Source organism: Podarcis muralis, chromosome 3, assembly GCF_964188315.1.
Source record: "Podarcis muralis chromosome 3, rPodMur119.hap1.1, whole genome shotgun sequence".
Taxonomy (NCBI): domain Eukaryota; kingdom Metazoa; phylum Chordata; class Lepidosauria; order Squamata; family Lacertidae; genus Podarcis; species Podarcis muralis.
Window position 1 is genome coordinate 101,451,374 of NC_135657.1, and position 72,089 is coordinate 101,523,462.

The window sequence follows — 72,089 nt, forward strand, 5'->3', positions numbered from 1 at the left end:
CCAACCATCAGAGCTAGTGGGAGTTGCTGTCTTAAAAGATCTGTAGGGTGCCAGGTTTTAGCAAATTGTTAATCTATTTCTTTGGCTGCCATAAAATAAAGAAATAAGTGGGAAGCAACCTGTTCCTAGCAAGAGGCTTGCTGAAAGCAGCCTGAATAGAATGGCTCAGCCAGGTCTCCCTGTACTATTCAACATCTAATTTGTTTTTCAAAGGAGTAATGTTTATTTAACACTAACATTTTACTATATGCAGTGCTAATGGAGGTTAAGTAAAGACACAAGGGCAACGCAATTGCTCGCTCGCTCTTAGCACAAGGACAACCCCGCTATGTGAACAAAATGCAGACTGTCTTCTCAATCCTCACAGTGCTATTTGACACTGGGACCTTAAGGGATGTGCTCAGTGTTTGAAGGTTTTCGGCAGTGCTGGCTCATTTGCATTTGGAAAGATTTAAATCATACTTGTCAATGTGCTATTAATTTTTAACCAAAGTCATTTTTTTCCTGGGGCCTATTAATATGCCAGACAGTTTCAGGCAGAGTCAAACTTTGGCCCACACTGCCCAATATTTGCATATGGTACATACTCTCAGCACTTTTGTTTAAGAGTCTTGATTCCAGCTCTTCACTCAGCGGCACAAAGGGAGAAGCATCAATGGACCCACACAGAGCTTCCTCCAACCTGGTTAGATGACTATTAGATGTGCACTCTTTTGAGGTGTGCTGTCCTTGTCATGTTTAATTGAAAGAAAGTGTGATAGATTTTCATGGACTCTGCAGCACAATGAGAAGTGCTTCTTCTCCAGTGGTGAAGATGTGTGGAACCTCATTTTCACCTTGTAATATCCCAATTACTTCAACGTATCTCTGTGACCTTGAGGGGACACAACACCAGTCACTGAAATCCAGTGTGTCTGAGATCATGGCCCTATCAGCTGGGTGAAACCATTTGACGTGTGTATATGTCTGTTTCATCAAGCAGAAACATTCTACCTTTCAGCTTTCTGAAACAGTTTCTTGCTGACGGGTGTGTTTAAGCTGAGCGAAGTTCTGAAGAGAATCGGGGGTGGGGGGAGACCAAATCTGGTTCTAGTGACTTCCAATTTGGTTTTGGTTCAGTGATGAATGGATTGCAAAACGCACTAAATACACTTTCAGACTTCAGATGAAAACAGTTTTGTGATTGACGTTACATTATTTCAGGACTCCACTTCCTGAAATATATTGATTTTATGTTGAAGAAGGACCAGAGCTCAGTGGGTGGGCATCTGCTGTCCATTAAGAAGGTCTCACATTTAATCCCTGGAATTCCCATGTGGGGCTGGGAGAGGACACTGTTTGAAACCTTGTAGAGCATTGTGTCAGGCCTTGGGGGAAAGGGAGATCCAATCTGCCCCCAGGGCACCCTCCCAGGGACCATAGGATTGCATCCTTCATGGATATCATGTTATCAAATGTATAAGACTTGTAGTTCAGCAACATTTGGAGGACCAAAGGTTCCCTACCCCTGTTCTAGAGACTGGCTATGCAAGCTACCTTCCCCACAAAGGACATGTGATATTTGGCCTGTTCAATAAGCTTGACATTTTGCTGTTTCAGACCTGCAGGAGAGAAGATGAGAAAGCAGCTGAAGACCAGTGACCCAGAACTGCACTCTGCCAATTTAGACTCTTTCAGAAACTAGAACTGTAAACAATATCACCACCTTGGAGATTACTCTGGGCCAACGGACGGAAGACATTGCTGAGAGCTGTATCTTACTGTGCCATGAGCCCTCTGATATAATTATCAGAGAATCCCTGTTACTGTTGAAGGGTTAATGTCTGCTATTTGTTCAGCTGATGGCTTGATAACAAGAAAGAGGAGTAATAGTAAAAAGAAATCAAAAGGTCTGTTCATGCTGTTTATCTGCCTATCCACCTGAACAAGAAGGGATGTTGTGTCAACCCCACATCTGAGGGAGAGAAGAATAGAAGGAAAGATGTTATGATATGACCTGGACGCACCATCATTTGCTGCAGCAACATTTAAGGACTTAGCTGTTTTCCCCTGTCCTTTGGCATTATTTTATTTAAAGTATTTATGTCCTTGTTTCCCTCACAAGATGGTTTGCTTAAAATTTATTTTAGCAATGCACACCAATAAATGCAATAAAACAGAGAAGACAAGCAATGGTTTGCCATTGAAAGAGATGTTTTCCCTCCCCTCCTCTCAGGGCAAGATGGCTCTTCAGAACTCTCTCCAGTGGCAACTGGAGAAAGGAAGGACCACTCTTTGGACCTGGATGGTGGCAGCTAAGAGACTTCTGTTTCTTCTGGTTCTCTCCCCTCAGGGCAAGATGATTTGTCTGAAGTCCCTGCAGTGGAAGTTCTTTCACCACAATGGTGGTGGTTCCAAAAGAGGTTGATAAAGAAAGCATGTTACTAAATTTGAGATTGTTGTGAACTTCACCACAATTTTCTTTCCCCCCAGTTGCACTCGCACAACAAGCTGCAGATTTCTGGGACAGAAATAAACCCCTGAAATCCCTGCCATTTTGCAAATGTTTGCTAATGCACTTCTCTTTCGAATAATTGCTCAGAAGCCTCAGAACAACAACCACAACAAAAATGGCACTGTGATTTTGCAAGGTTAAAGTACCCTTTTAAGTATCCAGAATGAATTCATTATCATTCATTGCGCTGCAAAGCTTAATGTCAGTTCTAAGGATCAAATAAACTGTGTGTAATTACTGGAAGTATGAAAGTGATATAATTGGGGGCCTGTTGGTGCTCTTGGGCGGGGGAGCTCATAAGCACATCTAGAGTATTTAAAAATTAAATCTTGTGGACAGCAAAATTGGTCACATTATCTTCCATTCCCCTGACAGAACAGAACAATGCACTGAAGGGATGAGTAATCTATCTTTATAGAGAATGTTAGGTTCTAGGCGGTTAGTAAAAATGTAATAGGATCTTGCTTATCCTGCATAAAATATCTGAATAAACTGAAACTGAAGCTCACTTTCATTTGGATGGACAAAAATTCACTGGTTGCTTTCAAAGCTCTCTAATGGAGCCAGGGAGATGAAGATCCCATTCAAGTGACCATTTACCAAACATTTTATCACATTTCTTAGCACTTGGCAAGATAATACGCAAGGGAAGACGTTACTTCTGAATGAGAGTGCTCATAATGGAATAGTTTTATTGTTTAAATGAGCTTAATAGTAGTATTCTAAGCTGTACTTTGGAATGAGAAGATCTGAAAATTTCATCATCAATAGAAACCTTGCACTTAAACATCTAAACTTTCACCAGCTAGGCTTTTACAACTTTTCAGTGGCTGAACTATTGGATCAATGTCCAGCCTTTTTCGGCCCACGTACGGTCAGTAAGCTGTGGCCTCACCCCTAACCCTGGATTGCCACCTGGAGTGCAAGTTTCCTGGTTTTCGAGACGAGGCATTGCTTATGCCATTGCTGAGTGCGAGTTTCCTGGTTCGAGACGAGGCATTGCTTATGCCATTGCTGAGTGCGAGTTTCCTGGTCTTCGAGAAGAGGCATTGCTTATGCCATTGCTGAGTGCGAGTTTCCTGGTTTTCGAGACGAGGCATTGCTTATGCCATTGCTGAGTGCGAGTTTCCTGGTTTTCGATACGAGGCATTGCTTATGCCATTGCTGAGAGGGAGAGTTGCCGCGTTTGGCCCTCCTGACATCCTTATCCTTCAATTAGGGGAATATGACCTTGTTAGCAGAAGAAGTGTGGACTTGTCGTGGCACATAAAAAGAGATTTGGATGAGATTGCTGCCTTGTGTCCCGGAACAGCGGTGTTCTGGTCCTCCTTCCTGAAGAGAGTTGTGTGGCTCAGTGTGCAGAACTGTATGGCCATTGAAAAATCCAGGAAACTCTTGAACTGTATGGCCACTGAAAAATCCAGGAAACTCTTGAACTGTATGGCCATTGAAAAATCCAGGAAACTCTTGAACTGTATGGCCATTGAAAAATCCAGGAAACTCTTGAACTGTATGGCCATTGAAAAATCCAGGAAACTCTTGAATCGTGCAATAGCCCGTTGGGTGCACTTGTTGTATGGCCGAGTCATCTCTCATGACCGTATCCGGATTGGCGACCAAGCCTTGTACCGGAATGACGGAGTTCATCTAACAGACATTGGGGATGACCTCTGGTTGGACAGCGTTATTAGTAGCATTAGGGATTGGTTGCAGCTGTGAGGGTATTGGCGGCGAGCCTCTTTGTGGCTCGGGTGGCGGTTAGGCATTGGATTCATGTGTTGTGCTGTGTCAAGGGCTAGGTGTGGCCATCGCCTATGCTATCTACCGTGGGTTATTCCGTTAAAGGAATCTGGCGGTCGTGTATTCCGTCCGATGCCTGCTTGGCGGGAGGCCATGGCACGACCCTCGGTGACATCAGGGGGCGAGCCTATAGTTGGATTGGCATCAACAGGCTCCACCTACTGTTGAATAAACCCACCTCCTATAGTCATCCAATGCCTAAGCCAATACCTTTTCACTGCTGTAATCAATAAAGTTGTGGCCTTTCCTTGCCCATTAACCTTATATCACGTGTCCTTGTGTATTTATTTCACATAGCGGGGGTCGGGCCCTCGATCCACAAAGACTCTCCTCCCTGGAAGAGAGGGGAGTGGTTGTGGGCGGGAGACCGAGCTCCGCCCCTGGTAGGGGGCCTTAGCCCCCTCCCCTCCTTACCTGGCTGGCGCCCACGCCCACTGGAGGCAGCCAACCAGGTGCCTCAGGGGGGCGTGTGTAGCAGCTTAATGCTGTGACGCCAGCTCCGCCTCCTCCTCATTCGTCGTCGTCCCTCAGCAAGTCACCCACCCTCCACTCCCATTTAGCTCAGGGTCTAGGTTTTTGGCCTTGCTATGGACCTTAGGTTGGTCGCCCCGGTTGTCTGGGGGGCCTGGTAGGAATTTTTCCATTTGGCATTAGGCTTTTTGGTTTTTTCGCCTACCTCGTAGCAATCGTCACAACTTTTTTGGTATTGGTGGGTAGGTTAGGCATTGGATTCATGTGTTGTGCTGTGTCAAGGGCTAGGTGTGGCCATCGCCTATGCTATCTACCGTGGGTTATTCCGTTAAAGGAATCTGGCGGTCGTGTATTCCGTCCGATGCCTGCTTGGCGGGAGGCCATGGCACGACCCTCGGTGACATCAGGGGGCGAGCCTATAGTTGGATTGGCATCAACAGGCTCCACCTACTGTTGAATAAACCCACCTCCTATAGTCATCCAATGCCTAAGCCAATACCTTTTCACTGCTGTAATCAATAAAGTTGTGGCCTTTCCTTGCCCATTAACCTTATATCACGTGTCCTTGTGTATTTATTTCACATAGCGGGGGTCGGGCCCTCGATCCACAAATCCACTTTTAAAAAAAGTATTGGACCTTTTGAAGTTAAGAAAGTAATGGGGAAATGCATGGAGTATGGTATGAATGAATAACAGGATGGTGTATAAACACTCTGTAGACAAATCCGAATGAATGTTGGATGGATGATAGTTGTCATATTTGCCCCACAAAAAAAATCAGAACAAATGCTCAATAAAGAGGGATATAATCTAATCCCTGCATAAACTTTGTGTAAGAAATTCAGAATGAATGCTCAATAAACAGGTTATCTGGAGGTGCCATATCCTAACTATTACATTGCTCAATTGAGGTTGGGTGTTGTTGTTGTTTTGGTGGATGAAGGAATATTTTTCTCAAAGCAGCTGTTATGGCTATTCAGCTGGTCTGAAACCAAGGAAAGCAAATGATCAAGTAGTGAATGCCTCATGAAACATTCATGAACAAAAATTGCTTTTATATGGAGGAGAGAGTTAACTGAGTCTGAAACCCTTAGAAAAATAGGTTCCATTGATGCTAGAGTTTCCACCAACATTTTGTGTCAATCAAAATTTGAAGCGAATTTGCGGACGCCCCAAATATGACAAAGCACCTGAGGAATTTTGAGGGCACGTTAAGTGATCCTACGAGCCTAAAACTGGGGTGGAGTGTCCTGATTGTTGCTAGGTTGCCATGGAAAATTCTCTAGAGCAATATCCAATTTAATGGTTCCACTCCTGGTGAAATGTATATATCTCCTTTTATATTCCTTTTCCCCCTCGAAGTAGCAAGAGGTATGTGCCTGGCAATACCCACTTTGGGCCACACTCACTGCTGGTATGTGGCCCCCAAAAGGTTGATCAAGAGGGAATTTGGCCCTCAGGCTGAAAAAAGTTCAGGTCCTTTAGGATCCCCTCCCCTTGCTTTCTATAAACTGTGGCTGCGTATGCCAAAAGAACTTTCCAGCAATAACAAAAGAGATTTGATATTTTAAAAGAATAAACATGTTAACTAATTGATGTTGCTAGCCTCCCTTGCCTCTGTATGAAGAAGGATGAGACACAAGAAATAATAATAATAAAACTGTCTTCATTCTGGTGTGGTGAGGCGAACAATAAGTCATGGGGAACATATATGATATATTGTGGCTGAGGTGGTTTACTTTTCAAGTTCTCCTTACACCTGAGGGTTTTGTTTCCTTAAAGAAAGCTGCAAAAGTCTTGTATGCATGATATACAGTGGTGCCTCGGGTTAAGAACTTAATTAGTTCCAGAGGTCCGTTCTTAACCTGAAACTGTTCTTAACCTGAAGCACCACTTTAGCTAATGGGGCCTCCTGCTGCCGCCACGCTGCCAGAGCACGATTTCTGTTCTCATCCTGAAGCAAAATTCTTAACCTGAAGCACTATTTCTGGGTTAGAGGAGTCTGTAACCTGAAGAGTCTGTAACCTGAAGCATATGTAACCTGAAGTACCACTGTATATTTATTTAAGCTTCTGTTTCCCAAATGGGGTGCATGCACACGCACATAGTGTATTCTCTCTCTCTCTCTCTCTATTTTTTTTAATGTAATGAGGTCTTCTTTGTTCTCATTCTGCTTAAGAACAACCAGCACGGCTTCTGCCTTTCAATGCGAGTATGTTGCCATTCAACTAAGTCTTGATAACAGCTGCTCTTCCAGTAAATATCATTAAGTTAATCCTGAAACAACTATCTTTACATGCTTAAATATACAAATATGATTTGTCAGACAATATCCTCTTCTCCAAACAATGCACTCATGAAGGTCTGACCGGACTGTGTGTGAACAAACCAAAGAGATGTTGTTCATAAGGCGCCATCTGCTCAGCTTCTGGTATACAAATGACTGCCATTTAGGGTATGGAGGGTTTTTTCACCGAAAGGGGAAAAAAATCTATACAGCAAAGATGAAAACGACTCAATGACATAATGTGTCAATGACATTTCGTGTTAATTAACTCATAGTGCGGTGACACTTATCCTCTAAAAAGGGAAAGATAATGGCTTTTGAGAGGCCTCAGACAAACTGGCAGTTCAGATCAACGTTAGGCATATGCCCCCCCCCCCATTTTGGGAGGGAAATTTAGGGACACCCCACCATCTCATCAATCTCCTACTCAACCCGCCCACTCACAACACACTGGCTCACCCACTTCCTCCCCCCTCCCTCCTACCTTTGTCTGCTGTCTTCCACCTCCTCCTCTGCAGCCTTGGGAAATGTTGCACGACCTGGCACGGCCTGGGGGGAGGTCGACCTGAGTAGTTCTGGGAGCGGGGTGATGGGGGAAGATTTGGGAAGGCTTTTGATCCAGTAGATCCTGCCACTCCACTTAAATTACTCCATAATTTTGGGAGGGGGGGGGAAACAGCAGCCCTTTTGTAGTCATTCTTATTTTCCCATTGGCAGTGCTATTTTTCTAAAAAAAAGAGGTGCTGGAACTTACCACGAACACCTCCCTTGTTCTCTTAGAATGACAATGGCACCCACCTGAGAGGTGCTGGAACTGAGTTTTGGTGAGCCCTTTGGGATCAATGTGAGGGGAAACCTTTAGAAAGAAAAAAGAAAAAGCACTGACTTAGGGGTGAAGAAAAAGGAAGAACGGCTCTATCAGTTCAAGCCTAGCAGAGCTGTGGATTTTATTGATTCATCCTCCCTACCTACTGTTAGAATTCCCGCTCCATGATTGCAGTCACGGGATTTTTGTCTATCACATGACGGTGTATGTTTTGACTCCACAGAGTGGGAAGTGACGGAGACAGGATGTTTGTGTTACTGTCTTCCATGAAGTGGGACTATTGTCCTTTGTTTTCATTCTCTTTGCTGTCTGATGCTAGAGAGAGAGGGAACCATGTTGCAGTCCTCCGTGTGTGTTTATATGTAAATAAAGTAGATTAGCCAAAATGCTGAGTTGCTGAGGTCTGTTACGCAAACTGTGAACACTCTGCAGATCCCTAAGTGTGCCGTTGTCTGTTGGCATCAGTCGCTGTGATGTTCGGGCTGAAGAAAGCTTTTGAAGCTCCTGAACGAATGACCAGGAGGGAGAGAACATGCTAGTCAGGCATGTGTCTCTGCCAGGGTCCTACTCGAGTGTAGGACGAGCTCCTGACAGCTACTCCCCCCCCCTGGCCTGTTAGGATTACTCTGTATATACCTCTAACCTAAATGGGACATGTGGCTGAGAACTGAATGGGACTTTCCAACACAGATTGAACCCATACTGGCATAGTTCATTGAGGCCCAACTCATTTTCCATCCTGGATGAATGTATTATAATGTCAAGAAGTCGCTAGATAACTTCATGTGAAACATTTTGTCATTAGAAATCTCTATTTCATCTTAAATTCTCAGTCTGTGTGTGTAATCATGTATCTCTGCTCTCATTAGATGAACTGTCTGCTTGGGATTCTGCTGCTTTCAATGATCATAGAGGCTGCCTGCCAGCCTGCCTACCTGCCAAGCAGCAATGAAGCAAAAAAACATTTCCAAGGCCCCAAAGAGTTCTTTTTCTACACCTCATTTAAAGCTTAATGTGGTACTTTTAAAAGGCACCAAACTGGCAGTAGATTGTCTCTTTGCCTATGGGCTAACCCGATGAAAGCTTGACTTGTTTAGACAGAGAGTTGCTTAAGTTAACGCAAAGTTAGTTGTTATGTCTTTTATTTCACCATATTTAAGTTTGAAAATCCTACTCTTTATAAAATTAAAACAATTTGTCCTGTCCATCTTAACACCTGGTGTGCAGAATCTACACAAGACACTGTACAGTTTGGCCAAATTTCATGGCCAAGTTACAGCAGTTGAAAAACTCTTCCTTTAACTTTCTGGCATCTCTTAGATTACAGGAAAGTCTTTAGCAAGGGAAAACAAACTTTCACATTTCATCCCCTTCATATACGTGGGGGGGGGGGGATCCTAATTGAAAAAGGAATACAGATCCCCCGTTCTCTGGATGGTTTAATAAATATGGAGTATAGCTATTTTATCTAAATTGGCATGTTGGAGAAGACTGTATGAAGATCAACAATCAAATAAATTCAAAAAATGTTTATTTTTAATGTTCTGGAATCACAAATTTCAGGACCCTATCCAGCCATGTACTCCAGATGTTGCAATGTAATTATCCAGCCAAGCTATACATACAAAAATGCATATACTAGGGTAATGTGTGCTTAAAAACACACATATTGGGGACACACACACACACACACACACACACACACACAGGCATATGTATGTTAAGTAGGATTGCCATATTTCAAAAAGTAAAAACCAGAACACCCCAAAATTGTTGAGCTTTTTTGTTAAGAGAACGCCACACTGAAATGCTGATGAACTTTGATGAATTTTCACTTTTTTGAAAAAGTCCACATACGATTGTGGTAATGTGAGAAACTGAACTTAAGAATGGAATATGCGAGTCTGAAACTGACAGATTTTCCCACTCAGAATTTTGGAGCGGAAGCACGGGAAATTGTTTTCTAGAGGAATGGTGCCTACAGTGACATCTGGTGGAAGGGGGTTCCTTTCCATACATTCCGCAGAAAACCCAAATACATGGAAAGATGAGATTCATTTTTAATCATCTCGTATTTTTATGAAGCGCAGGAGCTGAAACATTTGGATAATATTCATGTTGAATCTACTTCTCTCACCCCCCCCCATTTTTTATTTTTATTTTTTACAACCAATGCCATATTAACATTCAAATAAAGGAAGGGAGTGAATGAAGGAGGGGAATAATTCTAATGTGAGGGGAAACAGCTTTCAAAATCAAAATTTCTTGTTCGGTTATAATAAGACGGGTGTGCGTGTGCGGAGGAGAGATAGGGGCGGAGTAATGTCAATCAATTTTATTCATAAACACACATTAGAGACAGGCTAGGCATCATTTAGATTCCCTCCTGGTCTGTGGAGTCTGCAGGCACCCCCGCTTTATGTAGCATTACCATTTTGATTGAATGAACAGGGTCAATACTGTCACTTTTTGCCTCCCCCACCCCTATCTAGGGATAGAAAATTATTCTGAAGCCAATCATCAATCAATGTATGTAATCAACCTCTTTAAAGTTCCTTGCTGCTTTCACGTAACCAGTCTTTGGTGTAACAAAAATCTAAATATCAACATGTTTTAAGCCTCACTTGGTAGTCCTCCTGCATCCCCTCTAATATGGCAAAAGGCCAACCAGGATTTAAAATGTGTTTCGCTATTAAAAAAGATTATTGCAATAGATTTATTCCAGAGGTTACATCATTCCCACTCCAGGACCTTTTGCTATGTGAATTCATTTACATATAATTGTTTATCCATTATTGCTACACATCATATAGTCCCACTAACTTTATTTCCATTCTAGAGGTTAATAGCTTTCTGAATAAATTTAATAAAGCCACACAAAAAAGTGACACTAAAAATCAAGCAAATAAGCTTTGAATATAATGTAAGAGCTGCTGACAATCAATATGTCATAAATATATAACACAAATCCAGTCAGGCAAGTAACTCTTTTTCAGTAATGTGCTGAAATCACCCATAATCCTTTGGACTACAGCTACCATAGCAGTCTTAGTAATGGTTCACCGATAGATATCAGAGTAACAACCAATCAAGATGGCCGGGAGTGTTACTTACTGTTTCTGTTGATGAACAGCTACCCTTTCAACTGCAAGTGGTAGAGGAATGTTTGCTTGTCCACAAACAAAATCAAAGTCATCATATGAGGCTGTTGACTGCATGTTTTGCCTCTAATTTGCACTTGTATCTGATTAGATGCTTCGGGAAACTGATTAACACATACTGTATGTTCTATGCTTGCCTGTAGTTCTAGCACCAAACCTTCATTTAAATATTCACATGTGTGTTCCAACCCAACTTAAGTACCTTCAACATTCAGGACACTTGCCACCTCACCCCTCTCCTTGGTTATCAGAAGCGACTTCTGCTCTGCTGTAAAGGAGTTGTCAGGCAAGCACAGGCCATCCACCAGGCAGGAAAGAACTTAAGACACCAAATGCAATCAGCTTTTACTCCCAGAAAGTAACAACACAGCAGAGTTCCTCTGGCTTGTCTCCTCTAGCTGGAGACGTTGGTGAAACTGACCACTGCCCCTACCTTTCTCCTCTCACTGCTAGCTCTAGATCCCTCCCAAGCAAACAGAGATTGTGGCGAGGGGCTGGGGCTCCTATTCTGGGCTTGTCTGGCCTGTTGCTCAGCAATATGAAGGACTCTCCTTGACTGGGGTGTCAGAGGGGAGGGGAGCCAGCAGGACTGGGACTGTCATGGGGCAGCCCCTGACTCCTCTCTATCTGCATTCACACGGAGACTCTCAGCCTCCGGCCCTGTCCTGGAAGGGCCTTCTTCTTCTGACCCGCCCTTGATAGCTCAAACCGCCTGCTTCTAGCACCTCCCAGCTTGCCCCTTCCTCAGACTGCTCTCCTGCGTCCCACCACCATGAACTGGGGTCTAAGCCTTTTCCTTCTGTGTCTTTCCTGCGGGGCTCTTGGGAAGGTGGCCAGTCCCTGACAACTGGAGAGCCAGGTCAACAACCCACCAGCCACTACTGAGGAAGGTGCCCAGTAGTGACTCAAGGGAGAAAACACATATGAGAGAGAGAGAGAGAGAGAGAGAGCGCGCGCTAGGCACCTGAAACTCAGTAGGCACATCCTGTGGGAGTTCCATAGAGCAGGGCCCACAATACCAAAGACAAGACATGTTGTTTACAAAGTTGTGCTTCTGCCCATGGGGAGTCACTAACAGTAATAATAATAATAATAATAATAATAATAATAATAATAATAATAATAAATTTATTTATTTATTTATTTATACCCCGCCCATCTGGCTGAGTTTCCCCAGCCACTCTGGGCGGCTTCCAATCAAGTGTTAAAAACAATACAGCATTAAAAACTTCCCTAAACAGGGCTGCCTTCAGATGTCTTTTAAAAAGAAGATAGCTGCTTATTTCCTTCACATTTGAAGGGTGTTCCACAGGGTGGGCGCCACTACCGAGAAGGCTCTCTGTCTGGTTCCCTGTAACCTCACTTCTCGCAATGAGGGAACCGCCAGAAGGCCCTCAGCGCTGGATCTCAGTGTCCGGGCTGAACGATGGGGGTGGAGACGCTCCTTCATGTATACAGGACCGAGGCCATTTAGGGCTTTAAAGGTCAGCACCAACACTTTGAATTGTGCTCGGAAACACCAATATTTCCCATTGGTGATCTTAGAGATCGAATTGGGGAGTACAGGATAAGGCGATCCTGGACCTAAGCTATTTGGGACTTTGTACATCACTACAAGAACCTTGAAGCTGTTCCTGTGAAAATGTTTGTGAGGCTGGGGGAAGGTTCCAGCACAACATATAGTTTTCAGGATTCACTGCTAGGGAAGGCCCTCCACACATTTTAAGTCTTCATCGGTTTCACCACCCACCCTCCTTCCTCTGTGCCAGCCTGTTATCTTTGTCAGGTGTATAGCTGCTGCCTCTGAAAACTGGCAGAGCCATTATTTATCCATTCATGCAGTAATCAGATTTCTCCCAAGCATCACTCAGCAATCACAATGCCGCACAAATTTGATCATGAAGCCAGGAATGCAGCTGATTTTCCTAAGTGAATCTGCAGGCATCAAATAGACAATCAGTTTAATTAGTAGCTTACATTTGCATGGCCGTCACAACTGCCAAACCTAGACAAGAGACTTCATTAGTAATAATAGTAATATTCAAGAACTTCAGTTTTCAAAAGTTATTACCAGACAAGAATGCTCCCTATCGAAGAGATACAACATCTTTGCTTTTACTGATGGCAGAGAATTTGCTCTGTATAAAGGGAATGGGTATATTTCTTTCAATGCACCCTCAGTCCATGCATATATTTTTTCCCTTCAAATAATCCAATACTACCTTTCCCCCTATTCTTTCAATGCAGTTGGACCATTTAATTTCTTTTTTTGTTTATGGTTGATTTTAATTACCTATTGAATGTTTTCAAATACCTCTTTTTAACTGTGTTTCGTTGATAATTTTGATAGTTTGATCATTTTTGTTTTAATTTTGAGATTTTATTCCCATCAAGTGGGATATATGTAAATGTTGCAAAATAAATAAATTATCAAAGGATCGGCTCCTATGCACACAATAAAATTATTTTTTCCACCTTGCTACATGGCACTCTGCCTTTGGTTATTATTTTTGTTCTTGTTATTCTTTATTACATCTCTTTCATCTGAGGATCACAGGGCAATTTACAATACAGTGGTACCTGAGAAGTCAAATGGAATCTGCTCCGGAAGTCCGTTTGACTTCCAAAACATTCGGAAACCAAGGCACAGCTTCTGATTAGCTACAGAAAGCTCCTGCAGCCAATCGGAAGCCCCGGAAGCCCCATTGGACATTCGGGTTCCAAAGAACGTTTGCAAACCAGAACTCTCATTTCCGGGTTTGTGGCGTTCGGGAGCCAAAACATTTGACTCATGAACTAACATACGACTGTACCAGTAACTTCAGCTTATGCACATTTAGCATATATGATTGCAGCTTTGTGGGGGTGGGGTGGAGGGAACAAATGAATAAATAGAAAGCAAAGGAAACCCATTCTCCATTTATTTATTTCTACACCCCACCACCACAAAGGTGCTTTCGTGGGCATACTGGTTTAGGGAAGGTGGTATGAGGGTCCTAGCAGCATACCTAAAGCAGCCTCAGCTTTCACTTCAAAGAGTGGCTCTTGCCAGGTTGTAACACAGGGGCAGGGAAACCGTAGCCCTCCAAGTGAAGCTAGACTCCAAGTCCCATCACCCCTGATAGTTAGCCATACTAGCTGGAGCTGACAGGATTTGGGGGTTTTGTTTGTTTGTTTGTTTGTTTGTTTGTTTATTGGTTTTACAACTACAAAGTACAAATTAACACGGACTAGTAAAAACATATCTATATAAAGAGATTCTCCGAATCTTGGGACCCCCCCCCATCCCCTCCTTTGGGTCTCTTTTTAAACATCTACAACTGCATATTCATCCGTACTCCAGTTCTTATATCATACCTTATTGTCCATAATAATTTTTACACTACAAGTGAGTCAAAATCCTGCTCTTGTTTCCATCTGCTTACAGTGGTCCCCAAGGTAACATGAATTTTTCCCATTCTTTTATAAAGTTTTTATCCTCTTGGTTTCTGAGTTTTTCAGTCAGCTTTGTCATCTCGGCATAGTCCATCATCTTGATTTGCCATTTTTCTCTTTGGCTTTGTCTTTTTTCCAACTCTGGGCTAATAACATCCTGACGGCTGTTGTTCCATACGTAAAAAATCTTTTCTGCTCTTTTGGTATATCAGTACCTGTAATTCCTAATAAAAAAGCTTCTGGTTTCTTAACAAAAGTTATTTTAAGCATTTTTTTCATTTCATTATATATCATCTCCCAGTAAGGTTTTATGACCTTACAAGTCCACCACATATGATAGAAAGTACCTTCTTTTTCTTTACATTTCCAGCAGATATTTGAACTTGTCCTATACATTTTTGCTAACTTTGTGGGAGTCAAATACCACTGGTACGTCATTTTCATATAATTTTCTTTCAATGTACAACATGCCATAAATTTCAAATCTGATTTCCATAATCTTTCCCAATCTGCCGTCTGAATATTATGTCTCAAATCCTTTCCCCATTGTATCATTGACCTGTTAATCGGGGCTGATGGGATTTGGAGTCTAACAACCTCTGAAGGAACATAGGTCCCCTACTCTGGGTGTAAGAAACTTACCATCCAGTATGGCACAGATTAAAGGTAAAGGTACCCCTGACCGTTAGGTCCAGTTGCAGACGACTCTGGGGTTGCACGCTCATCTTGCTCTACAGGCCGAGGGAGCCAGCGTTTGTCAGCAGACAGTTTCCAGGTCATGTGGCCAGCATGACTAAGCCACTTCTGGAGAACCAGAGCAGCACACGGAAACACTGTTTACCTTTCCGCTGGAGCGGTACCTATTTATCTACTTGCACTTGACATGCTTTTGAACTGCTAGGTGGGCAGGAGCTGGGACCGAACAACGGGAGCTCACCCCGTCGTGGGGATTCGAACTGCTGACCTTCTGATCAGAAAGCCCTAGGCTCTGTGGTTTAGACCACAGCGCCACCCGCATCCACAAGGCACAGATTAGGTAAAGGTACCCCTGCCCGTACGGGCCAGTCTTGACAGACTCTAGGGTTGTGCGCTCATCTCACTCTAGAGGCCGGGAGCCAGCGCTGTTCGCAGACACTTCCGGGTCACGTGGCCAGCGTGACGAAGCTGCTCTGGCGAACCGGCACCAGAGCAGCACACGGAAATGCCGTTTACCTTCCCGCTATAAAGCAGTACCTATTTATCTACTTGCACTTAAGAGTGCTTTCGAACTGCTAGGTGGGCAGGAGCTGGGACCGAACGATGGGAGCTCACCCCGCCACGGGGATTCAAACCGCCGACCATGCAATCTGCAAGTCCTAGGTGCTGAGGTTTTACCCACAGCGCCACCCGCGTCCCCACAGATTAGTAGATATCTGATTAGTAGGTATTAGTAGATACCAAATAAATCCTCCAACTTCCCGTCCCTGTCAGAGACTGTCCAGAGGCTGGCACAACTCTGCAGTAGGGATGTTTTGCCTAAAAGAGAACAGAGTAGTTTCTGTTTTGCTTCACCAGGAAGGGATGCTATTTTAACTGCCTTTGCACTGCCTTGATGCAGAATATTGCTGCCATCGCTTCTCTGATGAATCCATTGCTGTCACTCTTCCCATGGCTTTAAAGCGAGGAGGAAGGGTTTGGTGCTCTAATTTAATCAGATGCCTTTTAAAAGCGTAATTATAATGCAGGGAGTCAGATTTTCATGTTAGCAATATCCAAACATTAAAAATGAGGTCTGTATTTAAATCAGGTTTAAATGGATGGAGACAACGGAGAGCCCTGGGGAACTGAGCTCATCCAGGCTTTCCTTGGAAAATTCAAGATAAGTCTTGAACCATTAACTTTCATTCCCACGCCCACTCCTGCTCTCTCTCTCACACACTTTTTTCTTATAGTTTAATGTATTTTGACATCAGGTGGCAAAGCTCCTTTTCTATCCAGATCACATTGTATAATGGGCAGAAGAGTGTTTTATTTTATTTTATTAAGAAAAAGAAAAAAGTAGGGAAAACCTGTGAGAAATGATCTTTTTTTAAAAAAAAATGAACAAGCTTTTAGTTATTTATTTTTAAATCAAAGCTAGGAATTGCCATATGAATAGGGCACAGTCACAGAGGAGCACCATTTCAAACGAACAGTTAAAATTAATAGCTGTTCTAGCTCACACTGAGAGGGTTCGGGAAGTGCCAAGAATTTCATACCATCCAGAACGGAAGTCCTTTCTGGACTATGTAAGGAAATAGTTTGCTGAACCAGCTAGCAGGATTTGAAATACGATCAACGGAAAGAATGAAAGAATATGGTATTGATGTGATGATTTAAAATAATAATAATAATAATTTATTTATATCCTGCCCTCCCCAGCCGAAGCTGGGCTCAGAGTGGCTAACAACAGTAAAAAATAACACAGTTTACATAAAATCACAATCAATTAATTGAAATGCATTCTAAAATCAATTCAGAGTCAAATTAATGGCAACCATTGGGCTAGAGTTCTATGAGGATTACAGAAGGAGGGGGTCAGACTGTGCCTTGGCCAATAGACGATATTGTGCAGCAGAGGGGGAGGGATAAAAACACCATGGAAAATGGGGCGGGAACTCGAAAAAAGACAAATTTATTATGTATTGAAGTATATATTTTGGAAAATTTAATAAACATTTGTTTTGTTTTTAAAAAAGGCATACCATCCACAATACTTTCTCTGTCAAAGGAACTGTGATGAAAAGGCAAACTGTTCTGTTTATTTAAAATGGATAAATAGCTGTTCTTAAGATCTAGTCTAGAGATTGATGGAGAAATAACAAAGAAATGAATGAGGTGAATCCATGAGAGGAAAGTTAACTCGTTTCTCTGTGACTGACCCTTAAGGCCAGCCCTACCATTAGGCAGAGTGTGGCCGCTTCAGACGGCAGATGCTAGTGGGGGTTGCTGTACAGGGGCAATGTTAGCAGACCACAGAGATTCCTCCTGAACCATCAGACATTCCTCTGTGTAGGAAGATAGACTCATTATTGTCCACACTGACTGGCAGAAGGTCTCCAGCCTTACAGACTAGGGACATTCCCAGCCTAACCTGGCTATGTGAGGGATTGAACCTAGAACTTTGTATGGGTGGAATGCATTCTGTTCTACAAAGGTAAAAGCCAGATCCATTGCCACACCCACATTGGCCTTTGGCCTCACCCGTCACTCCAGCTCCGAGGGCCTTCTGGTGGTTCCCTCACTGCGAGAAGTGAGGTTACAGGGAACCAGGCAGAGGGCCTTCTTGGTAGTGGCACCCGCCCTGTGGAATGTCCTCCCATCAGATGTCAAGGAAATAAACAACTACTTGACTTTTAGAAGACATCTGAAGGCAGCCATGTTTAGGGAAGTTTTTAATGTTTGATTTTGTATCATGTTTTTAATATTCTGTTGGAAGCCGCCCAGAGTGGCTGGGGAAACCCAGCCAGATGGGTGGGGTATAAATAATGAATTATTATTGTTGTTGTTGTTGTTGTTGTCATGTGACTCCTGGAAGGCTTTTAGCAGAGAAGCTAAATTGCAGCTAGGAAGCCAACATCCTATGCAATGCTGACTCTTGAAAATAAAACAATGTCGGAAGACTTGTTAGAATAATCAAAAACCTTTTACTTGCAGAACATAGAGCTAAAGAAGAATATATGCAAAGTGTTTACATTCACAGGTTTATCCAACCATGGGCTTATTTTTTTCTTAGTTGGATAATACAGCTTCTTCCTTGAACATTCAACAAAACTGTGTCTTTCTCTCTTTCCAGTACTTGTACTCAGCCTTCTGGACATTGCGTGGCTATACCCTCCCCCGCCACAGGTGAATAAATGAAGACACAGGACAACAGAATTAAGGTTAATTGGGCGAAAATGGCCACAACTTTATTGATTACAGGCAAGAGAGGTATTGGCTTAGGCATTGGCCCTAACAGACTAACCGGTCTAACCGGTGAGGGTTAAGCACCAACAGGGGGAGCCACCCGAGATGCATATCCCTAGGCGTCCCCGAGGGGTTACCGCTCGGGGGCGCGCTTTAGGCCCTAGCCTCCGTAGGTTTCGGACGAGGCGACGCCCCTCGGAGTCCTTTAACGAACTACCCTCAAAGGCTTGGGGGGAGGTGATGGCGCTCCTCCCCCCCATCACATCTGCATAACAATACCCCTGCCAATGCCTACCGCCAGCACCCAGAGTTGTGACGTTTTGCTACGAGGTAGGCGAAAAAACCAAGTGGCTTCAAAACCAGCCAATTAGCCAAATGGAAAAATTCCTACCAGGCCCCTTGCGGCGACCAGCCGAAGCCCATAGCAAAGTCAAGGGCAAACCTAAAGGGCGGGCGGGTGGGAAACTGCGTCGGAAAAAATGAGAAAAGGGGCGAGCCCAGGGCTGCCCCCACCTTTTATGGCCCCAGTAGAACCGCCCCCCCCGCCAGCCGATTGGCTGGCGGGGCGTGATTATGCTAATGAAGGGAATCCCTGGCTCCCGCGAGGCTGGAACCAGCCCCGCGGGCGTGTGAGCGGGGTCGTGAGCCCGCAACCCCACCCCCTCCTTAATTTCGGTAGTGGCATTACCCAGCTAGGCCATGCAGTTCCTTCTGAGAGGTTTCCACTTTCTCTTTCCATCAGACTTCTCCTTACTGCTTCTTTTGGAGAACATCAACTTCTGGACTTCTTTCTGTCATGCCCATTCACACAGAAACATTAGCACTCCTCTCTTCTATTGTGTCTAGAGACAGTTATCTAACATGCAGCCCTTGCAGTCAAGTCACTCACAAACAAAACAAATTGCAGGATGTAAAAATATACCTCCCCATGTGACCAGAGTTAACCAATCACACGAGAGTTACTGAGAAACATTTCCAGAATTAAGTATACAGTAATGCATTTAACCATTCCCAATTTCAGTAAATTAAATCACTGTACTTAACAAAAGCTGCTCTCAAAGGGATTGTGTCCCTTGGGCTCAAAGGTTTCCCACCCCATGCTAAATATTTACGGACGGTGGCTGATTGTATGGAAACATGGGTTCTACCTGTTCCTCATACTCTTGAGCAGACCCATCAAAATTCATGAAGATGACTTACCGAGGACCATTTATTCCATTGAGTTTACTCTGAGTCAACCTTAAATGGAGACAACTCCATGAGATGTGATCATCTAAAAACCAGTATATCATGGCCACTTGCGACGCTCAACTTTTAGAAGAACTAAGAAATTTTAAATGCATACGTACAAGTGTATAGTGTGACTATGGTGAAACTGTTTGGATATGGCACACTGGTTTGGGAGCTCCCAGTTGAGTGGGCATTCACTGGCAAACCCAGACTTGCTTCTGCATAGTGCACAAAATAGCTTAGTTTTGCCGGACATTTTTAAGAAAGAGATCTGAGATACAGGCACTCACATTTCTTAGCATGGGTCAAGACATCCAACCAAATCAGAGCACTCCTAGTTCCTGTCAAAATCAAAAGAGGTAGAAGAGAGATTTAACCTGTGGCTAAGCGAAGCTATTTCCATATGTTACGGACCATAATCGCATGCACATTAATTGCCTTCTGTCTAATTAATGTTCCTAAAAGCAATTAATTCGGAGCACAGAGGATATATCTTGGGAGGAAGGAGTGACCCAAGTTAAAGCATAACATTAAGTATACTATTCTGAGCCATTTCTACAGGAGGTATGCTGTCAGTTTATGCATGACAAACAGCCTAAGCAGATATAAGAAAAACGTCAGAATCTTGCTCAGAGATATACCCCTTACCCTTGTGCTGGTCAGGGAGAGCCACAAATATATTCTGCCTCACAAATGGAAGGCATATCCAAAACATCCTAAGTGTTACCAGAGGACTCCCAAATTAGTCACAGCTGGGTAGCTTTGTGCTGTCTGCTTCCTTCCTTCCTGAAAAAAAAGAAAGGGGAAAAGTGGTAATTAGATTTTACTTAGATGCTACAAACACTCCTGCTTTCCCTCCACTGTTTATCTATAAATTATACATGTTCTAAAATATCAGATTTTTCTCCCTCTCTCTTGTTTTATTTTCATCCCCCCCCCCCAGGTTTGGATTAATACCCTATGTTTTGCACAGTAGGGGGACACCATGCTGTTCCACGGCCATGCCAGTCCCAAAGAATGAAAGGCACAAAGGAAGGAAGTCAATACCTTTCGCTGGACTGACATCTGTCGGTGAAAGAGAGAGAGAGGGAGCTTTTGAGTCTTGAGTGCTGGAGAAAAGCCTTCTAAAGGTCGCTTGGCAGATTTCTTGAATGCTTGGTTGCTGCCTCCCTCCCCTCCCCCCCATGTTGTACATCCAATCAATGCAGAGAACTGTATAAGTAAGGCATGTTAGCATTTGTTCCCCAAGTAAGACACTTAGAGGTACCAGTGCTAGAGTGTCGCTTTCAATGGCACGTGATGCACTTACGTCAGAGGTTGGCAACCTAAGGCCCGGGGGCCAGATACGGCCCGCGGGGGTCGTTTAACTAGCCCCCGAGCTGCCCCCGAACCCTGCAGCCCACTCGGCAAATCCCCGCCTGCTGTGCTAAACCGGCGCAGCACGGCTCGGGGACTCACTTCTGCGGTGCTGGTGGGGCTTCCTATTGGCTGCAGGAAGCTCCTGCAGCCAATAGGAAGCTGAAGACACCTCCTCCATGTTGGAAATAGCATCTGCACATGTGTGCACGCATGCAGACACCTCCTCCGCGCCGGAACGCACGTACAATCCAGCCCATGGAGAGATCTCCAGGGAAGTGAAGTGGCCCAGGCTGCTTAAGCCTTGCTGAGTCCTGACTTAGGTGGTGCAATTTGCACAGCCCTTGCAGTGACGTTCTAGGCAGGCAGCATTCAGAGTGGTCATGAGCAATGGGAACCACCAATCTCATAGCATTCGGTGAGCCAGAAAGGGCTGCTTATGTGGAGAAGCATTTAGGGTCCTCTGCAGACTCCCGACGGCATGTGGGGATTTTGCTGATTCCACCATCCTCACATGGTTCTGTAGCGTGCAACTTCTCTCTCGCAAGGTGCTGGCTTTGTCCAAAGCCTTTCAGCAAAGTCCTCGTCCGGGTCTCAGCTCTGAGAGAATGAAACAGATCCCACTGAAGTACAGTCGTACCTTAGTTGATGAATGCTTTGTGACTCAAATGTTTTGGCTCCTGAATGCCACAAACCCAGAAGTGAGTGTCCCAGTTTGTGAACATTCTTTGGAACCTGAACATACGACGCAGCTTCGGATTGGCTGCAGGAGTTTCCTGCAGCCAATCGGAAGTCGCACCTTGGTTTCCAAACATTTTGGAAGTTGAACGGAATTCTGCAACTGATTCCGTTCAAGTTCCGAGGTACCACTGTATAAGTGGTCCCAAAGAGAGTGCTAGAAAAATGTTTTGTTATAGCCCTCTCCAGTGAGGAACTACTTAGTTTGGGGTATTTGGCTCAGAGGAGTGAAGGGCAGCAACTGAACAGCCAGAAGGTGACTAACAATTTGCAGAGGAAACAGACCACTGTTACATGCATGCAAACACGCAAGTAGAGACATATGTAGAACCAAAAGGTGAAAATGTTCCAGAAGGCCTATAAGCACCATCTTGGTAGTCAAGGTAACCCTGGGGCTAAGTGTTATTTGCTGCAAGAATAAGCTCACATTTGCCTATCAGCTTGCTTGAAGGTTTTAGTTTAGTTTGTTGGGAGAGGGAGGGCTTCTCACACTGGCTGCCTTATCTGAGAGATGGACGATTGCTGGGAAGGGGCCTATAAGCTAGAGGTGAGTTAATTGGGCTATTGATGCCAGCTTACATAGCTTGGTTTTTTTTGTATAAGCAATGCTTATCATATTATCTTTTCGCACAAAAGTCATGGTGGACACTTGCTGTTTCGGCATCCATCCTGAGTCTGTAACGGCAGCAAGGATCTGCAGGCTTCCTTGTAAGTTTCCACCTTCTTCCAATAAAGCACTAGAACTGATCAATCTGGTGGTTTTTGGCATCCTTTTTTCAGTATCCCTGCATCAAACCTCTCACAAGGAAATTCCTTTGGGCCTGTGGATCAGGACAATGTGTCAGCAACGTTTTCATTGAGCATTGCCCTGCACTTCACTTATAAGGAGAAATAGCAATAGAGACCCCGATCTGGAGTAAGAGAGGTTGCATGGTTACAAAACATGGAAACAGTACTGCACAGAGTTATAACGCATCTCATTGCCTGGACCAATGTCTTGTGAGTTTCTGAGTGAGAGGGGGAGACAGGGAGGACAGAAGCATACGGTTGTCAAATAAAGGGTGAGGGAGAGGCAGTAAGGGAGAAGCTTCTATTTACCACAGCCCATTCACCAAGTGCTTGGAGGGCTTCCCATTTCTGTCCCTCTCTCTCTCCATTGCACTTATATTTCAAAGCCTTCTAACCCCTGCCAATATATGCCTTATGCTGCTGCAAGTAGCTGCCATTGTAGTGCAGCAAATATTCATAAGAAGACCATTCTCCACCGTTCCAATGTTAAGCACACTTACTTACAAGTAAATTCAATTTTTAAAATCCACAGGAGTCTTTCTGAGTGGTTCAGAGCCCTTTCTTAGCAATGTAGCCATGTAAGTGTGTTGCTATGAAAGAAAAACAAACCCACAATGAGTATGGTGGTACCTTAAAGACTGACATGTGTGATTGTGCCATGCACTTTTGCAGACCAGAGTCCGCTTCAACCAATGCATAAAGGATTATTACCCTCAGTTGGCTGGTGTATAGATTCATGGTTGTATAGGGTGGCAAGGGGAGGGAGCTGTGAGCAGCAGGGTCAGAGAGAAATTGAATACCAGTCAGATGGATAGTAACTATATGAGTCAGAGGGAATGTATGTAAAATAAGCAAAATGACCGTTTACAGCAGTGGTGACAGATGATGGTTCAGAAAGATCAGGCTCTAAAGGACAATCTATACATCACAGGGCAGGTGCACCCATTTAAATGCAAGGTTTGGTGATGCTGCCTGCAGCAGATGTTTCCACAAAGGTCCCCTTCCCCGCAAGCTAATTTCACCTTTTTGTTTCTGACCTTTGAGTTGATGGCAGTTACAGTTTACCCTTGTAAAATAAGCAATATATAACATCTCCCAGTATTGACAAAGGTGCTTCGATGTTCAGAAACTATTCATGGCGAATCACAGCTGCGTCTCATTGTATTGCAAAACCCAACCACCCTGGGCGCTCTCTCTCTCTCTCTCTCTCTCTCTCTCTCTCTCTCTCTCTCTTGAACAGGGTAATTAAATTCTGAAAGCAATGCCATTTTTCTCTCCTCCGGGCTTTGTGCATAAATTATACATCTTCTTAAATATCCGCGTTTTCTATTTCAGGGCTGAATTGATAACCTGTGTTTTGCACAGTAGGAAGACCGCATGCTGTCAAATGCAAGAGCAAAGATAAACCTCACATTTCCACTCCTTCCTAGAAGCCCTTCAGCAGCACGCCACCGAAAGGTAATGCGGCGCCTGGCGTCAAAGCATATTCCTACAGCAGCAAGGCATGTCAGACCTCCCTCCCTTCCTAATGTAGTCGCACCATGTAGCCTACCAGGTTATGCTAGCTCTAGCTAACAGGGGTCATTAATTTCCATAGAGGACAATGACAAGCATCAGCATTAGTTCTAGTTATATTGCGGGGACAATATGGTTATCTTCCGGAAAGATGAAAATTAACATGAGTCAGCATGGCATAGACGCTTCAGGCCATTAAAATTCATTATCACTTACCCCTCTCCCTAGAACAGCTGCATTTACAAATGGATCAGAGTGGACTGAGGAAGGGAACAAAGCTGACATGTAGATTTTTCACTTAGCTCAGGGGCTGGATCCAGACATGACCTCCAGTGAATGGAAGGGTTATTTGCATTTGTGGAAGGGACCAGGTTCCAGCAGAGGCCCCCTCTGGAGGAAGGACACATTTTTGCACAGAACTACAGTGGTACTTCAGGTTACAGATGCTTCAGGTTACAGGCGCTTCAGGTTACAGACTCCACTAACCCAGAAATAGTACCTCAGGTTAAGAACTTTGATTCAGGATGAGAACAGAAATCGTGCGGCAGCAGCAGGAGGCCCCATTAGCTAAAGTGGTACCTCAGGTTAAGAACAGTTTCAGGTTAAGAACAGACCTCCAAAACGAATTAAGTTCTTAACCTGAGGTACCACTGTAATTTGCACATTGATGTGTAGGTATGCAATGGGGTTCATACCATACTATACCTAACCAGTGTGGTGTAGTGGTTAGAGTATAGGGATGCGGGTAGCACTGTGGTCTAAACCACGGAGCCTCTTGGACTTGCCGATTGGAAGGTTGGCGGTTCGAATATGCATGATGGGGTGAGCTCCCGTTGTTCTGTTCCAGCTCCTGCCAACCTAGCAGTTCGAAACCTACCAGTGTGAGTAGATAAATAGGTACAGCTGCACCGGGAAGGTAAACGGCGTTTCCGTGCGCTCTGGTTTCCATCACAGTGTCCCGTTGCACCAGAAGCGGTATAGTCATGCTGGACACATGACCCAGAAAGCTGTCTGTGGACAAACGCTGGCTTCCTTGGCCTGAAAAGCCAGATGAGCGCCCCAACTCCATAGTCGCCTGTGACTGGACTTAACCATCCAGGGGTCCTTACCCCCTCCCACACACCTTTTATAGTGTTTAGAGTGCTGGACTGGGGCCTGGAACACTAGGGTTCAAATCCCATCTCAAACATGAAGCCCACTGGATGACTTTGGGCCAGTCACTGTCACTCGGCCTGACCCATCTCACAGGGTTGTGGTGAGGATAAAATGGAGAGGAGAAGTATGGCTGCCATCTTGAGCTCTTTGGAGAAAAGGTGTGATAAATAAAATGAGCCAGACCATTAAAAAAAATACTAAAAAGAAACAAGCCCCCTGAACTTTAAAAGACTACCTGAATAGTTGTTTTATGAAGAAATAGCTATAGCAAGGGCTGACAAAAGTCACCATCCAACATTTGTGGAGCACTAGGTTAGGGAAGTTGGAATAGCAGTGTGTCTTGTCATCAGTGATACACACTGTCCAAACCTCATTCATGAATTCATGAGAGCAGCCATATTCTCTTATACCCACAATATGTGAATTCCCTTAGATTTACCCTCGGTCACTTCTGTCATGGCAGCTTGTCGCTTATGTATGAAATCTACACATTCTTCCACAAGTTACTCCTGTGAAAGGGCAACATGGATGCACAGGGACTGCAGGGCCTCTGACTCCCAAAGTCAAGGAGCTCCTTCCAGCCCTTCATGAGGGGTAACGTCTGAAGTTGGGAGCCTTTTCTATTCAAGTAGGTTCCCCACATGGTTTAGGATTCCAGAAGTACCAGAGGCCCTGGAAGTCTGCCTGTCAGGGTTACTCCCTCCTGCACTGAGCAGGTAGTTAAAGTCAATGACTTCCTGCTCCATTATTCTACGATTCTATAAAGGGAGAGCCGCATTTCTCCCACAGAGTTTCTGCATCAGAAAATTGAAAAACCATGCAAGAATTTATCCCAGGAGTTTTTATGCATCATAATCCTTGGTATATCTGGCCACCCAACTCCCCCTTGAGTGGTGGTTCCCTTGGTTTCCATTACTTTAGTTCCCTGGTGCAATTAAATCCAATATGTATGCCGGTGTTGACTATATTCTTATGTACAAAACGTAAGACCTAATGAGGAGCAAGCTGTAATGAGGCAGAGGGATTATGCATTGCATGTATACAGGACTTAATTGAATACATCACTTTACAGTTTCATAAAACATTTCCCACTATAGCTATTGTTGAAATTACTCATAAGAGATGTGTTTCTTCAACAAATCCCACACACAAATATCCATACTTCTTTATATGCTGTCACTTACTGTAGCTGCCCCTATGCGTAGGAAGTAGTAATTAACTTAAAGAGGGCTATATTTCATTGCCAAATGCTAAAATGTCAGCATTATAAATATCTTAATACAAACAAGTTTAGGAAAAAGTAGGAGAGATGGAGATGGAGTGAGATTGGGGGTGTGTGGAAAGACTATTGAGAGATTAACTAGTTTACAATGATGTAAAAGCATCTTTGGATATTTCACACTCTTATGAATCTATGTTTCCCCAGTGCTGTTTCTTTTTGTGGGTTTGGGTAATCTATGCATATTTCATTGGTTTTTGTTTTTATTTTTCATAAAGAGAAGAGGAATAAACATGCTGACCATAGGGAAAAAGAAAACATCCATAAAGTTTTTTTCAATTTGTAATGCCAGTCTACCGAAAATAATAAATAAGGGAAGGGGAAAGTTCTGGCAGCGTTTTAATTTCCTACAATGACAGAAAGGTCCTCCAGCCAACAAGCTACTGAGGAAGCTGTCCAGTTCTTCCTGTGTTGTAAAGCCCATCACTTAGCCACTAATAAAGGGAACAGAGTCCAGCTGATCTGACCCTCCTTTAAATTCCAGGACACTGGGAAATAATGGACTACAACATGAGCTTTCCAAAATTCCAAAGATGTTCCCCGGACCAAATTAATTTGAACAAGGACTTCCATCCATTCCTGTCTGTGACTATAGGGTGAAAAGTAGGTAATTTATAATTATAATGATAATCCTGCTTCCTTCTGAAATCTAAAATGGTGCTTTAAACAACAGCAAGAATAAGATTAATCTTCCATGTATCTGATACATCTGGAGTGAGCTTTCCTCAAAGTGTGAGGCTGAGGGAGGTGAGAGCTAGGAAGGCTCACTACTTTGTATGTAGATAGAGGATTAAGGTATAATTATGATGGTGGGCAAGATATATATAATCTTATGCTTTATTGTGATTATTATTGGTGTTAGTCCCAATGTTCCTTACCTCTCCACTTCCTCCCTTCTTCTCTTTACTCTTTCTCTATCTTTTCTTGTTATTTCCCCTTTCCTTTCCGTCTTTTTGATTTTATTTGTTCTAGATATTATTTTACCCAAAAAAAGGGGGGAGTATCTGAAACATCTGCCATAATCCATCTAGTAGAGTCTCTTTATACAGTAATTTCCCGAGGGGTAACCATGTAAGTCTGCAAAGCAAAAAACCAAAAAACTTAGGTAGAATAAAATAGTCCAACTAATGAATATTTGCTTACTGCAATGTGTTAATTTGCACACGTCAGAGCAGTACTGAAATTATTATGGCTTAAACTTCTGTAGACTAGAGTAGAGAGTGGACTCTAGTCTGCCATAGCTTACACCATAATCAATTGGCTAGTCTTTAAGGTGCCACAAGACTCATGCTTATCCTTTTATAGTACTGCATGGTCCTACACTAAATCCATTGCTGTTGATCTGTCTTCTGTGCAAATTAACACACTATAGTAAACAAATATCCATTAGTTAGAATATTTTATCTAGCAAGAGAAAGCAGCAATGTATGGTAAGTGCTTAGTAAAATACTGGCAGCTTCCAATTTCAATAGCTGCATGGAAATTATTCACATTAAAAAAACGATGCATTTGGAGAGTATTTTTAATTGCAAAATAAAATGATATCATTTGAGCAGGCCCCTTACAGATATTCATTGGTAGGATAATTGGGAGTAAATCACTTAAAGTGCATTAACTCATATATTTAAGTAAAACAAATAATTCCAGGCTTCACTGAAGCCTTATGAAGACAGTTAATATATTCTGGCCTGACTCTGAACTGTTTTGCCTCCTTTCTCACATAAATATTTTTTATGTGTGCTCTTACCATTTGAAATGGACTCTAAACAAGAGAGAATGCATTGTCTTTTCAATGCAACACCCAGCTTCTGCTAAATTCTTCTGGTAGATGTAGAGTTATATCATTCCCAAGGACATTACAGAAGTACCGTATATTTGAGAACCTCCTGAGTTGTATTTAGTCCTGTGCAAAAATCTGTCCCTTAATTGCTTGAAAGTTTTTCCTCCCACTGTGAAAGAGGCTTCCATTTCACCACCTTGTTCTCAGGACAAATGTGAGGCACCCAAGGGTGGTATGTGTTTTTGGTCCTGTAAGCCTTGTTCCACTCCCAATATATGCCTGGCAACACTGTGACCCATAGATTGCAGCAAAATAGTGGACAAGGTTTTGCCCAGTATCTTGTCCATGCAATGGGCTCACAGGAAAAAGCTGTCCCATGAGCCCTTGCCAAGAGGAGGGGGAAGCCTATACAGTGGTACCTCGGGTTACAGACACTTCAGGTTACAGACGTTTCAGGTTACACACTCCGCTAACCCAGAAATAGTACCTCGGGTTAAGAACTTTGCTTCAGGATGAGAACAGAAATCATGCAGCGGGAGGCCCCATTAGCTAAAGTGGTGCTTCAGGTTAAGAACAGTTTCAGGTTAAGAACGGACCTCCAGAACGAATTAAGTTCTTAACCCGAGGTGCCACTGTATAAGTAACAAGTACAGGAAATGAGGTGGCTCTGTACTCTGGAGGAAAAAAAATGCCTTGCTTCTCTCTCTTGTCCTATTATCACCATTCAGAGCTGGTGGAGAAATGGATATTGAAGTGGTAGAGATGGATGGATGGATGGAACAATAGATTGATAGACAGAGCTCAAGGCCATTTTGCCTCGAGTTTCCTGCCCGCCCACCCTTGGTTTAGAGCTTTCACTGAGCAATTCTGAGTCACTGGTTGACAGGACCAGAAATTTACTTTTCCTCTCAACATGATTGCCACTTGTCTGCATTTTTTCATCTTTCCCTCAGAGAAATTATCATTGAAGAACATTGTTTGCATTAGGGCAGAAATGGCATTGGGCATGATCAACATAGTATGGAGGGCCTGAGGGAAGGATTGACTATGGCACCCCCAAGTTTGGGTTGGGGTATCTGCCTGGTTAGAATTTGCACCCTGGTTGCCCAATGAGACCTTGCTTACTTGCACCACGGCAGCCATTTATATGAATTAGGTATGGCCCAATTTGAGACACAGGACAGTTATACTTAGTTTGTAACAATGCTCTAGTCCCTCCCATCTACCTTGAACCATCATTGCTCTTTATCTAACATCCTCAATCTCTCCACAGCTAAACTACACTATCTGGTTGGCTTATTAAAAACACATCTCTATGCTGCCCTTCAATTTGAAATGTCCAGGACAGTTTACAATAACTTATTAAACCACTGCTCCCGAAAGGAGCTGGAGGTCTAATGGAGTGTTGTCCAAGAAACTGCATATGCTTGCTGGAGCTGCCCAGATCACACCCCTTCCTGTCTATGCCAGTAGGCCTGGCGTTAGGACCTGGCACCCTTGGGCAACTGCTGGGGTGCAATCATATCAGCAGGACACACAGCTGACAGCTGCCCTACCCTGCTACACACTCTCTCACACACAAAAAAATCTAGCCTAGTTTTCTATTTGCAGATTTGGTCAGCTGTCATAACAAATTTCCCACAGTGCCTCTGCTACAGCACTTAGGGACACAATGGGGCATCAACATGCATTGAGACTCCAGTTGCCAACCATTGGTTCTTGTGGGGTTGCTCCCTGGTCTGCCGAGTAAGCCCAAGGGAGTCCACCAACAGAGGCTAGGCCACCAGAAGCTACATTGCCCAAGCCCTCCACAAACCCAAAGCCAGCCCAAAGTTGGAGGCAACAGAGAGAAGGATGGGTACAGGAGATGGCTCTGTGCTCTGAAAGTAATTGCCTTGCTTTTCTCTCTTGTCTTGTTAGCGCCATTCAGCACTTGTGGGGAAATAGATATATGAGTTGTAGAGATGGACAGATAGAACAATAGCTGGATAGATAGTTAAAGAGGAGAGAGAGAGAGAGAGAGAGAGAGAGAGAGAGAGAGAGAGAGAGATGATAGATACTGTAGATAGATCATATATAGATAGATTAGATAGATAGATGATAGATAGATGACAGATAGATAGACAGACAGACAGACCGATAGATGATAGATAGATAGATAGATAGATAGATAGATAGATATAGATAGATAGATGATAGATAGATATATAGATAGACAGATGATATAGATATTGTGTATTTGCTAGTTTTTAATGTTCCTTCTAATATCCACCGAACCTTAGTCACACTAAAGCCCCATTGCAATCCATGGTACTTCTGTAAGTCACAACTAACTTGCCCCATTGATTTCCAATAGACTTTCAGCATGACTGATTTCTTTTTTAATCCTGGACTGCAACACATACATAATTGGGGAGGGGGGGAGTTGCTTAATCAAACAGTTCTACTTTATGCTGCATTATAAAATGAGACAGGGAGCTCTGTGTTTGTGTCGAAAATATGCACAGCTCTTGCCAATGCTCTGTAGGTGTCTTCTCCAAAGGTTAGACTGTGCTTTTCAATTCACACATATGATCAAAAATATTAAAAACTGCTGCCTTGGGGAATGAGCTGAAGGAGAAATAGTTCAAACTCCCTGCTGTTTCCAGAATAGGCTAGGATACTGTCTCTTTACCCACTTTCATTAACATTGCAAGCATAAAAAGAAATAGACATTGTTGTAACGACATCTTGGCTGCTCCTGGAAATTATACAATGTCCTAGGTTTTGTTTAAGGGGGAGATAATGGTACATATAATGCGTGACAGCAAATATTTCAGTGCACTTGTATTGCAAGTCTGAGGAATATTGCAACTTTAAAGTCAGTCACTACAGGCTTCTTTCCCCTCTCTCTTTTGTTCTAATCTTCCTTTCCAATTTTCTCCTTTCAGTGTTACTTTCTTACTGTTTACCAATACGGGTAACAGAGACGACATGGGGAGATGAAATATTTGATTCTGTATAAAGGAACTGTTGCCACTATTCACTGTTATTTGCAAATAAAACTTGCAAATGGGAGGGAAGGGAAAACATCAATAGGACTGTTGTTATTATTTTTTAACCAAGTTGTGGGTAAGGATCTCACAAAATCCTGAGAGCCACCCAAATCAAGTCATTTTTCAGGCTTGGAGCAATGACTAGAAAACATGATGGCCGTGTATGCCGTTCGTATAGGAGACTGATGCACACTCCCCACTCTCTCAAATGGTGAGAAGTTCCAGACACTGGACCTCTTGGTTTTGCCTCCCTTGGAGGAAAGAGCCTGCTGTTCCCAACGCCTCACAGCTTACCATGTCTGCAGAGTTGGGGCCACCTCTGATTCTGTGTCTCCTTCCCCTGGTGCCTGTGAACTGTCTGCTACGTCCTCCAATGTCCTGAGCTGCTAATGGAGTTTCATCTTTGTTTTGGAGCTTCCTCGGGATCTCTCCTGCTAACCCTATTCTTCGTTGGAGTCCTCCACCCTCTGGACCCCACGTCATCTGTGGTGTTTCCCTTCCTTTTCTCTCTTGATGCCATGAACAATGAACATTTCTGGTTCCAGTATTCCTGAGTGCCAAACAGGGTAATCAAGGTAGGAATGACAACCAGTTAGGAAAGCAAGACAACCAGTTAGGAAAGCAAGACAACCAGTTAGGAAAGCAAGACAAGTCTACTGGAATACACACGATGGGAACATGAGAGGACAACTCCCCTGCCGAGTGCCTGAAGGCCCCTTTCCTGTCGCTTACCACCTGGCCTAGGGTGGGACCTGTCAGGCTCCACAAAGGACTGCCACTGCTGCCGCCACCGCCGCCAAACAAAGAGGGCTCCATTTTTGTTTAATTACTGTTACTTTTAACCTATGTCATTTTTAAACTGTGATATTAATGCTGTATTCTAAGTTTTAGATTTTGATTTATGTGGAAATTGTTTTCCATTTGGTTGTGTATTTTTTCGATGTGATTTATTTACTGTTTATGACTTTTGTAATTATATAAATCTTGTCATGTTGTAAGCCGACTTGAGCATTGTTTTTAACTGTGGAAAGGCGGCGTACAAATAAAAATGATGATGGTGGTTCCCCACGCACCCAGAATATCTACTGTTCATTGGGTGCTAGCCAACTAAGTCATACTCAGAGTTGGCCCATTAAAATCAAGTTGCTTAAGTTTAGGGATGGGGTGGATTTGATTCAGCTCACATTTAAAGTGCAGCATGTCAAATTTGCACTTTCTGAAACAATATGAGAAGTGAAACACAGTCAACCTTTGAAATTTGCACTCGTCCGAATTTTACAATGCTGTTCTCCAAAGACAGTGAATATTTCAGAGGGAATTGAGCATACAAACGAACCTATTCGCTACAATAACATACAAAACGCATTGTTATATTAAAAGAAATTGATTGCAAAAATTGATTGTTTATTGGTAGAAATTCACGCAAAAATATTGGAAGAGTTTTCGTGGGAATGTTTTTGTAACCACAAATCACTGCAGAAATGTGGAGAACTAGAAAAATGAGAAACCCAGAGAACCAGCATTGACAGATCCTTCCATCCCTTCTTAATTTCTCTGATTTCAGTGGATGTCTGACTTAGTCATACATTACCCATTATTTCCAAATATTCATGTAGTGTGTACAAGTAGTGCGTAAAGTGGAGGCAGGCAGTATTTACTCCTACCAGGCAGTAAATCTTCCCCTTTCAGACATTCTTTCATCCATCTCAGATTCCAAATAATGCCTATTGAATACCTGGCTGGGATATATACTAATATATCTGTAAAAGAGCGCCTTTGCATTTGTGGATCAGGGTCTATTGAGGATGTGGTGTGTTATATTTTATATTGCCCATTGTATGATTCCCCCAGAGTTAAATTGATCTCCCCTTTTCAGATCTACCCTAGAAGGTCAACCAGATGATTTGAAAATTAAATGGTTGTTGGCAACCTTTCTGGATGGTGCAAATGCTAAACCCAAGGGATGCTTACTAGAAAGAGTATTCCTAAAATTTTGGACACTGTAGATTTTCCTTGCTCTGGTGTGTTTTTTGCAGCAAACCTCCTGCTGACCATTGAGTTACCAGTTTTGAGGAGACTCTCTGACAGTAAGAGCTGTTCGACAGTGGAGTTTGCTGCCAAGGAGTGTGGTGGAGTCTCCTTCTTTGGAGGTCTTTAAGCAGAGGCTTGACAACCACATGTCAGGAGTGCTCTGATGGTGTTTCCTGCTTGGCAGGGGGTTGGACTCGATGGCCCTTGTGGTCTATTCCAACTCTATGATTCTATGATTCTATGATTCTCTAGCTATCTCCATTCCAAAAACTGCTGTTTCTTTCAAGATGCTTGGGGACAGCGAATCAATTTGACTTGGTTTGCACTTTAATGTGGAACTATCTAACCCACACTTCCTAAAACCACAAGGGAACTGAAACACATGTATCTTTCAAAATGTGCACTTTTCGATTGGAGTGTATTCCTTCATTGTAGCAAAAGGTTTCAATGTGATGGCACTTGCTTCATATCAGAAACCTTTTATACTAATAAAAAGGTTCTTGCCATGAGTTCTGGGAGTCTGGTAACCATATCTTGAATATTTCCTCTTTGAGGAGTCAGTCGGCAAAGGCATAAAAAAGGGAAAGAAGATGCAGTTTTGATGAACTATAATATCCCAAAATATTCTAGAAACAATTACGCTGTCAAGTCTCAAATTATTTGTTGAAGAGCAATATAATGTAAAGCAGCAAGCCAGCAGTGTGTGCGCTCAAAAATAAATTGGATTTTAAAATATGTTGATGTACAACTAGCCTACTATAAGATGATGTTACAGTTAATTCATAGCATAGGTAAAGCATGATAACATCGTCCTCATTATATATAATGGCACTTTTGCTAATGGAACTGTAAGTTGTTGCCGTGATCCAGAAAAGTGAAGCATGTATAGAAACACATATATCCACTCTATATCTATCTATATCTATATCTATTATATCTATATCATCTATATCTATATCTATATCTATATCTATATCTATATCTATATCTATATCTATATCTATATCTATATCTATATCTATATCATCTATATCTATATCTATATCTATATCTATATCTATATCTATATCTATATCTATATCTATCACACACAATTGCACTGTTGCCCTAACCAGCAAGCTGCCTACCCGCTGCGGTTTACAAAAGGGTTGGGTGCAGGAGGAAATACTGCTATGCCTTCAAGTTCATTAGCACTGGTTGTACTTGTGGCCATAGGCAGCAAGGAATTTTAAGCAGGCAGGTGCATATACAGTGGTACCTTGGGTTAAGAACTTAATTCGTTCTGGAGGTCCGTTCTTAACTTGAAACTGTTCTTAACCTGAAGCACCACTTTAGCTAATGGGGCCTCCCATTGCCGCCGCGCCGCCGCCGTGTGATTTCTGTTCTCAGCCTGAAGCAAAGTTTTTAAACCGAGGTACTATTTCTGGGTTAGCGGAGTCTGTAACCTGAAGCGTCTGTAACCTGAGGTACCACTGTATTTCAATGCAAGGTGGGTAAATGGCCAAGCAGTGGAGGCAGGGATGTAGCACTCTCTGCAAATGCCCGGGACAGGGGTGCACCCCCCAAAGCGGGGACAGAGCATGCTAACCCAACCCTTGCCGCTGCCTGGTGGGATCAGGGTGAAGAGGGTGAAGAGCACCCTCCATGCTCTGTCACTGCCAGGCGGGCCTTGCACACCAACGAGCAGGGTGTGGGAGGGCTCTTCACCCTCTGTGCTCTTCCCCCACCCAGCACACAGGGAGTCACTCATCAACTGGTAGGCAGGAGCCTGGCAGGGTGCAGAGGGTGAAGAATATCCTCTATGCTCACCCATCAGCTGACAGGGAGGGACTCATGCCAGGTGCATTCAGGGGGCACCTGATTCACACACACACACACGATTCTACACCCGGGGCCACGGCCCCCCTGCCCCCCATCCTATGACACTGAGTCTCTGCCCCTCCTGACATTCGACTGGCCAGCTTTATCCCTCCTCCACTAACTCTCTTAGTAGAAGACTTTTAAAAATTACTTTCCTTGTACTAGGCTGGCATTCTATGTTTCCATACTGACTGCCTAAATTCTGGATATGGAGCCTATTGATTCTAAGGGAGGCATAAAATTTGCATGTGGGGTAACAAGCAATCCAGCATTTGCCCATCTCTTTGAAATGCAGACCAAACCACGCAGAAGCAGTTTTCACAGGGGAAGTCCTGTGTGATGGCCTAACTTTCAATGGATTGTGTCCTCTCTCTCTCTCTCGGCCCGTCTATGCACCACAAATTTATATTGCTTTTGTAGCAGCTTCATTGCCATGGCCTCTCCCAAAGGGTCCACATAACTGTAGTTAGGGATGACATATTCCGAATGAGAAATATCTCATGGCCAAGTGCGGCCCTAGCACAGCCCCCCCCCAGTAATAATAATAATAATAATAATAATAATAATAATAATAATAATACTTTATTACACCCCACCCATCTGGCTGGGTTTCCCCAGCCACTCTGGGTGTTCCAACAGAACACTAAAATACAATAACCTATTAAACATTAAAAGCTTCCCTAAACCCAAACCCTGACATTTCATGTAAAATGCAAAAATCATCTTGAATGGGAATGCTGGCCCCCCCAAAAGAGGATATGTCCAGGAAAACAGTATCCTACAGTAGTTCAGTACAGGTGTTAGAACTATGCTTCACAGGTTCCCTGGGATGAGTAAATAACCTTTCTATCACCTAAAGTCTTTAATATGGATTTGTGTTTCAGCAGCAAGCAATGCCTCTGTTATACCTGCCACTCCCCCAAAATCTTTTTTCTTCTTCTTTCATTACAGATACATTAACCCCGTCTCAGATCTCAAACTGACAAACTTTTAAAAAGCCTTAACCTCTATTTTCGAGCAGTTACGACTTAGAAATAGCCGACGGCATTTTTCTTTCCATTTTGTATTTTCTGCAAACTGTGCAGTTTAACAAGGCCACACAGCTTTGATAGCTCACAATTGCAAGTCTGCTTCCCTGATCCAATTTTGGCGGGCTACTCCTCCAATAGATCATAACACACATACGCAACACGTACAAAAACCCCTAGCAATCACTGGTGAGAGATTCAGCATAATTCTGATATTTAGGATGGCTCCGAGAGACAGCGAAAATACTAAAAGAAGAAAAAGCAGTATTCTTAAACCCACATTTCCTTATCAAGTCTAAAAGTATGTTTCAGAAAGGTTGATAGCAATTCTCTGTTCCCTCCCTTACCTGCAGCTAGAAAAAAATGGCTAGTGTCCAAGATTGCATGCAAAGTTTGAGTTTAAAGTACCTGCAGGGGTGACAACTGGAATAAAATGGGGGGGCAGGTAAACCCCACCCTGCATAATCCATCACAAGACATGGCAGACACACACCATCTGAATGGCAATGCCCATAGAATCATCGTCAGTACTAGAAACATGAACCACCACCAAATATTATTTTTGCTGAAAAATGTGTGAGATTACAATATTGTATTTATTTGCATTACCTAGATCCTGTACTACTGATGAAGCCTAGGATGGCAAAACAAGGCTAATATTCCGGAAATCCTTGTCTTAGACTCTGTGAAAGGATTCTGTGGAACTGTAACAACCCTTCATGTGGATTATTGGACTCTATGAACAGACATTATGGTGCTGGAGGAGACTCTTGAGAGTCCCATGGACTGCAAGAAGATCAAACCTATCTTAAGGAAATCAGCCCTGAGTGCTCACTGGAAGGACAGATCGTGAAGCTGAGGCTCCAATACTTTGGCCACCTCATGAGAAGAGAAGACTCCCTGGAAAAGACCCTGATGTTGGGAAAGATGGAGGGCACAAGGAGAAAGGGAAGACAGAGGACGAGATGGTTGGATAGTGTTCTCGAAGTACCAGCATGAGTTTGACCAAACTGCGGGAGGCAGTGGAAGACAGGAGTGCCTGGCGTGCTCTGGTCCATGGGGTCACGAAGAGTCGGACACAACTAAATGACTAAACAACAAACATGAACAGACAGGTGGATTAGACACTTGTACATGTATGGACCTTATTCATGAACGGAATATAGAATGAACTGATCCACTGGGTCTTCTGCTTTCTTCGTTGAACTTTATGAGACTTCCATTGAAATCTACAATTTGATACAATGAATAGTATACCTTATTTATTCAAAAGTACAGCCGGTTACGTCTTGTATGTTTATTGAGTATGTTTCACGTAATCATAGGTTTGTTGTTGTTTTGCATAAAATTGGGGGCAGCCCCCTCAAATATTTTATTGGGGGGCCAAGGGACCTTGGCTACTAGGAGTTGGCTTATCACTTAATATAGGGTAATTTCTGCTGTTTCTATTGAAAAGAGATAAGATGAACCACATAGTGTGTGCATCCACAATCTCAAAGAGGTCCCACGATTCCACAGGAACAGTGGTCAGCAACTTGTAGCCCTCTGCAGACTCCTTCTGGGAATGTATTCTTCTTCCTTATATGTGTGCACATTTCTGTGTATTATCTCTGTGTGTTTGAAAGAGATTTGGAGGGGGGGGAGCATGCTGTGCAATTAAGTAATGTTGGAAAATCTGCTCACTTTTGGATCTATCCCTCCACCCCATGGGCAAGTGGTTCCTTGAAAGATTATCCCCAAAGTAACACAGTCCTCAAGAGAAAAGGTTCTCCTTCCCTGCATGGGAACTTAGCTGACCCTGCAGAAAACCAGTGTGGCTAGAGAGTTAGAGAGACCCAGGTTCAAATCCCCAGTTGTCCATGAAGTGTATTTTTGGTATCTGTGGGAGCTGCCCAGGGTGGCTGGGGAAACCCAGCCAGATGGGTGAGTTACAAATAATAAATTATTATTATTATTATTATTATTATTATTATTATTATTATTATTATTAAGTAACTGGAGTCAGTCACCATCTAGAATCATGGTCAGTACAGTGCTACCTCAGATTACAGACGTTTCAGGTTACAGACGTTTCAGGTGACAGACTCTGCTAACCCAGAAATAGTACCTCAGGTTAAGGACTTTGCTTCAGGATGAGAACAGAAATCGCATGGCGGCGGCGGAAGACGCCGTTAGCTAAAGTGGTACCTCAGGTTAAGAATGGTTTCAGGTTAAGAACAGACCTCCGGAATGAATTAAGTTCTTAACCAGAGGTACCACTGTACTAGAAACATGAACCATCACCAAATATGAAAAAGAATGAAGCTTTACACTTTACTGCTGAAAACCCGGGGTAGAATCTGTCCTTTGAATGAAAGGAGCCATTATGCAGCCCAGCGCTCTCTACAGAATATTTACACAAAAGTTTAATGAGCTACAGCTAAATCTCAGATTATTTAAAGAAAGAGAAAGAGACAAGAGAGAGATTCAGCATCCAGCGTGTGCTATTTTAGGTGTGGTTTCCAGATTTATTGTCTGCCCTGAGGATTTGTCCTATAATCTTGATAACCAAAGCATCTCAGGTTGTTCTTTTTGGACCTGGGAGTGGAGGGAGAGAAAAAGCCTCCTAGCCATTTGCAGAGCACTTTGCCCTTGTTCTTTTCATTTCCCTCAAAGTAGAAGGAAAGAGGATAAATTCCAAAGACTGAGGCTGTGTTTTCCTTACCCTCCAGAGGATGAAGCTGTTTCTTGCATCGATTTTTGTTTCTGCAATGCCTACGGGGCCCTTCTGGTCTGGCACAGTTTGCCATCCCTACCAGGGCTCATCTCGAAGATGCCCCATGCTAGGCTTGCCAAGGGGCAGATTCTGCTGCTAATATTCATGGAGGAGCAGGAAAAGTCGCACACATAAGAAGACATATTTTTGTTGTCAAGAGTATTAAAAGAACAAAGCACCACACTAGAGGAAATCTTTCTAGCATTGATCATTTGCTCATTCAGCCTCTTTATGCTGAAAAGGATACATAGGTCTCCCTTGGTAGTATATTCCTCATTTCGGGAGGAGGACCATGGCTTCAGGCAAGCACGTGCTGTGAATAAGAAGGTCCTGCAGACATGACGATGGCAGATCTGGTTTTTTAATTAACACAGACAGAGATGGCACGTAGAAAGGGGGCTGGCTTGACGACCAAAGAGGTGTTCAGTTCAGGAGTACAGAACCCTTGCCTGACTGCAATGTGCAACCCCACAATTTTGTTCCTTGATTGTTGCACGCCAGCTGAGCTCCATTACAGAGAATGGCATTGTGTAAAAGCGAGTAAAAATGCCCTCCACAATCTGTTGTTCTGTTTGGCATAGGCAACTTTAGGAGGGGCATTTTAGCAGTGTGTGTGTGTGTGTGTGTGTGTGTGTGTGTGAGAGAGAGAGAGAGAGAGAGAGAGAGAGAGAGAGAGAATGAACTCATTTTCAGGGTGGCTGTGTTTTTTGAGGTGCAGCTTCTTCAGAGGTCCATTATTATTATCATCATCATTGTTATTTCCTTGGAGAACTGTATCATATTACAGTGGTACCTTGTTTTGAGTCCGAGATCAGTTCTGGTGCCCCGGATGCTCAACAAAAGCTGCCGCATTCTGGATTAGCTGTAGTTTCCGAGTCACCTTCAAAGGTAGCCCCACGTAGAGCGCATTGCAGTAGTCCAAGCGGGAGATAACTAGAGCATCTATGGCATGCTATGCATATGCATTTATTCTAAATCATCAGCATCAAATTGTAGCTACTTGAGCCATTCCAGACTAGTGTTTACAGAGAACATCCAATGGACTAGAGTGAAATTTAACCTTCCAGAAATGGCAAAGCTCCTGTGATTCACAAAAGGCTTTTGATCCCACAGAGCAATCCCACTTGTGTGATTCTTGCTGATTCCCCTGCTTCCCTGCACACACACACTTGTCCTAAAAGGTCCCCCCCTGACCCCACCTGATTTTCAGAAGACAGAAGGGCTGAAAAGGGAAGATGCTTTTGACAAAAATAGACTCCTCCCCCTTCTGCCACTGGGAGCATCCTCTGAGCAGGACTCCACACACGGGACATTCACATCAGCAGCAGCAAAGTCTGGATTCAATGCACTGGAGGGCCAAGCAAAAGTAAGGCAGAAAAAATAAATCCTGCTCATATTAAAATAAAGCAAACCAAGTGAATGAATCCAGCACAGCCCTTAGAAACCATTTATGAAAGATTTGACTACATTAGTTTGGAGAAATGCAGATAGCTACATCCCTTTCCTGGAATGTGCTATTATTGTATTTGATTCATCTTGTCTAGACTTTGCGATAGACCCGGGGGATTAAGCTGTATTCATTCTTTCATCAATATAGATTTATTGCAATGAAGGGCACTGAAGCATGATTTCCACATTTATTCTTTCTTGCAATTTGCTGCAGAACAATATGTATTTTAAGCAGCATTACTAAAAGACAATTGTAGATCAATACGATCATGTTAATTTTTAAGAAGCAATTGTAAGGTCAGCAGGACACATTCTCATAACCTATTATCGTCCACTAATGATTGCATTGCTCAAAGGCGCATTACTTTTCATTTCTCAGGCACTCTGCAGATAACTGCACATCACACAAACAAAATAGCCTCCATCTTGCATAGTACAGTCAAAAAGGAAGCACACTGGAAAGTCCTTTATTGCCAACACATCCACAAAAAAGACTCGCAACACATAATATGGAGAAAAGGCTATATTTATTAAAAATGTAACATGGAGGACCTGCAAAATAAATCCAAAGGACAAAGTCAATCAAAATATAGACTGAGGAGGAATTTTGCTATGGCAAGAGGAAAGATTCCCTTCCGTACTCCTGGGCATGTCTATGGACCCAAAGGATTGGGAGTAAACTGTCCTCCTTGCCTCAAGGACCTTCAGTGTATGACTTGACAAGAATGATGTAGTCCTGCCAGTTTAGCATTCACCCCATTAAGCCTAAATCTCCCCATCCCGGTTGGCACTAGGAAATCACAAGTGTCCTTAACCTTAAAATAGATCTCAAGTTTAAAATAGATCTCATATTTTACATTCCTGTCTGGACTCAATAGCCCATTGAACCAATAAAAAAATACCACTCCAACAATACTCCCAACAGTATGGAACAGTAAAGTAGCAGGAGGGGATGGGGTCACTGGGGCAGTCACCCCAGGCGCAAAATTGTTAGGTAAAGGTAAAAGTAAAGGGACCCCTGACCATTAGATCCAGTTGTGACCGACTTAGGGGTTGTGGCGCTCATCTTGCTTTATTGGCCGAGGGAGCCGGCGTACAGCTTCCGGGTCATGTGGCAAGCATGACTAAGCCGCTTCTGCCAACCAGAGCAGCGCACGGAAACACCATTTACCTTCCTGCTGGAGCGGTACCTATTTATCTACTTGCACTTTGACGTGCTTTGGAACTGCTAGGTTGGCAGCAGCAGGGACCGAGCAACGGGAGCTCACCCCGTCACCAGGATTCGAACCGCCGACCTTCTGATCAGCAAGTCCTAGGCTCTGTGGTTTAACCCACAGCGCCACCCACGTCCCTTGCAAAATTGTCAGGGTAGCAAAATTTCAACACCTCAGTACAGCTGTGTGCTTCTGTCACTGGGCTCCATTGAAAATGGCTTCTCCATGCAATCTCCTGGGTGGTGCAGACACCATTAGGCAGTTCAATGTGCATGAGTACTCTGTCTGTAACCCTTCCACCCACGCCCTCTGCACGGCCTCAGAGGCTGACAACCCAAACTACAGCGCTAGTTTTGAGCAGGACAACACCCCACCCTGCTAATCCTACTAATACCATTCAACAGGCGGCGTCTGCGGGACCATGAACCGGCCCAAGCCACAAGAACTTTGCCGACCCCTGAAATAGGTCTTCTGTGTCCATGACTCAGATCAGGATGTTCATTGGCTTGTGTAACTACCGGTAATCAAATTTGTAGCAAGCAGAATCTCCAAAATCCCTCTCATAAATAATTTTTTTCACATCAAATTATGCTTCTTTGAACTGAAATTAATGCCAAACAAATAATTGAACTTGGATTGAAAGAAGGCATTTCTTACAGCAGAACTAGTTCCCGGTTTAAGGGGAAAGCTTTGTTCGGTGTCCCCTCACCTACAATGGTGGTCATCACAATGACCCAGGACAATGCTCTGTCATTTGGGGAAATCTGGCACAGTGGTAGTTTCTGGATCTAACTAACCCACTGGGGATGGAGAGCAGGTGGATTTTGCTCAGACACTCAGACTCGGCAGCTGCCTATGCTGATTTCAGCCCTGTTTTGATGAAAATCAACTTTCCCTGTTGACTAAAAGCCGGATCCCCTATCTTCTCTGCTGAGTAGCCTGGATCTCTTTGCTGTTAGGAAGGAGTTCTTGATTGGTTTCTATTGCTCACCCACCTCAGTCTTTGACCCAGTGGGTTCGCCTACTGTTGCAGCCAGTATTCTTGGGCTGCCTTTCCTTGGTCTTCCTGATGCTCAGCAAAGACCAGGAAATTCAGGCAAATATTCGCGAGAGTCCTAACAGTAGCAGGAGCACCCATATCCCTTCTCCTTTCATCTGTTGCTTCAGCAGGATTGCTGAGGGCCCCACCCATGTCTTCTGGTTGCATTTGTGCAACGTGAATTCCATGCACACAAAGTCTTGCCCTACGATGCCATCTAGTGCTGCATGACATCAGGTTCTTTCTGATTTCAGTTCCCCTTCCCGTTTTGTTTAAGCCTTGCCCTTGAAGCATGGGGAGGAGCTGTGTGTGGAACCGTGGGGTTCAATGTGGACATTCCAAACACAATGATTCCTGCGGAAGAAGATCTTTAAGACTGTCGTACAGATGACAGAGGTAAAAACGGAGATTGCTAACAACACAGAAGGACGTGAAATGAAAATAACACCTCGCCGTCAGGAGTGGAGGTCCCAGAAAATGATAGAAGCTACACTAGGAATCAATAATCGTGGGGTAGCCTCTCCTGAAGGGGCAGGCAGGCAACCCTAGTTCCACCGGTGGTCTCTCTCCGCTGGGCTGTGTGAGGGGAGTAATTTTCATTGTAAACAAATCTTTACCATGCCAGAGCCTTAATGCCAGTTTCAGCAGCGCATCTCGCTCCCACCGCTATTTTCCTCAGCAGCAGAAACCTGAGCCCTGCCATTAGCAACTGCTGAGCTGGGCCTTTGAAGAGCCTAGTATCTCTTCGCTTGACAATTTACAGGCAAGAAAGGTGCTAATCACAGTGCTGAAGACAAACCGCCTTGCTCCAAAGAGGTTTTGGGGAGCTTTCCTACATTCACAGATCCCAGGGTTTGGTTTCATTTTCATCTTTTCCCACAAGTGGAAGAAAAGCTGGAATTATTAAGCGATGAATCAAGCTTCCAAAAAGGAGACAACATGTAATACAACCGGAACTGAGATTTGATATCAGTTGGTTAGAGCATGGTGCTGATAACACTAAGGTTGCAGGATCCTCGTATGGGACAGCTGCATATTCCTGCATTGCAGAGGGTTTGGACGAGATGATCCTCAGGGTCCCTTCTAACTTTGCCAGTAAGCAAAATAGCTGCTAGAGAAGCTGATTTTAAAAGGGTCAACCTGTTGGTGTCAGTCCAAAATGGCTGCCACGGGAGCATGGCATTGCACAAAACGCTTGCTACATCTAAAGAGCATAATAAGAGGCAGGGCCACAACATGGTTTAGATGTGACAGTGTCTACTGTCAGCCAATGAACTGTGGGCATAGGTGTTGGTTTTTTTGAATTTTGTTTATTAGGAATTTCAACATAACAATTTATCAAAAACATATCATCCTCATTTCCCCCTTTCCCCCCTCCCCCCAAAAGAAAAAAAATCTCCTCCCCCCTGCCCCCCAACTTTCCTCAGCTCCTCTCCCTCGTTTTTTAACACATGTTATTCTCTGCATGTTATAAAATTGTAAAGATCCTTAATTTATTTATCTGCCAATAAAAAAAATATTGTGTATGTTTACTCAAAACCTGCCAAGGAGTCCAGTTCATTTTGTTGTTTCTTTAAGTACTTTGTCAAAGGTCCCCATTCTTCTTTAAAGTCACAGTTGTCCTTATCACATGGTTTGTATGTCAATTTCGCCAGTTCCGCATAGTCCATCAGTTTCTCTTGCCACCATTCTTTGGTAGGGATTTCTTCATTCTTCCATCCTTGTGCTATTAAGACTCTTGCCACAGTTGTCGTGTACATGAAGATGTTTTTCAATTTCCTTGGCAGGTCTTTTCCTACAACCCCTAACAAAAATGCTTCAGGCTTTTTTACAAATGTTAATTGGAACATTTTCTTCAACTCATTATATATCATTTCCCATAATTTTTTAAATTTCACTACAATCACACCACATATGATAACAAGTCCCTTCTTTTTCCTTACATTTCCAACACATATTTGAACTGGTTTTATACATTCTTCCTAACTGCACTGCTGTTATATACAATTGTGGGCATAGATAAGTGGGCACATTGGGTATAAGAGAGTCCAGGCCGGTGCAGACAGGAACTGTGCAAGACGAGCAAACAATCTCTCAAAGACTGAGAGATTCCACAAAATTCAGATATCTTGTGGGCATCATAGGGGTGGAATCTAGACACATATAAAAAACGCTGTGAATTTATTATTTTCATAAAGACGTTTTGAAAAATATATTGAATTTGCCATAAGCTCACCATTGCCATCTAGTGTCACATTTGTATAATGCACTTAAAATGTTATATATCGGGCTCCATGATCACACTCGCAGGCACAATGGCACCCCAAAACGCTGTGTTGCATGAACCAGACCAGCAAAACTGCAATGTAGTAGAAATACAGTTCTCAGCTAGAAGCTATGTGATGGGGGGAAATGGGGATACATTTCTTTCTATTCTGGCCAAAGTAAAACCCACTGGAAACTGTAATTTATTAATCATACACAGATGAAATATAGAAATGTGAAATTATCCACATAAATAAATAGCTGCGATGATTAATACATAACCTTTAAGCTCCCACAGATTCAGAGGAAATTTCCCCCCATCACTTGAAAGCAAATGCTATTTTTGTCTTAAAATTAGCAAGAAGTAAATAGCTAAAAGGATCTGACCTTTCACGGCCCGCTGGCAATCTCCAGACTTTGCAAACTTCTCGCAGTCACATATTGTACTAAGAAATTATGAATTAACCCTGGGAGAGTGAGGGCGGCGGTAATTCTCCACCTCTAGTCTTTTCATTGTCTCGTTATTCTTATTTATAGTTTGTTGAGTCTGTAAAGTCTTCTGCCAAGGCTCAGTAAAGTCTCCAGCTTTTACAAGAGTGGGAGACAAAACATCCAGCTTGGTCCTCTGTATTATAGCCTTAAATAAAACGATTAAGCCTCTCCTTGGGGAATACAGCTCTCCCTCCCTTCCATACCCTATTAAGCTTTACAGGAACGGTTTGGGGGCAGATAAACTGTTCCCTGCTGCCCTTTTCCTCTGACTGGGCACAATCTTAAAAGTTCATGAATTATTCTGCTGAAAATACCTTTTTTTTAAAAAAAGCCTATAATTTATTTATTTATTTTTTTAAAAGTTATATAAAATGGAAAGTAAGCACAACGTGCAATTTTGGAAAGACTTCTGAACTAAGCAATTTTGTGATTCTATGTTGGTTCTATTTCACTGCACTCTTTTAAGTTTGTTTCTCTTCATCCCTGTAAAAAAGCCAGAAGAACTTCGGTTGTGAGGCAGCTAAATTAGATAATTCAATAAAAGTAAATAATAATAATAATAATAAAAGATCATGCTTGTTTTCAACAAGCATGAATTACACTATTCAGCTCCAGCTTTTGGACAATCCATTGGAGCATCCCATTGGCTACTGTGAGAACAGGATGCTAGACTAGATGGGCCTTCTTTTGTTCTTCTGTTTCCTTGCACCAGTGTGGTGTAGTGGTTAAGAGTGGTAGACTTGTAATCTGGTGAACCGGGTTCAATTCCCTGCTCCTCCACATGCAGCTGCTGGGTGACCTTGGACTAGTCACACTTCTTTGAAGTCTCTCAGCCTCACTCACCTCACAGAGTGTTTGTTGTGGGGGAGGAAGGGAAAGGAGATTGTAAGCCACTTTGAGACTACTTAAAAAGGTTAAGGGACCCCTGACCATTAGGTCCAGTCTCGTACGACTCTGGGGTTGTGGAGCTCATCTCGCTTTATTGGCCGAGGGAGCAGGCATACAGCTTCCTGGTCATGTGGCCAGCATGACTAAGCTGCTTCTGGCGAACCAGAACAGCGCACGGAAACGCCGTTTACCTTCCCGCCGGAGTGGTACCTATTTATCTACTTGCACTTCGACGTGCTTTCGAACTGCTAGGTTGACAGGAGCAGGGACCGAGCAATGGGAGCCCACCCCATCACGGCGATTCAAACCACCAATCTTCTTATCAGCAAGTCCTAGGCTCTGTGGTTTAACCCACAGCGCCACCCGCGTCCCTTGAGACTAAAGCAGGATATCAAATCCAAACTCTTCTTCTTCTTCTTCTTCTTCTTCTTCTTCTTCTTCTGTATTAAAGTTTTGGCTGCACTTTCCTCAAGCCTTTCCCACTGAACCCAGTGGCACTTACCTAAATAAATAGGCAAATGATTACTTTGCCACTCACTCCCTAGTATACTTTCAGAACAATATGTTTGGGGTATTATATTTTTTAGATGTTTCCCACCTATTACCATAATGTTATCAACACAGTACAAACAAGCACACTTTCCTGCAGGGCTGCCATATATCCTCTTTTTCCTGGACATGTCCTTTCTTTCAGGGGTAAAATTTCTGTCCAGGTGGATTTTTTTTTAATTTGCCAAAACATCTCTTCTGGCTATTCTTTCTGGATGAGACGTAGACATAACTGGTGGCTGAGGACTTGCTTTCCTCTTCTCTTCTCCTGCCCCCCTCAGCAATATATCACAGCTTCTACAGCCTACATATAGTAAAGGTAAAGGTACCCCTGCCCGTACGGGCCAGTCTTGACAGACTCTGGGGTTGTGCGCCCATCTCACTCAAGAGGCCGGGGGCCAGCGCTGTCCGGAGACACTTCCGGGTCACGTGGCCAGCGTGACAAGCTGCATCTGGCGAGCCAGCGCAGCACACGGAACACCGTTTACCTTCCCGCTGGTAAGCGGTCCCTATTTATCTACTTGCACCCGGGGGTGCTTTCGAACTGCTAGGTTGGCAGGCGCTGGGACCGAGCAGCGGGAGCGCACCCCGCCGCGGGGATTCGAACCACCGACCTTTCGATCGGCAAGCCCTAGGTGCTGAGGCTTTTACCCACAGCGCCACCCGTGTCCGACATATATAGCCTACATATAGTAGGGGTATTTAAAATGAGAGTCATCATAGCGTCCTCTTTTTTGCTCATCAAAATATGGCAACCCTATTTGAGATAAAGGATTTGTGTTTTTGTCATGTGCACACACATTTTGCATGTCAATATGATTATAACTGGAGCTGAGACAAAACACTTCAGAAGACACCTATTCTGAGAAAAATTGTGAGATTTTTGTTTTCCTTAACACCCTAGAAAAAGAATTTTCTCCAAATGCTTTCTTTCTCCCTATGTGTGTAATGGCTGCCAGTTTTTATTTCTACATACACACACTGCCCTACAAAAATGCTAGGCCCAGGAGAATGCAAAATGGCTGCCAGGCTGCCAACACGGTTGCTGTTGTTGCCATTGCAGCTGCAGCAAAATATCACAACGCTAGCTACACTCAGCGGCTAGAAACACACAACTTCCAAGTGTCCCGGTTTTCCAGGCACAGTTCCAGAATTATGAAAGCCATCCCAGCTTCTGATTTGATCCTGGAATGTCCCCATTTTCCCTGCCAGCGTTGCTAGCACTGAGTTCTGAGAGGAGAATGAGCCAGCACTTGTCCTGAGTGACAATGGTGGCAGTGGCAGTGGGTGAGGCTGCGAAAGAACAGTTGCCTCCCCATGGTCACTATTGCTGGCCTCCTTCCTTGGGCAGCTTGTAGCAGCTGCTGGAGAGTGGGCGAGAAGGAGAAGAGTCTTCTGTCACTGAGCTCCAACCTTACATGACATGCTGGCTCCCAGGGTAGGAAGAAAGGGGGGAATGGAGCAGAGCTCAAGAGCTCTTGGTTTTTTCACAAAATCCGTTGTGCATCCATGTCTAATCTTGTCCGTTTCTAAAATTTATTGGTGTGTGTTTTCCTTTTTGTAATTCTACCAAAATAAAATAAAATATTGTCGGGATTAAGGGGTTTCCTTGGGATGATAGAAGACTTGTGTCCAATTGGTGAAGTGGTGGTAGAAATGCTCAGTGGGTGGAGGGAGCCATAAATGGGTGGGTGAGGAGGGTCATTGGGGAGGGGGAGTGAGAAATGTCCCTGTTTTCATCTGAGGAATGCTAGAAGATATGGAAACACTGAAAGCTGGGAGCAGACAAGCTGGCTCATTGGCCTAGATAGTTTTGCTTCCTAACAAAAATAGCTGTGGTCTATACCACTGAGCCTCTTTGTTTGCTGATCAGAAGGTTTGAATACCCTTGATGGGGTGAGCTCCCATTGCTCGGTCCCAGCTCCTGCCAACCTAGCAGTTCGAAAGCACGCCAGTGTGAATAGATAAATAGGTACCGCCCCAGCGGGAAGGTAAGTGGCGTTTCCATGCACTGCTCTGGTTTTGGTGTTCCGTTGCACCAGAAGTGTCTTAGTTATGCTGGCCACATGACCCAGAAAAACTGTCTGTGGACAAACACCGGCTCCCTTGGACTGTAAAGCGAGATGAGCGTCACAACCCCAGAGTCGTCTACAACTGGACTTAACTGTCAGGGGTCCTTTACCTTTTTTAACTTTCTTTAGACCTAAATAGATCTATTTAGTTTTTAAATGAAACCTATGCAGTTGAATCTCTGTTGACAGCAGGCGTCCTCTCATCAACTCTGATAGGTCCTATAAAGCTTCCTGGCCCTTTAAACTGCCTGTATGGCAGACGTCTGGCAAACCATATGCAAACTATTCCGAGCTCATTGCAAGATGGGCAGGCAATACATTCAATTTAGCAAAAATGAAAAATAGATATCATTAAAATTCATCAGCACAATCTGGTTATGTTCACTCATTGATGTTCAGCAATGAACTAAAGTAGCCCGTTGGTAGTGATGCTTAAAAAGTTTTCAGGAAAGCTTTGGGCCCATGTAGTTCAGTGGAGGCAAGAAACAGAAAATCGCAAATGTTTTTGTACTATTTTGTGAGTTTCTGCTGTCAGTCTTGGGTCCCCCCCTTTTTTCTTCTTCTCCATCTTTTTTCTCCTTAGAGGAAACTAGATCATCTGCTGCACCTTCACCTTCTCTCTTTTCCTTGCGGGTGTCAGCCTTGTCAATCACCGTGCAATGATCCAGCTCATGAAAATGTGTCACAGCAAGCAGTGCTCTGACCTTCAGCTCTCCCCTCTGCTGTGACAAACGGGTTTCATTTGCCACTTGAAGAAATGAGCTTTCTCTCCCCCTCCCTAGCTCAGACTGTATTCTGGCTTCCAAGAAAGTGGTGGTGGGGATACTGTATTTTGTGTGTGACTGGGGAAGTGGTTACACAATACCAGGAAGATTTTAAAAACACAGTGGTAGATTTAACTTCCCTCTAGCACAAGTAAGGAATGCAGGTGGCGCTGTGGTCTAAACCACTGAGCCTCTTGGGCCTGCCAATCAGAGGGTTGGTGGTTCGAATCCCCGCAACGAGGTGAGCTCCTGTTGCTTGGTCTCAGCTCCTGCCAACCTAGCAGTTTGAAAGCACCCCAAAAAGTGCAAGTAGATTAATAGGTACCTCTCCGGCAGGAAGGTAAATGACATTTTTGTGCATTGCTCTGGTGTTGGTGTTCCGTTGCACCAGAAGCGGCTTAGTCATGCTGGTCACATGACCCGGAAAAACTTTCTGCGGAGCAGACAAACGACGGCTCCCTCAGACTGTAAAACGAGATGAGAGCCACAACCCCAGAGTCATTCGCGACTGGACTTAATTGTCAGGGGTCCCTTTACCTTTACCACAAGTAAAGACTAGTACAGGTTGAACCAATCTTTCTCTCTTTCTTTCTGTGTCTCTTCCTCCCTCCCTCCCTCCAACCCCACATCCTTTCCACCAGGTTGACTTTTCATCTTAAGAACAAAAGACATAAACATGGTAGGAGAAAGGTATGCATATGTGAAAATGTGGGGAGTATAAACCTTTCTAAGTCTATGATGGTACAAAACTATGGGTAGCCCTTCAAGGCGTTCATCCCTCCTCCTGACCCCATTGTTGGAATGGTCCTTTGTTTTGGAACGCCACGCTGAAATTTGACGTTCTGCTGTTGCACCACTTCCCTGAAGTTACGACTCTAGTCACCTTGATCAGAGCAAAAACAACGCCACCTAAATTTATGAAACTGACCTCTCAGCACTGTCAGCAAATGCTGAAAGGAAAATGTCCGTTGGTAGCAGCCTCCACTAAAGTCTATTCATATTCATCCTCATTTTGCCCTGTAATCTTGAAGAACACATTTGCTCCTTTCCAGGTGGGTGAGTGTCATGTTCTCTTGCGATGCTATTGTTTGCAAACAGGAGAGAAAGCTACCGGGAAATATCATCCTGTCCATAAAACGTTCCTTTGTAATAATGTCAGACACCACTAGGGATGGTGCTGGAATTATCTACAAGTGGACCAAGTATTGAAATGGCCCATAGTTTGCTTTTGATTGCAGCAAATTTCTGCAGATTTCCCTAAGAGCAGTTCCTATTATGTCCACCACCCCCCGCCCAATATTATGACATTTGTTCTAATAGGTCAGCTGCCATCATCATCAATGTTGGATCTTGACTGTCAATTAGCTGGGTTTTGCTGAAATGCACATTCACTTTAACTTCTGTCTCATTGATTCACGGTTAAGGTGATTATGTTATCTATTAACCACCATTAACATTCATGGTTTCATCGTTCACCTTTCTTTCACTTTTTGGCCACCTATAACTTAGCCGAATGCACACAGAAAGCACAGTCATTGTCTTACATCTTAACGTGACTCTCTTACCAATGTAACCAAAAATGGGGCTCACTCATATTAAAACGTCAGTCCAATGCGCAGATTTAGGTGCTAACATTGTTATATCATTTATTGTAACATTATAATAAATTGTTAATGTTCCCATTATCCTATTTATTCTTATTGCTTTTCATTATTAATCAGGGGAAAAATACAAACTGCATCCCCCCCCCCCTGTGCAAATTGGGATATCCAATTTGGGATACCCTAAGCACACACTGCCTTGAACAATTTGAACTGGGTTTTTTTGGTGGGTGATGGATCACTCATTTGCTTAACAAGTTGTTAACATGCTAGCTGACAAGAAAAAAAATAGTGAAGAATGGTAACTACAGGGTGGGGGGTCCTGTCACTTCCTCATCCTCACTTAAACAGACAGCCAGCCTAAGGTAAGACACATATGGTACTTCAGTTGGCAATTACCACCTACTGGTAACTGTGTTTTCAGACGGCTCTGAAATCATCATTAAAAAGTAAACAGTGGTGTTATTTTCAAACACCTAATGGGCCAGAATAGTTAAAAATAGTGAAGTGGAAATTGAAGTCTGTCAAATCATAATCCAGAAGGTTGTAGTTTAGGGGTCTGGGTTGCGTTTTTCAACCTTTGGCTGAAGCTAACCTTCCATTCAACTGACTTGGACCTACTGACTCTCCAGGATGTCTTTATTTCTGTATGGAGGAAAAGCTTTCCTCAAAAGAAACCTCCAGCTATATCAGGCATGTCCAAAGTCCATTTTGGGGGCCTAATTCAGCCCACTGGTCGGTTTAATCTGGCCCCTGTGGTAGTTTATTTCTTGGGGTAAAATCCTAAAAGAAGCTCAACAACTTCAATATCAAAAAAAAGGTCAACAACATTGGTCGGCCCTTTGGTCGGCCCTCACTTCATCAAATCTGGCCCTCTTTGGAAAAAGTTTGGATACCCCTGAGCTATATGGATTACCCTTGGGCTCCCTCAGGGATATGAGAAGACTACAGTAGCTCTCAAGCAATGCATTGTTCAGTGCCAACATGACCTAGGCTCAATCTTCAACCACACTATAATTTATGGAAAGCCCCAGGCCAACAAACCAGCTGACTTTCTTTCTGCATTCTTGGTCTACAAGCATCGCAGAGTCTTCACAATGGCATGCTTAGATGTATTCCTGAAGGGAAGATACAAAAAAACAAATCTCCACCCCGCAACTCTGGAGAGGTTGAGTTGGTGATCCATGTTCTCTTCCTTGTGCTTTTCCTTTTACTGTGATCTGTGTAGAATCTGTAGTGAACCCTTCTTATCAAATCTGTCAGGGCGATCAGATGCGTTTTATGGCCTTCTACTTCTTTCAGATTAAAATACATCTATCACTCTTAGTGTAGCCAACTACAATGCTGCAGCAAGCAATACCAGCCGGGAACAGATATCAGACGGATATTTGTAATTTTCCTCTTTGGAGTTTGTGACATGATGGCGTCTTTTATGTTCTTGATGCCCATTTTACTTCACTCTGTGTGATTTTTAGTCACTTTTTTCTACTCAGTTTTATTATCTTTCAGTCTATTATATCCATTTTAGCTAATGTGTTTTAGGTGCTTTTCATTTTTTTCTCTCTTGATGCTGGTCATTGACTATAGCAATAAAGATTTTATTTGTTTTTGATGCCTACAAAAAAATGTTGCACAGAGGGATGCCTCCTGCTCAGAGTTCCAGACAGCCTGCCATGTTCTCTTCAAGGATTATCAATTTTACTTACACAAACACACAGCTAGCCAGCACCCCACAGCCACCTGTTTTGGGGTTCCCTGCCCTTAGAAGTTTCTTTTCTTTTTGTACTTCTGATCACCTCAGGGTTCTCCCAGGCCTGCTGATACCTCCTCCTTCTGTGTGCCCTTTTCGTTGCATAGGTGTTATGAAGAGACTCAGCCATTTTAAATATATACCTGGCACCTAGATTCTAACATATTGATTTTGTCTGGGAAGTTCTTAAGATTCCCAAGGACTAGAAATTTGTGAGCACACTTTGACTGTTCTATGATCTATGATTCACATAGATCATCGGAATCATTCTTGTCTTCTTTACAAGAATCATGAAACCATTGCAATGTTCAGCTGCCTTCTTCCTGCCTAATACTATCAAGTTATTTAGGTTCCTCTGCTAATTGGCAGTTAAAAATCCTGGAAAGGGAAAGATCTGCAAGAACACCTATGACAGGCACTTACTTAACTGAGTACGAATGTGAAAAATTGATCACCATGATGCGGGGGGGGGGGGGGACCAAACTATCAGTGCAATGTACACTCCTCCTACCCTCTCTTTGATCTATTGCGGGAATCTCACCTCCAAATCAAAGGTTTATAAGGGATGGTTTTCAGTTAGTTGGCTTGTTTGCAGTCCATTGCCCACTTTGTAAGATGTCTTTGTCAGGAGCTCGTCCTACACTCGAGTAGGACCCTGGTAGAGACACATGCCCGACTGGCATGTTCCCTCCCACCTGGGCAATCGTTCTGGAGCTTCAAAAGCTTTCTTCAGCCTGAACATCACAGAGGCCGATGCCAACAGATATTGGCATACTTAGGGATCCGCAGAGTTTGCACAGTTCGCGTGTCGGACCTCAACAACTCAGCATTTTGGCTAATCTACTTTATTTACATATAAACACACATGGAGCACTGCAACATGGCTCCCTCTCTCTCTAGCATCAGACAGCAAAGAGAAAAAGAACAAAGGACACCACTCTGTGAAGTCAAAACATATACCGTCATGTGATAGACAACAATCCCATGACTGCAATCATGGAGCAGGAATTCTAACAGTCTTCTCTTTCCTTTGACTTGCATGGGGTTTTTGATTTGCAGTAATGCACTGAGCAACCTTTTGAGGAAATGCTTGTGGACCTTGAAATGTATTTGATGTCCTTTTGGGGGGTTTTTGTTGGATGTCTTACCCCAAACTTTGGATGGTCCCTTGTGATTTTGTAGATATGCCATGATGGTTTTCTTAATGGCCTCCTAGTTATTGTAAATCTGACTTAGATGCTGGTCTGTTATTTTGTGCTAGCTTGATTGGTGTTTCCGGGACCTTGTATCATCTACAGTTATAATGAGCACAGCTGTCGCAAATAAAAATAACTTTTGACTTTTAATTCACAAATACTGTTTACTATGTAGCTGGCAACACAAGGCACAGAAACAGCTAATTCTTGACAACTTAGATCCCGGCAAGCGACTAATGTTAGTGAACCTAACGTTTTACCGGTACTTTTAACAATTATTTAATCAGAACAATCTTTAAAAGGGGGGATTATTGTTAAAACCAGAGAGCAGCAGATTGGAATGTGAGGAACAGCTGGAAGCTAACTAAGGCATGCTGCAGCACAGCACCCTGGAGTTAAGATGACATATAAGAATATTAATACTCAGAAATATTTGCATATATTTATTTCCACTTCACAGCTACAAGTACTTGCTCAAGCTTTGGTACAAAATGTTGGAGGCACACAGCCCTGTGTACCAAAAACAGAAACAAAGGAAGACTTGCTAGGCTAGCCACCTTGACATATCCTAGCAAGTCGAGGATAAAATTATTACTATTATTCTACTTGCTTTCTGGAGTTGTTATGCAAAGGAAGATATGGGCAAACTCTTAAGTTTAGACAGGCAATTTGCTCAGAATCCAGGAACTTCATTCTCCCCTGTTATAATTTAAGCCCATTCTTCTACCACCTGAAGTTGTTTGGGTGGTTGAATATGAGCCCCCCCAAAATGACACCCCCCAATTTTTCACTTGCAAATGGGGTTGCAGGTATCTGTTTCGGTCAACCCTTATAAAGTCAGACAAATTTGTATTCCTAAGAAAGTAATTATGAACTCTGGCAACATCACTATGCAAAAGGGAGCAAATGATTGTCATATCCTTTCAGAACAAAACAGTTTATCTTGGAGAAGTCATAAGCAGTAGTGGAGCTGTTTTTCATGGTTCACTACTTATCAATCACCATTTGCCAACGTTAAGGTCACAAAAGCAACATTTTCATTTTTGTTGCCTTAGAGGAACTGTGACTTTGTGCCTATTGTCAAAGGTAACCTTTATAAAAGGGGGAGAAACTATTTTCAGCAGTACTTTTGTTTATTGTGATGTGTGTACCCTTTTCTTATAAATTTAAAAGCCTCTGGCTGCAAATGATAGAGAACAAATCACAGACTTAGGATTGACTCATTCTTAGGAGGCGTTCCATGGTCCTGCAACAAGGACGTACAAAGCAAGAAGCTGCCCAATACTTCCATCATTAGCCCATCTAGCTCAGAACCATCTACAAAAACTAGCAGTGGATCTCCAAGATTTCAGGCGGGAGTCCTTCTGAGTCATAACTGGAGATGCCAGGAATTGAGCCCTGGGACCTTCTGTATGTGAAACAGATCTCTGAACTCCATTGCACTTCTTCCATGTCACAGGAGCGTGCTGATCAGTAATCACACAATTCAAAAGTGGAGTTCATGCTTTATTAGCAAAAACATGATCTCCACAGACTTGGTTGAGTGTCAGGCCTATTGAGCAGAGCAGCTCGTTCCCAGTGGTCTTCCTCTATGAAAATCAGCTGCCAAGACCAGGCATCCCCAAACTTGGCCCTCCAGCTGTTTTGGGACTACAACTCCCATCATCCCTAGCTAACAGGACCAGGGAGGATGGGAACTGTAGTCCCAAAAGAACTGGATGGGCGAGTTTGGGGATGCTTGGCCAAGACTGAAAGTCCCCACCTCCCCGTAGCTGTTTAAGTCACCCCCCCTCCAGGGCTTCCCCCACCCCCAGCAATTGGAGAATGTGCCTGCATGCCGTCAACCTCTCCTCAGCCCTCTTCATGCCTCTTCTGGTTCTGGTGAACGAGGGGGGAAGGGAGCTTGTCACAGCAGCAGGAGGAGACACCCAGCCTTATTCATCTCTGCCTCTTGACTTCCCACCTTCCCCTTTCAGTATCTGCCTCTGATTCTGGACTTCTCTCTGCCACAGACTCTCCCTGCTCATTAAAGCTTGTTACCTCTTCACTTCCGACACCTCTTCTCCCCAATCTTCTCCCTCTGACCACTCATCATTGTCCCACCACTACTCCCTGGACTCTGAGCCTTCTTCCCTTGGTGGTTCCCCAGCTTGTTCCTGTTAGAATATTCCGTTCCACCTTAAGGGACAGGCATGAGACTGCTGTGTGTCACATGTCTGTTTACACTCCAGCACAGCTTGCTGGGAACTTCCGTTTGCGTACAGCTTTCGCTTTTAGCTGTCTTGCTTTGGACACGAAAGGGATCAGACATGTTTTCCTTTTGTCCTGATGTATGCTGAATAAACTGCTTGTAAATATGTTTACACAACATCTCCTGCTGCTTCTGTTTGTCTGTTATCTCTGCTGAGTTGCATGCCCCGGCTTCTGAAGCTGTGGGTCACAGATGCTGCAACAAGGACTGGAGATCGCCTGGCACACCGGCCGATGGGCTGGAGCCAGCTGGGGGCCTGCCAATTGCCCCCGATTCCTTGGTTGTATGCCAACAGTTCCTCCCACCATTCATCTGTGTCCAGCCAGTACAATCTTCCATCCCAGTAAGTAGCGGTCAGTGGAGCAGGGTGGAGTGGCTTGATTCACCTAGTGTGGAAGTTGCCTCCAGGAAGTTGCTGGCGCTCAGTGAGGTCAGTGTGGTGCAGACTCGGCAGCAGAACTGATCTCATGCTCCTGATACTGTATTCACATTGCACCAAGCTCCCCACCGCTTCACCCCCCTCACTCTCAGTTGCCCCCCACATCACTCTGCCCTTTGGGCTGCTTCTTGCTCCCATGTTGCTTCCTTGCCTGGCCTGCTGCAACACAAAAGACCATGCACTTCTCACTACACCTGTATTTGGGAAGTAAGCCATCCATCTGCCTGCATCACAGCACCTGCTGTAACATTCCACTAATTTTTTCAAGCTTGAACCACCAAATCACAGAGCTGGTCTGAAAAACTACACTTATGTTTATCACTTTCAGCTTCTGTTAGGAACTGTCAGTCTGGCTATATTCTCTAAAACCTCTCCTCTGCATAATTAAAGGGGAGGGAGGGACCCACTTGATTAAGGAGGCACATTTCAGTTAATGATATTGGAGCATTCTGTTGTCCAAAATGCCTGGCTTCCATTTTATTGCCAATTGATATGATGGCAAATTTAGCACTTTGCATGGGGGGGGGGGTGAGGAACGGCCATGTGAAATGCTGTGATAAGTGAGTCCATAGTATCTCAAATTACCACAGTAGGATGCACCCTTTCCATTAGAAGTTTGGAAGTTTGGAAATGAAGGATTTCCAAGCTAGCCTCTTATAAGCAAAATTCCACAGGTGGATTATTTTCGTTGAAAATTTCCAAATTTGCAAGCTTTACTGGCACTCAATGCCAAGAGAATCCTTGCAGTGCTTTAGTTTTGGTTCAGGATTCACAAACAATATCTTCCTGCCGGGTCTTACTCTCTCAAGGAAGGAGCCTGCTGACTTTAAAATTGCTTTGTGTTTCGACAGCTTTCATGCTTTGCTCTTTAATTCATGCCTAATGTGCTGACAAATGGCAGTGAGCTGGCAAAGCCTTTTTTTGTTACACCTAAATGGGATTTGTAAACCACACGGTGGGTGATGTCTAAAATACTCAGAACAACTTAAGTCCATTGATTTCAGTGGGCCTGCTCCAAGTATGACTTAGTTGGAAATCATCCTGTGTGTCACTGGTAAAGGAATGATTGGATCTGTTAAATCTGTTTCTTATTTTTCCAATTTTAAGTTCAATTCTCCACATTCTCTTCAAAGTTTTTGATGGTGCAAATTTCTCCTAATATACATATTTTAATGCAATTTTGCCAAATATACACATTTTTGCAAAGCAATTTCCCCAGTGTAATGCTTTTTAATGTTATCTTCACTAATATATACATTTATATGCAAAATATATTAGTATACAGTGGTACCTCTAGACACAAACGGGATCCGTTGCGGAACCCCATTCACATCTAGAAGCAAACATAACTAGCAATGGCATGTCTGTGCACATGCGCGTCACTTTTTGCTGCTTCTGCGCATGCGTGTGACATCATTTTGAGCGTCTGCACATGTGTAAGCATCGAAATCCAGAAGTAACATGCTCCATTACTTCCGGGTTGCCGAGGAGCGCAACTCGAACGCGCTCAACCCGAAGCGCATTCAACCCGAGATATGACTGTACTTGGCTGGGAAAGTGAACTGCAAAATTCAGAGCAGTGCAGATTTTGAAGGATGGTTGTGTTTTTGTTTCAGTAAGTGTGAGTTGGGTATTATTATTTATTAAATTTGTATACCGCTCTTCATCCTCAGATCTCGAGGTGGGTACATTTGCCTTTAATTGCAAAATGAAATGAACTTTTCCTCCATTCCTACTAGTGACCAGCTTCCCCCAACCTGGTGCCCTACAGATAGTTGTTTGTTTGTTTTCTTACTACAGCTCCCACCAGCCCCAGCCAGCATGGCCAACTGAGGGCAACAAGCTGGGGAGAATATAGTAGGTTGAAGTGCCTGGTGTTCACATTTTTAGTTTTGCATAATGAGACTGAATTATATTGTAAAATGCACCACCTATATCATCAGTATTTCTGAACATTGTTGGCAGTCACCTCAGTGCAGTTTTGTTACTTGAGTATACAACAATTGTGGCTTTTTTGAAGGACCCTTCATATTTATTAAAGGCACTAGACACCCTCATTGTTTATTCATTTCATATATATATTCACATCAATGTCAGTGAATTGTAAGCATCCACGGAGTCAACATAACACTGGGACATTGTGTGTATATGTGTATTATTATCTACCAAACAGGCAAAAAGAATATTTTCTCCATGGCAACTGACCAAGTTTTTAAAGTACACAGCCACTTGCTCTTATTTTCTTGGTTTTCCAGAATCAACAGTTGAAAATGATCCTCCTGTTACATATTTTAAACACAACCCAGAGTTTTGTGATATGCTAAAGGGAAGAGGGAGTGATTTGCGCTTTCAGTACAATTAAGGCTGAGCCAAAACTACTCATGTTAGATTTCGTGAACATCAAAAAGCACCTCGTGTTTTCAACAATGCTTTGCCTTTGTTGCGAACATATTTGTAGACTTCCAGTACTATTTGTCTATGTGACAATATCTTTCTTCTTTCTTGCTCTCACTGTCTTTGCCCTCTACCTTTGGGCTCTCACATCATTCCTCTCCCAGGAAGATTGGCTGTCTGTCTCGGATTCCTGGGACCTTTCCTCTGGGCCACATCACTTTCAATCTCTCAGTCATTAAAGGAACCCACAGTGGATGCAGGAGTTGAGAATTTCTGCCACCTCATTTTCCTCCTCTCCATCTACCTGTATTGGAAGAGGCAAGGAGACAAGACAGTGCAGGGAAATTGGCCAATGAAGGACGTAATTGCAGCAGAAATGCTATGGGGTTGATTTGTTTCAAGATGCGAAGTGCACCAATGAACCAGGCATCTTACTTGTGCAGAATGGTTTTTGTTGTGTTGAAGAGCGAGCTGCATGACAATAATAATAATAATAATAATAATAATAATAATAATAATAATAATAAATTTTATTTATATCCCGCCCTCCCCAGCCGAAGCTGGGCTCAGGGCGGCTAACAACAATCAAAATAGTCCAACATTCTAAAAACATTCATTATAAAATTAATTAAATCAAATTAAAATCAAATTAATGGCAACCATCAAGCAAAATTCTGTGCAGATTGCCAGAGGAGGGGGTCAGGCTGCGCCCTGACCAAAGGCCTGGTGGAACAGCTCTGTCTTGCAGGCCCTGCGGAAGGATGTCAGGTCCTGCAGGGCCCTAGTCTCTTGTGACAGAGTGTTCCACCAGATTGGAGCCGTGGCCGAGAAAGCCCTGGCTCTAGTTGAGGCCAGCCTAACCTCTCTGTGGCCTGGGATCTTTAGGATGTTTTTATTTGCAGACCGTAAATTTATCTGTGGGACATACCAGTACATACTATGTACTAATTCAGCTGAAAGTAGGGAGAGTGAGTCAATATTCCTGCTGATAATTGATGTAAGAGCAGATATACTGTTCTAGTGTGGTAGTGGTATATTCCGTCTATCTAACTGGCTGAGCATGGTAGGCTGGAGAGATGAAGCTGGAAATGCCCAGAAGGCCCTGAAGGGCATGCCAAAATCAGGAGGTGAAGCAAGTTCCTTGGTTGAATAAAAGATGTTCAGGTAGTCTTTGGAGATGAAAAAAAAGGATTCACACAAACGGCTCTGCTATGCCCTTGACTAGCCAGGGAAGAGACAAAGTGAGCCAGTTTGGTAAACATGAAGTATGACTTTCTGGCATAGGGAGATCTGTAATAAAGAGTAAGAAATCTATTGGGAAGTAAGAACGAACACATTAAAAAAGCAGAAAGGAGATACCTGACCCATTTTTATGAATTGCCTAGGATATTCTAGGTAATGTGCAAAGCCATCAGAAAAGGGATGCATGGGAACATAGGAAACTGTCTTATCCTGAGTGGGACTATTGCTGAATCTAGCTCAGCATGGCATACTCTGACTGGCAACAACTCTCCAGGGTTTCAGAGAGAGGACATTCTTAACCTTACCTAGAGATGATGATAATTAATTAAATTTCTATACTGGCCTTCATCCGAGAACCACAGTGTTGTTTACAATAAAAAACAACATAGTAACAAACAAAAACAATACCAGCCACACACCGTTTAAAAAGCCATAGATTGTTTAATTAACCAAAGGCCTGGGAGAAAAGGGATGTTTTTGCCTGGTGTCTAAAGATATGTAATGGAGGTGCCAGGTGAGTCTCCCTGGGGAGGGCATTCCACAAGCAGGGAGCCACTGCAGAAAAGACCCTTTCTCATACTGTCGCTCTCCGGACCTCTCGTGGAGGAGGCACAGAAAGAAGACATGTTGTGGATGCAGCCCCAAATTGCCCAAATTGCCCACATAGTCTTTTGTGTTCTTTGCTTCATATGTTAATTCACCATTGTTAAGGACAGAATTAGTAATGTAGATGGCCCATTGGTCTGAGCTACTGTTTCTGTGTCCTTATTAGCATAGAGGTAAAGGTAAAGGTACCCCTGCCCGTATGGGCCAGTCTTGACAGACTCTAGGGTTGTGCGCCCATCTCACTCAAGAGGCCAGGGGCCAGCGCTGTCCAGAGACACTTCCGGGTCACGTGGCCAGCGTGATGAAGCTGCTCTGGTGAGCCAGAGCCGCATATGGAAACGCCGTTTACCTTCCCGCTAGTAAGCGGTCCCTATTTATCTACTTGCACCTGGGGGTGCTTTCAAACTGCTAGGTTGGCAGGCACCGAACAATGGGAGCGCACCCCGCCGCGGGGATTCGAACCGCCGACCTTTCGATCAGCAAGCCCTAGGCGCTGAGGCTTTTACCCACAGCGCCACCCACGTCCCAGCATAGAGGTAAGGCAGTTTAAAACTGGATATAACTCTACATGCAGAAATGTTTTCATCTTGTAGATCAAGCTCTCCATTAAAAACACTATAGCGTTTGCTGTAATCAAAAACTTAGATCTCCCTTAAAACATTTGCAGAATTTTTCTTTTTTTAAAAAGTTGCACCTCACACGGTTCATTTGGATGTCGAGATGCATTTTTGTTTTAATTTCTGTGTCTTCTGAACTCCAGTAAAGCCTTTGTGATTTGGTTTCCATCAATCCAAGAGATTAAAGAATGTTTTCATTTCTTAAAAGAAGAATTTTGTAATACATGTGTTGACACTAGGTTTCTTAAAATCCCTTTTTAATCATAAAAAAAGAACCCCCGTTCTGTATGGAGTTAAAACCGCATGGATGTTGTTCTTTATAGCAAGTTTTCAGAAGACACAAAAGGATATCAGTAGTAACAGCTGGATATCCCCATAGGTATGAACTGTGTCTGATCAGGCTAACACCATCTTAACACATCCTCCTCTACCACTTTTTAGTCACTTCCAAAGATGGTACGAATAAAGCATCTTTTCAACAATGTCACCATCTACAAAGAGACCTAACAGCCGAACAGGGTGCATCTTATCAGTGCATGTCAGACTGGAATGCATAAAAGGGAAAGAAGTTTACTAGAAGTTGTAACTCTGAATGGGGATAAAAAGTGTTTTTTTCTTTCTTTCCTGCACTGCTATCTTCTTGCTCTTAAATACACAGTTCAGAAACCCCCAAATTGTATGAAACCCCAGATGCAAGATGGAGAAAGAAAGCTACGAAGGATTTCATATCCTTGAAACATCGCAAAAGAAGAAGAAGAAGAAAGGGCTTTTCAAATCTCTTTTCAAGTACTATTCAAGATTTTCATTCCCAGCGCTAGAATTGCTTAAAAATGTTCATCAAAAAGTCTGGACGGTGGAAAATTGCTTCTTCTTTTGGTAGAAAATTGATTCTATTCAAGATAAATCCAGGAAAACCACCCAAAATAAATTTCACCCCCAACACCCTCATGTTTTTCAGATCCCTCCACTATAAAATATTATCAGTATTACCATCATCTGAAAACTAATCAACTGTAAGTTAGCGAAAAGATAATAAATGCTTTCTGACAAAACCTTTGACAGAAGTAGATAGCTTCAACATGAATAAATTACCACCACCTCAAAAATATTGGAGGAGGCACTGCCTAGACCCCATGAGTCCCTGTCAGGGAAAAAGGCAGGGCAACAACAGCAACAACAGTTTCATATAGGGGTTTCCCTACATGAATTCAGGTAAATATTGCTTTGGCATAATTTGTAATATTGCATTTTCTTTAAGCAGAAAAAGGTTCACTTGACAGACGAGGCACTACAAGCCTACTCAGAAGTACCAAAGCATTCAATAGAACTTAATTCCAGAGTCATTTACATATAGGATCACAATGTCCCACAATCACTCTTCCCTACCTTATCTGTATATTTGGAGTTAATTGTCCACCAAACACCACCCCTCTGCCATTCTTGGGGCCTCAGTATCCAGTTGCAAATAGCAGGTACTGAATCCAGCAACCAGAAGATATTTTGAAATAATAAATAATGTTCAAGGATTCCAGGCCCTTTGATTCACAGCTGAATCCTTCAATCACAAGCCCTCTGTCACTTATAGTCTCTGTACTTAGTAACATGAACAAGACAAGCCTTCCATAAACTGGACACACATACAAAAATGGAAACCATCATTGTAGTGCACCTGCATTTATGTCCAACAGCCACACAACCGTCCTAAATTTATATTAAAGCCCAGTGAACACTTGACTTCAGTCAGTCCGAAAGTCATTTGCTGTTTGACTTCGCTTGCTGGAAAGGCTGATGGGATGCTGCAAAGTCCACAGGATCTATAGTATCAAAGTTTGTTTTTTAAGTTGGTGAACATTATTGTCCTGGTTCCACAGCGAGCCTTTCCATGAGGCAGAGTGAGGCAGCTGCCTTGGGCAGTGGAATCCAAGGGATGGCCTCACACCACTGCAAGCACCAGAGAAGTGAGGAGAAGTTGTGGAGGTGGCACTTTTTGGGTTCTGGTGAGATCTCACTGTCAGTCAATGCCACCTCCCCACCCTTCTCCAGCGCTGTCATGGGCACCTACCCGCCACCTACCCCCAAGGTGAGGAAGAGCAACTGCAGCTTCTGGGTTCCAGAGAGATCTCATGAGACTGTCATAAGATCTCAGTGTAAGCCAACACCACTGCTTCTCTTTGCTTCTCCAGTGATGCTCCAGTGAAGTTTTGCCTCAGGTGGTGAGGAAGGATGGGCTACTGCTGCCTGGTTAGAGCTGATGAAGTTAGTGGTTCAGAATCCTACAGTTTTTTCAATGCAGTGGAACACCAAATTGAGTGTGGGGGTGTTAGAAGAGGGGTAGTTCCTCTGGTGGGGGACATGTCATGCTCCCTCTGGGGTACTTTGTCCACTTTGGGTCCCCACCCTACACTAAGCTCTCAACTGTGGCTCCTAGCAGCTGTCAGGAAGTGGCAAAGGCCACACCATAGGAAGCAGCTTTGACTGGCTGGCTAAACCCGGTGAGGGTAGCTGATGGGTCTCAAACCTTCAGTTAGTTATGGACTTCCCCTGCATTGCAAGATAGGCTGATTTAGCAGGCAAGACCAATAGTGGGTTCAAATGCCAAGAAAGCAGTTTATGGAAGGAAATGAGGGGCAGATGGGGCTTGTCAACCTAGGGTGAGGAGGTAGCCCATCTAGAAGGAAAACTCTGATCCTAAACCTCTGCTGCCTGGAAGGATATCTTTGGGAGAAGAAAAGGCAAAGGAGTAAATTCCAAACAGATTCAGAGTGGAGTCCCTGAGATGGTTAGATTGTACCTTGTACACCTCCTTCCAGCAACTCCTGCAGCCAGGCTGGACCAAATGTATTGCTCTGCTTTCCTTTGGACCACACCAGTGAGGACAAGAAGGGTAACCCAGGACCTCCATACACACTTGCCCAGCTTGCACCCAGAGAGGTCACTTTGGTGCTGCTAACACAGTAGAAAACTTCACCCATGGACTTCACCCATGAAGGCACACTCCATTGTCTCTCGAGGCAAATGGATGCCAACAAAGAACACTAAATAAGCAAGCCAAGTTTACCTGTCCCATCTAAATGAATGATGGAGTATTTTTGGCCCTCCAGATGTTGTTGGACACAACTCCCACCATCCCTGATTACTTGACATAGCAGATGGGACTGACAAGAAGTGGGGTCCAACAGAACCTGGAGGACCTCAGGTTCCCCTTCCTTAATCTAAAGTCTCAGTATGCATGCCTGTGTATCTGCTTTTCACAAAGAGTGAATTGCATGGCTTATCAGGGACCTGAAGGACTTGGACCTCAAGAACTCATTTCCAGCAATCATACTTCTGCTATTTAGAAATATCTTCACACATACTGCTAAGGTAGTAAGTTCTAGTGACTCTTCATCCTCACCAGTATCTTGGCTCAAGATTAATAGCCAGCCTATGTCTCTGACATTGATGCTATTAATTAAAAACAAGAGTACTCAAACTGTTCGACAGATGTCAAAAATCTTAAGGATTTGACCCTTATAGTTCTTACCAATTTTTGGAAAAACAAGGACATATAAAGTGCCACTTGCTTTAACTCAATATGTCTCAAAAATCTACATTGAAAGCTTTCTGTAATTGGTCTAAAGTGCTTTTCCTAAACTTTGCTAATGTGAAACTACACTTGCAGTTCTTGTAGCTGCAAGTTCATTAGCTTGTTTTTCAAGACACTTAAGGTTCGAGATGGAACCACTAACAATTCTCCAGTGTCTCTCTCATGCTTTGTCTGATAGTGCACTTCATAAAGACTTCATTCCCTTCATCTTACAGACATTATTGTTGTACCACATGCTGATGCATGCCAGGTTTAAGATATACAAGCACACTGCAGTGAAATTTTAAAAAGATCTAGCCATATCCAGGGCTAGCTGAAGTTATCTTAATTTTGTTTCCCACAGACCCCAACATCTTCTTGTATGTGACCAGAGGGAATTGTGTTTCTCTCTCTTCCCCACCCCAAGGATTTCCTGAATGGGGCACCATGTGAATTGGGCTTCATTAAGTGGGGATGCTTGAGGAACTTTTTTTACCATAGTTCAGTGGTAGAGAACATCTGCCTTTCCTGTAAAAAGTACTAGGTTCAGTTAAGGACAGACAAGTGTGTCCATTTCAGTTCACCTCTGTTTCTCATTTTTCCAATCTTAGTCATTTCATTTATTTTCTGCATCATTCTGCTTTAAAAAAAGTCCACATGCAATTTCATCAGCATTTTAGTGTGCCCTAACATACATTTTTCTATACACTTGAGCCTAATATAAGATTTTCATGACAGTAAACAAAAATTCATTGAAATGAGGCAGCTGCAAAAGAGAACTGACCACTCTAGGGAGTGGTGGGTGTGTCAGGAGCTTGGCCTACACTCAAGTAGGACCCTGGTAGAGACACATGCCCTCCTGGTCATTCATTCGGGAGCTTCAAAAGCTTTCTTCAGCCCAAACATCACAGCGACCGATGCCAACAGACACCGGTACACTTAGGGATCCGCAGAGTTTGCGCAGCTTGCGTAACAGAACTCAGCAACTCAGCATTTTGGCTAATCTACCTTCTTTACATATAAACACACACGGAGCACTGCAACATGGCTCCCTCTCTCTCTAGCATCACTGAATTGGTGTGGGGAGCAGGTCCAAGGTCCAGCAGGCGATGCTGCTACCTCTCTGCTCCTATGGCCCATTCTGAAAGATGCTGAGCTAAGATGAAGCCACCCCAAAGGCCCATGAAGCATAGCGCTCACAAGTTGTGCGTGCAGATATTCATTTGCACCAGGTTCCCTCGCTACCCAATGGATACTTTAAATCCAAACCAGCTTCTCTCAGCAGTCAAGGAAAGAAAAGGGGGAGGGAGAGGATGCAACATTGCTGCTGCTGTTGTTTTCAGAGCGGATGGCAGTGAGAAGTAAGGAGATTTTTGCTTAAGGTGGAAGTTGGAGCTTTGGGGACATTTGGACTTGAAAGGAGTAAGAAACAAGATTCGGGCTCCACTTTTAAGTATGGAGGTCTGGCTGGAAGAAACATGGATCCCGTTGGGCCAGAGCTTCTCCGAGATTTGGTTTCAATATTAAGGACTATAAAAAAAACCGGCAGAGAGGAATTGAGAGAGAACTAAGAGCCTCGGATGTGAGATCTCCAGGCTGATAGTAGATTAAGACTGATGGACATTTGTTGGGGACTGAAACTGGGAAAGGGGGGTGGAGTTTGGGAATCCAAAGGGTACATAATTATAATTTGTTCTGCTTTTATTTTGTTTTGTTATTTGTATGAAAATTGGGAAATTCGTGGAAGGGAATTTGGGTCGGCTTTAGAAAAAATGTTTTAAGAATGAGTATTGATGGACGCGGGTGGCGCTGTGGGTAAAAGCCTCAGCGCCTAGGGCTTGCCGATCGAAAGGTCGGCGGTTCGAATCCCCGCGGCGGGGTGCGCTCCCGCTGCTCGGTCCCAGCGCCTGCCAACCTAGCAGTTCGAAAGCACCCCCGGGTGCAAGTAGATAAATAGGGACCGCTTACTAGCGGGAAGGTAAACGGCGTTTCCGTGTGCTGCGCTGGCTCGCCAGATGCAGCTTGTCACGCTGGCCACGTGACCCGGAGGTGTCTTCGGACAGCGCTGGCCCCCGGCCTATAGAGTGAGATGGGCGCACAACCCTAGAGTCTGTCAAGACTGGCCCGTACGGGCAGGGGTACCTTTACCTTTACCTATTGATGTTTAAGTTTGGATAAGGCAAAATTGGTTTTTTAAAATGAACTAAATTAAATGAAAATAAGGTTAGGAAAAATAAATTGAGGAAATGGATGAAAGAGAAAAAGTAAAATAATAATATGTTAAATTAAATTATTAAGTTAAAGTTGAGAAATAAGTGATAAGGAATTGCTGAGCTAATAATTTGAATTGGAATACAAGAAGGGAAGGTGTGAGGAGGTCTGAGAAATAAGTTAAAAGAAATAAGCAATTGAAATTTTATGTGTTTTTAATTGTTTTTAAGTTTTGTATTTTTGTATGTTTGTTATTTTTTGTTTACTTTTGTTTTTGTTTCATTATAGAAAATGCTAATAAATATTCATTAAAAAAGGGGGGGAAAGAGAAGTAAGGAGCTTTAGCAAGTGCAATTGAGTGGGGGAAGATCTTGGTATCGCCTCAGTTTCAACACCCTGTTCGAATTCCTGCTCTGTGATTGCAGTCATGTGATTGTTGTTTTTCACGTGACAGTATATGGTTTGACTCCACAGAGTGGGAAGTGATGCAGACAGGATGTTTGTGTTACTGTGTTCCGTGAAGTGGGACTATTGTGCTTTGTTTTTCCTCTTTACTGTCTGATGCTACCTCTCTAAGGAGCGTGCTTCATTGCTGAGCAGCACTTCCTGTGAGACAGTTATTCCTGCTGCTTAGTTGGGATCTCCTTTTTTGTAATTTGAATCCATTGGTTCAGGTCCTAACCACTGCAGGAAGAAATCCAGAAGGCGAAGCTCTCATGACCAGGACTTGAAAACAGGGGCATTTGTGAGGATGTTGAGTGGAGGAGTGAGAAGGGGGAGCCCAGAGTGTTGGCTCGTGGTGCACATAGAAGCAAGAAACTCTAAAATTCTATGATATACATAAAATGAATATTGACGACTATGATTTTTGCATGTGGCTTTCACCAACGTACGCATTTTCATGAAAACTTCCCCTAAAATACACACATTTGAGGTATCTGAGAACTGCATTGCAAAATTCAGAGAAGGGCAAATTCCAAAAGAAAACTGCGTTTTGGTTCACATATTGTTCTAGGTTGAGAATTAGGTGGGTTCTCATTAAAATGTGAACCAAACTGGATTGTTCCCCATTACTAGGTTCAGCTCTCAGCATTTTCAGGTAGAGCTGGGAAAGATTCCCTGTGTAAAACGCTGGAGAACTCCACCAGTCAGTGTAAACTGAGCTAGACACAACATTGGTGTGACTCAGTACAAGGTCGCTTCCTGTGCTCCTATATGAGATTACAGTGGTACCTCAGGTTAAGAACTTAATTCGTTCCAGAGGTCCGTTCTTAACCTGAAACTGTTCTTAACCTGAAGCACCACTTTAGCGAATGGGGCCTCCTGCTGCTGCCGCCACGCCACCAGAGCACGATTTCTGTTCTCACTCTGAAATAAAGTTCTTAACCTGAAGTACTATTTCTGGGTTAGTGGAGTCTGTAACCTGAAGCGTCTGTAACCTGAAGCATCTGTAACCCGAGGTACCACTGTATATTGCAGACTAATGTGAAGATTGGAGCTGATGTATCCTTGCAATTTTGCACTTCTCTGAATGTCGCAACACAGTTCCCTGAAGTTTATATATAAAATATAATATGTATATATAAAACAATGTGCATAGCACATAAAATACATATATTTAAGCATATTTTGAGTGGGGAATACATATTTTATACATAGATTAAAAATGTATTCAAATAGTATTTGGGGGGCATTTTTATTTTTAAGTCATTTCCATTCCACATTTTCAGCAATGGAAAGGAATTATAGCTACAAACCTCCAAAAGTTAACTTGACCTGAAATAGATTCACTTATATCTGGCAATAGCACATGCAATTACCTCAGCTTCACAGACACCTTCATCCAAACAGACTATAATCTAAAATTGTGTTTCTCTGGTAGACTTTCCTGAGTAATCTGGAGCGCCTGAAATTAGACAGGCACTGTATGGCATACTGAATTGGGCTTATCCTTGCCACAGCACTAATAGGCTATAGAGAAGGACCTGGTCAATAAACCAAGGGAGCTCCCTTTGTCTTGAAGCCCACTTCAGAAGTTTGCCTCCAGAAACTTGCATTCAGCCAAACTCTCCATCATGTGACCTGGGTGCCAAATTGCACAGGGCTTCTGAGTGCAAAGAAGAGCCTCTGCACATCCACCTGAACATATGAGGGTTCTTCCTATCTTCAACCACAAATGCAAGGAAGGTAGGTCCAGTATGTGTGAGCTCACTCCCAGCTTCACATATCCATGGAACATGCGGAAACAGAGTGCTGAAGTGAGATAGGAAAGAGGCTTTAGCATAAACCTCTCCCTGGTCTGAGAGTTTATGACTTCAAGATAGTTGTTGTTGTTTAGTCGTTTAGTCGTGTCCAACTCTTTGTGACACCATGGACCAGAGCACGCCAGGCACTCCTGTCTTCCACTGCCTCCCGCAGTTTGGTCAAACTCATGCTGGTAGCTTCGAGAACACTGTCCAACCATCTCGTCCTCTGTCGTCCCCTTCTCCTTCTGCCCTCCAACTGTCCCAACATCAGGGTCTTTTCCAGGGAGTCTTCTCTTCTCATGAGGTGGCCAAAGTATTGGAATCTCAGCTTCAGGATCTGTCCTTCCAGTGAGCACTCAGGGCTGATTTCCTTAAGAATGGATAGGTCTGATCTTCTTGCAGTCCATGGGACTCTCAAGAGTCTCCTCCAGCACCGTAATTCAAAAGCATCAATTCTTCAGCGATCAGCCTTCTTTATGGTCCAGCTCTCACTTCCATACATCACTACTGGGAAAACCATAGCTTTAACTATATGGACCTTTGTTGGCAAGGTGTTGTCTCAAGATAGTAGTCCTTAGATAACTGGGAGATAGGGCAGTTAAGGGGCTGGGCCTCCTTCCACTGTGTGCAAGCCTCCTCCTTTTAAAAGGCTACAGGAGGTAGGGATGTCAAGGAATTCAGATGAAAATGGAAATGTGAGTAGAAATTGCCAATGTTCACTTAATCTGATCGATGTCCAGAATGGAAATCAACCCGGCAAATAAAATTGGTATTTGCTGCTGCTATTGCTTTTCAGTCCACAAATGATATGCAATGTGATAAGAAGAAGAAGAAGAAGAAGAAGAAGAAGAAGAAGAAGAAGAAGAGTTCTTATTATTGTTTCCCATTCACATTGTTTTTCTTTTGCACTGAAATGAAATAATGTAATGACAACACCATTACATAATTTTTGTAAGTTACATAATTTCTCCACAGTGGAGAAGGCAAATAATGTATATTTTTTTGGAAGACGAAAAGCTGCGGAACAGAAACAGCGACAAAAGCTATGGACGCGCAGGGTTGAACATAAATCAAATCATACAAAAGAGGAAATCCCAACAAACTGTAGATATGGGGAAAAAATGGATCAGAAAATATTATTAAGCTGATAAAATGTAGAAGAGAACCATGGACATGGACCTTGGTAGAAAACTGGGATACAGCAAATAATAATTAAATGGGTGGTATTTTGCGATGGATTAGGTCCACTCACACACTCCTCCCCCCGCTTCCTCTACACAAAAATCTGTTCTGGGGTCCCCTCACCCACCCTCCACAGGCATGCACAGGGTGAGGGGGGGGGGCAATGTTCCATGGCACGAGCAGACCTCATTCCATGCCTGAAAAAATAGTTGAATCATGCCCAAGATGTTTGTCTGCAACCTGTTTGCCCTTGATTTTGAATTGCAGGAAGAAGTGTCCTCAAACACTTCAACAATTCAACAACAAGAAATTGTCTCAGCAGCAGATAAGGGCTTAGGATCAGGGGGCGAGTGCCAGAGTAAAATATCATTACATAGACCCTCTGCTTCAAACAGATGTGCATGGGCAAATTTGACACAAAGAATTACAGAAGGTCAGCACTGATAGGACAGAGGCCCTCCGAGATTCAGTGTTATGGCCACTGTCGAATAGGGAACATAGTAATAGCTTCTACAATAAAAAGTGATTTGGAAAAAAAATAAATCCAAATGAAACCAATGAAGCAAACTTTCTGTGATAGCTTAGGAGTGCACTTTGGCATGGCGAAGCTGAAAGAGAAACAAAAAACCAAACACAAGAGGGGGGAAAGTAATAAACTTCTGCTACCCATGGGCAGGGTCCGCAGCAGTCGAGCAAGACAAATAGAGGGGGAAAGCAGCTGCTGTCACTATACCCACAGGGAAATGTAATGGCCCACGTTATGACCTACCAAAGACAGAGCCGTGCAGAATAACTCAGGGAGTTACATGGAGCAAAAAATAGAAATAAAAAGTGGGCCTATGAAACCTGCACTGAACCATGGAAAGAAGTGGTGTTGCAGCTGGAATGAGAGATGCAGTTGACCTTTCAGAAGGCTGTAAACCAAACATTGAGGGGTGGCTTGTTTGTTTGATGACAACACCATCACTACCCCAGTTTTTTTGGTAGCAGTCCCCATCTTCCATATTCACAGAAACATGAGTTGGGAGTCCTGGGCCAGATAAAAAGATCCATCTAGTACAATATCCTCCCGACCCCAGTGGCCAACCAAATGACTCTAGGACAT